This window comes from Sturnira hondurensis, unplaced genomic scaffold (assembly GCF_014824575.4).
Source record: "Sturnira hondurensis isolate 20B ecotype Veracruz unplaced genomic scaffold, ASM1482457v3 Scaffold0008897, whole genome shotgun sequence".
NCBI lineage: Eukaryota > Metazoa > Chordata > Mammalia > Chiroptera > Phyllostomidae > Sturnira > Sturnira hondurensis.
The window spans coordinates 2,085,458-2,157,546 of NW_028081528.1; the positions used below are offsets into that span (position 1 = coordinate 2,085,458).

Below are 72,089 nucleotides of genomic sequence, written 5' to 3' on the forward strand. Positions count from 1 at the left end.
AGGGCAAGGGGAGCTGACACTCTCAACAGCACCTGGAAGATTGACAGTGATGACACCCAATTACATCTTGTCTTATACAGGATGGAATTGAGAACTCCTATTGAGAACTCTGCTACACCTTTAATAAGTAGTAAGCAGGTATAATTTCTCCAAAAAGCAAAAAAAAAAATAAGAATTTTACGAGACACTCTATGCTTCCATTTCCTTCCCTTATTTGCATAATTTATCTTTCAGGATGAAATAACCTGAGCATTTTGGTACCAGGCTGTAGGAAAAGTATCAGCAGTCCAGAGATCCCACCTTTTACCAAAAGAAGAGAATGGCTGTCATTTGCCAAACATCTAAGAAGCACCTATACATACACTCCTGGAATGCAAGGTATCCGAGGATTTCCAGAGACATACCCCAAATATCATATTCTATAATTTCTTCAGGCATTGGAATAGTGACAAAAATGAGCCCTGGTGTATTTCAAAATGGAGGTTTTGATTAGTCACTATTAAGATTTTTATGGCTGCTGTTAACAATTAAAAAAATGGAAAACAAGTGTTACTTTATTTTCCATAAATAGGATCTTTCTGGAATATTCTTTTACTTTAAAAGTTTTTTTAGTATTCACCTATCTCAGGCTGCCTCATAAGATGAAAAACTGCAAGTTAATATAGAAGTTTTCATAGAAAGAAAAGTTAAATGTAAAAGGACCCTACTCCTCTATATCTAATTACTAAATAGAAAAAGGCCCTGCTGAAAAAGATCCATCGTGTTCTATAGGATTAACTGTGCAAATGGGCCATGTTGACATAGTGTCTGTGACATTAGAATATTGTAGGTGCATGATCCGTACATGGCTTCAAGGAACTCACCCTCAAGTACCCGGAGAAATGGAAGACTACAGAACAGGAGAGGAAGCGCTTGGACCTGTTTCAAGGTCTGTATGAATTTCATATGTAATCACAGGGCGGATTATATGAATCAGGGGTGATTAGGGCTTTTTATAATTCCATTTTCCAAATGACAATATTCAAAAAGTAAAATTAACGATATGCAAAGCAACTTGGGCCCTCTGGCTCCTGGAGTGTGTGAACGCATAGCGGGGAACTCTTTTTGTGGGTGTATAACATGCGACCCTCCTTTAACTAGAACCTATTTCATTTTCCTTAAAGTAGCCTGCAAAGGATACTAAAAGATGCCATCTCTCTTTAATTGCAAACAGTTCACATCAATCAAGGTTTAAACATACTACCACAGCTCCCCACTAGCTTCAAGAAGTTCAAACACCTCAGCAAGGAGAATGTGGGCCTTTGCAAGCCCCCTGCTTCTCATGCCTCCAGCCTTACCCCATACTCCCCCGCATTACCTGGGGCTAAAACCAAGATAAGACTAATAAAATAACATACCCCTCTTTTCACTTCTTTAGCTCCACACTACAGCTCCTCTAGTCCTCCTTGTCCCATTCCCTCTCCCTCCTTCATTTCCCCACTTTCCTAGTAAGGCGTGTGATGGCTTCAACGTAGCACTCTTAAATCCGTTCCCACCATTCAAAGTCTTCAATTAAATTCTCCTCAGTCCACCTTCAGCACATAGTGAATTAGCAGTGTATTTCATAAGATGTGCTCAGTTACCCTGTGTGAATGAGTGGATCAAGTGAATGAACAAAGGCCCACGAACCCAGCTATGCAAGTAAAACTCATAACCTACGTGCATGCTGGGGAGTAGGGACAGGACGTGCACATGCCCAAGAGGGAGAAAGACTATGCCAACGAGAGAGAATGAGGTGAGGAAAAGTAGAGACGGTGAATGAGACACAGGCAGAGCCGGGGAGCCTCCAACAACAGTTTCTCCTCATTAGTTCTCCCCTGTGGGGCCACAGGGAGAACTAATGTCCCTTCGTCCCATCCCGCGCGCCCCGTTAGCCCAGCTTGGATGTGGGCCGGCTTTCCCCACCACGTGGACGGCTTGGGCACCTAAGGGGCTCCGTGGGGCAGCCCCAGCCTCCTGGCCCATCTGTTAAAGCAGAGCGTCCGTCTCTGAAGTGCGAGAGGGAATGGAAGCCAAACCCGAGTGGCTGAGACGGTGGAGACGACCCCACAGTCGGCCGAGAGAAGGCGCCCGCGCGAGAGCAGCCACAGGGGAAGGTGTCGCGAGCCGGCCTGGGCGGGCAGGACGGAGGGAGGGAGGCGGAGGCCGGGTCTGAGCCGTGGGGCGCGCTTGGCCGCATTACCTCTCCAGGGCCTGCAGGGTGTAGCTGATGAGCGGCCTCCCCAGGATGGGGCAGAACTGCTTCGGAGTGGGGACGCCCATCCTCTCCCCGCTCCCCCCCGCCGGCAGCACGGCCGCCACAGCCAGCGAGCGGCGCTGGGACTCGGCCTCGGCCCCATTCAGCACCGAGGCCGAGGCCGCCTGATCGGCGCCGCACTCGCCGTGCAGGCTAGGCCCCGGCTCTGCGGGCCTGGGCTCCATGGCGGCGGGCGGCGCGGCGGGCCCTGCTCTCTTCGGACCAAAGCTCCAGCGGCTGCTCGGGCACCCGAACGGGATCGCAGGGTAGAAGGCGGGCCACCGGCAGGGGTGCAGAATGCACGGCTAGCGCCCACTCGATCGGAGCGCCCGGGCAGTTGAGGGTCCCTAGGGAACGATCCCGCTGCCGATCTTCCCTCTCCCGGACTCAGCGGCCTCTGCACTGAGCCCAGCGCCCCCGGCCGGCCTGAGTTTCCAGGCTCTTTGCTTCCCCTGCGGCAGGCCCTGCAGGAGCCAGCAGGTGCAAGTGTCAGCCTTCCTATACCTAAAGGGTCCCGCTAAACTTAGAAGCTATGAGAAGGCTTAGGTCTGGGCTTCCTCCCATCCCTCATCCCTTGGAGATTTGAAAGAATTTGGAATAAAGTCACAGGATGGAACAGAAAATGTGCGCCTCGATTATCTGACTTTCGTTAAACTCTGGTAAAGGCAGGTAGATGGACAAACGCTATTAGGACGCGTCAATAACCCAATCTGGCCATTGAAGCCCCCTAGGGCGTTCCAAAACCGCTGCCATTTATGCCCTACCCTCAGACTGGAGTTTAATTGGTCTGGTGTGTAGCCCAGGGTTTGAGATGCCTTTAAAGGCCCCCAGATTCCAATGAGCAGGAACGTTTTGGAACCACAGCCAAAGCAGTCATAGGAATAACTGGTGAACATTCGACGCACATTATCGCATTTAATCTCCAGGAGAACCCGACTATTACTGTATCCCTTTTACAGAGGCAGAAACAAGGGCTAATGTTTAAGTAACTTGTGTAAGGTTGCATACCTAAGGGCAAAGCTGCCGTCAAGCCCTTGCACAGAAGCATAGAGTTGAAAAATAGCCTGAGTTGTATCTTGCCCTTTTTTAGCACTGTCCTTGCTGTCTGTGTTTAGCATGAAAATGCAGTGAAGTACGTGGAGTGTCAGAGCATATTTCTTTTTATTTTCTGACTTGAGAGAAAGAGAGAGAGAGGACCATGGATTTGGTGGTATGTCCTCTGACCCAGGACAAAACTGTAACCTTGGTGTATCAGGACAGTGCTCTAACCAACCGAGCCATTTGGCCAGGGCCTGTGTCAGGACACATTAGTTTAGGTCCCAGGAATGTAAACTCCATGAGTTCAACGGCCTTACTTTTTTGACTCTGGTTGTGTACCCAGCTCCTGGAATATAACAGAGGCTTAATAAATGTGTGCTGAATGGACTGTGATTAAATTAATTAATATGAATTTTAATTAAATATTTACAAATTAATATTTATTAATTAGTAAATAAATAAATATTAATATAATTAATATCTATTGATATTCACCCACCAATAGTTGATATAACGTTTATAAAAAGGAAATCTTTTAAGCACTGAGAACATTATCAAGTTATAGTATTCCAATTCGGGCACCCTGGCTGGTGTAGCTCAGTGGATTGAGCATGGGCCCTCGAACCAAACAACCGTGGTTCCATTCCCAGTCAGGGCACATGCCTGGGTTGCAAGCCAGTTCCCAGCAGGGGATGCATGAAAAGCAACCATACATTGATATTTCTCTCCCTCTCTCCTTCCCTGCCCCTCTAAAATAAATAAATATAATCATTAAAAACTATTTCAATTCAGTAATTTTACCCATTTTTCTCAGTTAAGATGAAAGCATACAAAATTAAAATATAAATGTTCTGCTCTTATTATTATCCCAAGTACTCTCAGTTTCACTTGTGGTACTGTTATTGTTATTAGTAGCATTTAGCTTTGTTCTAGTAGAAGATTGTTAGATCACTGACTCAACTCAAAAGTGGGCATCATAATATACCTGGCCTTTCAGCACCGCTACCACACCTGTGTCTGGCCTGTTGTATGCATTCATTTACCTTCTGTTGACTAGCCAGATGGATAAATGAAAGAGTGAGTCTACTAGAGAGGCAGAAAGGCACATGAATTGTTTCTATTAATATTGATCTTTATATCTCTTTTTTTAACCTAACAGTAGAGTTACAGCTAGTGTTCATTTTCTGTCTTGAGGGGGGGAAGCATAGTTATAAAGGTCTTATTATTATTATTATTATTATATTAATTGATATATAATCATTATATATCACTAATCCTTGACTACTTTTAGTCAAAATTATTTATTTTATTGATTTCTCTTCTTAGAACAAATATATCAATTTTTCTGTATTCATTATGAATCATTAGACCTTATATAATGGGTATTAATGATGTTTAACAGACTTGTATAGAAAAGAAGAACAGACTGTTCATTTGTATATCACAGTATGAAAAGCAGTATTTTTCTGTCTTTTTATATAGATATAAATAATTAGTTTCTTATTATGAATACTTTGGGTGAAAGATGTAATTTCCATATTACTTTATACCAAGTTATAGCAGCCACGTTATGAGAATATCTTCTGTACAACAGGCATTTGAAAGCACACACTGTGAGAAGGACATCTCGCAGGTTGGGCCCTGCCCGCCCTGCAGCTGTGGCAACAGAGAGATCCTAGAACCACTAACATGAGCCAGCCAAAAAGGTAAGAATTCTTGCCAAGTCAGACTGCCAGATTTCCACTTACAGAGTTTGGTGGAAGCAGAGTGGTAAGAGTCCTTCCCCCCCCCCTTTTACTAAATACAGATAAGCAGAATAAAATTTTTGTGAAACTAATTCCTTAGGCTTAGTGACTCTTGGTTACTTGGTGTGAATACTCATGGATTTTGTTAATTCTGTTTTTTCTCTGCGTGTCTGGTGTGTCTCCTTTAATCATATACCGTGTGCTGAGAGTTTGGCCTTTGTGACCAGTGAGAACATTTTTCTCTCTGGCCTTCACCGTCCCCTTGCTGGGTGTGTCGTGCTCTCTGTCCAGCCATTTCCTTCTCAATAGACTAGAAGGGAGTTTTCTACATCTATCCGTTTCCTCCCAGAGGCAGTAAAATCAGGGCTGCTCATTCTTGTTTGCCACCAGTCGGAGCATGCGTATACTCACACACCCGGCAGAGAGGATGAACTGTGGAAGGACCTGTAGAAGTTTGCTTGTAAATGGATTACCTCCTAAGCCCAGTGAAAGATGACAGTAAAATTTGACACTTGCTCTTCCCAAATCCAGACCAATTGGTAATTGATCCTTTCGTTCCCAGGGATAGGTATTGCCCAGGTCCTGCCGGTCTGGCTTGGCCTTTTGCCTGCCTGGGACATGTAGGTTGTCAATTCTTTTGGCTATCAGAGAGAATGACTCTGGAAGTTCATAACCTTTGCACCCTTTGAGGCCATTTGAGTCCATGGCATAGTTGATGCTGCCAGAAATATTTACGGTTGTCCCAGCGGAAACCTGGCAAAATATTTCCAAAGATGTAAAAACTCTATGATGAAAAACTTGGACAGATTAGAAGCTGATGGGGGAGGGAGCTGTTTCCCCTAAGCTAACATAAAACTGTGGGCCCAGAGGGAAAGAAGAAATTAGAGATGATGTAGATGGACAGGTAGATCAACCTGTGATGTTACTTAAGTTACACTGGATTGTTTGGGAAATTGAGAGCAATCGTTTTATCTTACACATCTCTGCAAAGCCAGCAATGCAGTCTAGAAGCAGTTCAGAGCCCAGTTATTTTCATGACCCCGAGTTCCTAAGGCTGGAGGAAAGAGAATGAAATAAGAAATTTTTTGAAAGCACAGAAATCCACTGTTCTGGTTACAAGGGAACACCTTGTAACCAGAAAAATAAAAATCTTGATTGTCTTCACAAATATTAATAAGAAAAAATCTCACACCATTCCTGAGCAGATGAACTTATTACTTATCTCATGGCTAAAAATTTTAAGCAAAGGCTAGGAGGTCTCTGTTTGCATCTGTCTGTATGTTCATGTGCATTGTATGGTATTTCCCACCTTCAAATGATATTGCTAATTTGTAAAATCTCTATTTAATCGGCTCAAATGCTTATATTTAATAATTCTCAAAAATATAGTAGAAATAAACTAAATGTTTTCTAGTGCCTGTAATCTAAGGGAAATATTTGGTATTAAGCTAATTAAGTATGTTGATTTAATTTAAACAAGCATGTCTTCAGAGTTTTTATCATTAACTATAGTATTTTTATTCTACCTGGACTTATACATCAAATGAGTCTGTGTTATCTCCATTGCAAAATTTGTCAGCAAGACAAATAACTCAGTATGATGGAATTTCCACAAGTAATCTAAACATAATTGCTAAGAACAAGTAAATTAAATAGATGTAAACAGAATAAAAGTTTTTAGGTGAACTTTAACAATAATTATATCTTATGTGTACTTAAAAATGGCTTTCTAAGACTCTGTGGTAACTTAAAAGGTTTTGCTACATTAAATTAAATGATAGAAATTTATTGACTATTCATGTCATTTCCAAATAAGATAGAATAATGAAAACATTAATTACTGAACACAGGTTTTATCAACTTTTTGCTATTAAAGAAAAACTAAAGATACATGGTTTTGTTAGTAAACAAGACTTGTGCCTCACTGAAAGACTGTCCTATGAAAAAGCATATATTTCCAGAAATTATAGAATATATTCATAAACTTATCATTCTATAGAATACTGGTATAACATTTCACAGTTGCTTACTTCTTAGTTTTCACAAGAAATTAAGGTATCCAAGGGTTAAAAATTCTAATTACTGTAGGAGGAAATAATATATGTTTTGAGTAATAGGAGGTATAAAGTATGGAAATGCATTTCTGAGAAAATTAAAAGAAAGTGGTTTGTCCTAAAATAAGTTGGTTGTTTCAGAATGGGTAAGAGAACAGGAGATAAACTGAAAGGAATAGGAAAGTTATAGAAGATTCGTGAAAAGAAATCTTGAGAAAGAAATTTTATGTATGATCAAAATGGATAAGATTGAATGCATTTGTTAGAAGGGATTTTAAAAGTAACCTTTAACATCAATAGTGTATTAAACCTTAATATTCTTTCACCTTCTAAAAAGACAAAGTTTACTTATACGATTGCTCAGCTTCTGATAACTGAAAACTCTTCTGCTAAGAAGGCAAAGAATCTATTTTATCATAACAATTTTCTATGTTTTAGGTGATCTTAATCAGGTCTTTGATTACTTAAGAAACCAGGATTTTCTCCTTAGTAAAAGCTGAACTTCTGTATTGAAAATGCCCAGCTGACTTGGATGCAAAGGCAACAGCCACAAAAACCTGTGGGTACGTTCCCTGACATTACTAAGGGGCAGCTGATTGAGTTAAGCTCTTGAGATGGAGAAAGTATTCTGTATCGCCCAGGTGGGCCCAGTGTAACCACAGGAGTCCTTATTAGAGGGACATAGAATTAGAGAAGGAAATGTGAGGATGGAGACAGGAGGAGGAAAGATATGGGGCTATGAGCCAAGGAATTCAGGAAGCTTCTAGACGCTAGATACAGCAAGGAATCATGTTTTTTCTCTTTGAGATTCCAGAATAATATAGCCCTTCTAACCCATTTCAGACTTCCGATAGCTATAACACTGAGATAATAAAATTGTACTTTGCTAAGCCACTAAATTTATACTAATTTGTTACAAAAGGAAACTAATACCACTTCATGCTCAGCAAGAGCTTCAAATTTACTAGTACACATACACATACACACACGCGCGCGCGCGCGCAAAGCCTGTCCATTAAAAGTCCAGCCATTGTTGATATAACAAGACCAATTTGTGGTCTGCCACAAATTGTGAATGTGGCCTGCCAACCAAAGAGATTGGACTGGAGTGTGCATGCATGAACAATGACAACACACTGTTCTAGTCAGTGGGGAGGGTGGATGCCATTTATTGAACATGTGTACTATGTGGTCATCACCCTCAAAATGACCGAACAAGTAGAGCAATGAATCTGCATCAAATTTTGCACTAAGCTTGAACATTGTTCCATGAGAACCATTCTGATGATTCAGGAGGCCACAGCTGTGGTCAACTGGTGACTGGCAGCCTCATCACAACAACGCGCCTACCCACGCATCACATCTTATGCAGAGTTTTCAATGAAACATCAAATCACCCAAGTGACCCAGCTCCCCTACAGCCCAGATTTGGCACCCTGCAGTTTCTGGCTTTTCCCCAAACTAAAATCACCTTTGAAAGGGAAGAGATTTCAGACCATCAATGAGATTCAGGAAAATACGACAGGGCAGCTGATGGTGATTGGGAGAACTGTGTGAGGTCCCAAGGTGTCTACTTTGAAGGGGACTGAGTCATCATTGTCCCATGTACAATGTCTCTTGTATGTATCTTCTTCAGTACATGCCATTTTTCATAGTACATGACTGGATACCTTCTGAACAGACCATAAATGTAAATATATATAATCTCCAAAGGAAGTTGTATATTGTTACGAATACACTGATGTGATGAAAGAAAGAAAACATTGTTCATTCAGTCTTATTTGTGTCCATAACTAGATCTTCAGTGCGCTATGATTTTTTAAATAAATCCTTTGATTATCTTGTGAATAAAACAACGTATTCTTTTGTGCTGCCGCATTTAAAGCATAGTTTTGTTAAATGTAAACACAATTTTATAACCTCACGTCGGCATGTCTTTCCTTTTTAATGCACATAGAAGTGCCCATTAAATGGAAGGGGCTGCCATCTTTGTATCTGAAAAGCCTAAAACTACCCTTTTTTGTTTGTCTATTTCTACCAGTCAGTATGCCTTGCAATATTTCTCCTGAGGAATTTTTTATTATCAGAGAGTTTTAGATCCAGTTGGGTTCATTTTTCTAGTGTTAGTTCAGATGTAATTAGTACTGTCAGTCATCTCCTGTCTTCCCAACCACACTTACTGTTTTAATAGCATTTCTGGAGGTTAGTTCGGGGGCTGCTCACAGATGTTAATGAACAGCTTAATGATCTACCCTTTAACCCTCTTGGAATTTGAGCCAAATAAAATCAATTATCGTTCTACCCTGGGCCAGCCCAGAATTTCTTCCAGCCTATGAATTCTAATTTCTGCTCTGCATTATGTACTGTATGTAGATGGTACAGGCTTTTAACCTCTGACCTTTAAGTTATTTTTATACATAAGAAAGGTGACACTCCAAGTTGAGGTCTTTCTGTTGATAATTCAAACTAAATAGCACATGACAACAAGATTATTATCTCTCATTTTTTTAATATACATTTTGCAGTTAGTCGTCAACTGTCTCAGCTGTCTGCTTCCTTGTCCCTGGGAAACAATGGTGAATATTTAGCCTTAGGACTGATCAGTAGATGTTACATCATTAATGCTACAAAAATTTAACTCTTCGTAAGAACCACTTGGGTACAACTGTTTCTATATAGTATTTCTAATATGTTTTTATGATATAAACACTTATATATTATATACCATAAAATAATCCTAGAAAACATACCACTGGCACCTTCCAAGAGGAATTTTGACTTGGTATATCTGAGGTAGGCCCAGAGATCTTCATTTTTAATAGGGTTTCTTATGTTACTCTAATATAGGTGTGGACCAGACTTAAGTAAGCCTAGAATTTAAAAATAACTACAACCCAATCATCTTTATATTCAGTGCATTTAATTTCAAGACCTAAAGCAAAATGCATGTAATATGCATTTTGTGCCATAAATGTGCCATAAAAAAATTGCCTAAGAAATCTATTAAAACCAATTGATCCGTTAATCCAATGAAAATTGCAAAGAAATCCATTCCTTTGTTAATTTATAAGGAGGGGAACACAAAGAGAAAATGTTTAAGTGCCAGAACAACAACAACAAAAAGCGGGTAGAGAAACGGAGTGCTGAATTATCTCCTGGTATTCCTGCAGACCTGTCTTTTAAAAACACGTCGCCTCTGAGAGCTACCACAGCTTCAGAGAATTGAAAGTGTTGCCTCAACCTCCACTCTGAGCGTGGAGCTCAGGGGTGAAACCCCGCTGAGGAAAGCCACATAACTCCAGAAACTGAAAGAGGGGAATGGCCAGTGCATAAGGCATGTCGGAGAGGTGAATGAATCTATGATAGATTTGTTTAGATGACAAATGGCTAGTCTAGAATGATGGTGGCCAGTTTTCACAATCTGTGGAAGGGAAGAACATACTAATCATCAAAGAAAAAAAAACAAATAGAAAAGGTAGATTTGCCACTTCTGCAAGGGAAGATATTGGTAGCAGCTATGCCTACACCTTGAACTGCAACTCATTACTAAAACAAGATTTAAAGAAGAAGAGGAAAAACTAACTATGCTATAGAAGAGAATGTCTTCAGAGAATTCAAACACATATCTGTTTTCTGAAGAATGCGGACATTTCAATATGGCATTGTGAGACCACCACCACCCTGCCAAGCATAGAGTAAATACAGGAGGTGAGCTGTCCACTGTAGTCTGAATGTGGGTCATCATCGCCTTATAATGTCGTACTCAGAATGATACCAAGCCTTGATTATAAGCATAACAAAAGGGACCATTGTGGGGTATGGATACAGAGAGATGATGAAAGTAGTAGGGATGATGCGAGAGAGAAGATGGAGACCCTGATGATATGGTCTCTGCAGTGACGGCAAAAGGCTCTGAGGATATAAACGAGCTTTTCACTTCTTTGTAAATACTCCATGCTCATACTTACTGGGCTAGCCCAAAATTTAAAAAGAAGGAGGGGGATAAGGAAAAGCAGGAGGAGGGGGAGAAGGAGAAGAACCCCAGTTTGGGCAGATGCTGCATAATCAAGTGAGGAGAAAGACCAGCTAAACTGATCTGGACCAGAAGTGGTGAGAAAGAATGTTTTATGTAGAAGTAACTTGTGGCCAATTGGGAAGAGGAAGAAAGGAGGTCACTGTGTTGTGTATGTTATATGTGAACAGTTAAATAGGAGTCAAGTACTTCCATTTGTGACCATAGCTACCACTAATTGGGGTAAGATATGAGTGAAAGAATGAAAGAAAAAATGCATTAATGTTAAACATGCCAATGAGTATAAACCTAAATACATGAAAACCAATTTATACTTCGTCTTCAAAAAAATAGAATACTGAAAACTTTTCCCCATCAAACAAAGTTGCTTTTTTATTTTTATTGACTTTATTGGGGTGACATTGGTTAATACATTTTTATAGGTTTCGAGTGTGCAGTTCTATAATACATCATCTGTATATTATATTGTGTGTTCACCACCCTAAGTCTCCTTCCCTCACTGTTTATTCCCCCTTTACTCTATTCTCCCCGACCCCACTTTCCCTCTCATAATCACTATACTGCCATCTGTGTCTATGAGTTTGTTTTGCTTTGTTTTGTTTTGTTTCATTTGGTTTTTGCTTCACCCATTCCCCTTTTCCCCCCAGCCTTCCAACTCCTTCCCTTCTGACAGCTGTCGGTCTGTTCTCTGTGTCCATAAGTCTGATTCTACTTTATTAGCTAATTTTGTTCATTAGATTCCACATATAAGTGAGATCATATGGTATCTGTCTTTCTATGACTGGCTTATTTCACAGTACTATCCAGGTCCATCTATACTTTTACAAAAGGTAAGGTTTCCTTCCTTTAATGGCTGATTAGTATTCTGTTGTATAATTGTACCACAGCTTTTTTGATCTACTTATCTACTTATGGGCACTTGTACTGCTTCCAAATCTTGGCTATTTTTAACAATGCTGTGATGAACATAGGGGGTGTATATATTTTTTTGAATTAGTGTTTTGGGATTCTTCAGATATATTCCCAGAAGTAGAATCACTGGGTCATAAGGTAGTTCTATTTTTTATTTTTGGAGGGAACTCCAAAAAACCTCCGCAGTGGCTGCACAAATCTGCATTCCCTTCAACACTGTGCAAGGATTCCCTTTTCTCCACATCCTCACCAACACTCGTTTCATTTATTGATGACAGTCATTCTGACTGTTGTGAGGTGATATTGTGGTTTTAATTTGCATTTCTCTGATGATTACTGACATTGAGCATCATTTTATATGTTCATCAACCATCTGTATGTCCTCATCTCACCTTTAACAGGAACCTAATCAACAAAACAAACAAACAAGCAAAATATAACCAAAGACACTGAAATTGAGAACAGACTGACAGTGACCAGAGGGGAGAGGGGAGGGAATTTCAGGGGAAAGGGGTGAAGGGTTTGCAGGAACAAGTGTAAAGGACACATGACAATAACAAAGGGAGTGGTGGAAACTGGAGGGAGGTGGGAAGGGCTAGTGGGGTGGGCTGGGATGGAGGTAAAAGGCAGAAAACTATACTTGAACAACAATTAAAATGAAAAAAAAAGAAATGTTCATTCAGGTCCTTTGCCCATTTTTAATGGGATTATTTCTTTGTTTGTTTTTGGTATTAAGTTGTATAAATTCTTTATAAATTTTGGATATAAACCCCTTATCAAATGTATCATTGATGAATATGTTTTTCCATTCAGTGGATTGTCTTCTTCATTTTCTTGATGGAAAAAAGTTGTTTTGATGTTGAATTTTCAATGACCTTCCTCACCCCAACTTCATATTTCTTCTACCTCTCCTACTATTTAGTCCTTGAAAGAACTCAAAACCTTAACAAATATTTAAAAGGAAAAAGTACTTCCCTTTTTATAAAATCTTTTCTTGTCAATTATTCTCCTTTAACTATATAAAAACCTATCATTATTAACTGAGGTAGTACAGTAACAAAAATATGCACAAAATTAACCAATACTGAGCCTGGGTAAGTATTTAGATTTCATTATGTTTACTCCTGCTCTCCTGGCCTTTTGCCTTCCTGGCCCTTTTTCTTTCTTCTCACTATCTCTTGAATTGGGTGTCTTAGTATCAACTCTGCTTCCAAGAATTCATCTATGGCTTTCTCTTATAGTCTTAACTCTAACAGTCCTCATAACTAGGACAGGCTCCTCTCTTGTGTGAGAGGAATGCATCTTGAGTTTGTCTCGTTGCCTAGAACTGCCTTACCTCTCACGGGTGTACTCACCTCCTGGCACCCTTCTTCCTGAACTCAACTCCCATTCACCCCAGTCTTATGGTTGGCTCCTGCTGGGGTGGAATTCCACCTCTGTTTGGGATGGGTAGAACAGAACCCCTGTTTGACTGGCTAAGTCAGAGTTACCAGAGAGCTGATCTCTGATTAATTGGCTGGATAATTTCTCTAAAGAGATTAATCAAAGAAACACAAATATTATCACTTGGCTGGCTTTGTCAGTTCTGTGACTTCTGGTGCTTGACTCTTACTTCCCTGCTCACTGGCTGCTGGTGCTAAGGTCTGGGACATTTCAATTCATGACACTGAGACCATATTGCTCCTACTAACCTTGGCTCTCAAAGGGATGAAGATGCAGCCCTCTCATTTATCCTGGAGAGTAATGACTAATAACAGTTTTTTGAGATATTTCCATTTCAGTAAATACCAGAACATAATCCAAAGGCATAATATTCTAACCCTGGAAATTCCCAAGGCCTGGAAATAATACCAATAACTCAAGAAATATATCTTACGCATGAGGCCAATGAGAGTCTAACCTTATAAGCAATCCAGTCACTATTGTTTATTTTTTAATGTACAGTTTTTGATAAGTGTACTGTGTAATTGCCAAATAAGATTAAGGTGTGCAGAACTAGACTGTATCGTTTTACAACTTTTTTCAGTTGTCTATTACTGTAAAACAAACCATTCCAAAACTTAGTGTCTTCAAAAAACAGCACTTTATTGCTCACAATTCTGTGGATCAGAAATATAGGGAAGGCTGAATGAATCAGCTTTACCTCTCTTTCACCTGGGGTCAACTGCAGTAGTTCAACTGGAGTTGGAGAAGGATCAAAGATGGACTTCTTCATAGGTCTGTGTCCTTGATGCTATCTATTGGCTGGGGTATCTCAGGTCTCTTCCATGAGGTCTTTCTCCAGCAGGATAGCCTGGTCTTTATATAGTGGATGGGTTATAAAAGAGCAAAAGCATTTTCTATCAGACTTCATAAAGTCTATGCCCAGAACACAGCATTGCTTCTATTTCATTACATTGGTCAGAAGCAATCACAAGGCCTGCCCAAATTCAAGAGAAAGGGATATGGCTGTACACCTTGGTGCAAAGAATGGCATGCACTTACAGGGGATGAGTAGTTATTAATAGCAATTTTTGCAGACAGTCTTCTACCAATCATCTATTTTGGTGATTCATGTATCTTTAGATCAGGGGCACAACATCTACTCAAAAGATGTGGACTTCATAGATCGTTGGCCACAGCAGGGCAGAGGATTCAAAGGGTTGGTTATTTCCTGGCCTTCCTCCCATAACAGAAAGAGGTTGAAGAATTGCAGAGTAATTTATATGGCCCTATCTGTTTTCTAGATTCTTTTGTTTCACTATAAACTATTAATATGTGTCCCAAACTCTCTTCTTTACCATCATAAAAGTCAAAACTAGGGCTGAAATGTTAACAAAGTGACTGTTTGGGCTAGCACTTTATTAGAGAGTGAAATGACAGTGGAGAGAGTTAGTCATTTTACATATTTTTTTCATTTTTATTGCAGTCATGTTAGATTTAACTTTAATCAGAATTAAAACTATTTCACAAGATGGTCTTAATTTAAGATTCAATAAAACTAAAAATATTTTGCAATAACAGTAGATGACCAAAAGAATTCCTTTGAAAGGCTATGAACAATTCGGCAAATAGCTTCCATTACCCCAAAATTGAACATTGTAAGCTCTTACAATTGTGAGCATCACAATTTATTGTGGCCATTTATTCTAAAAAAGGGTCATACCTTCAGAATGATATGGGCTTTTTTCTCCACCTACAGTTACAGACTCACCTAACAAAGAATGTCTTAACATTAACCATACTCTATCTGGGAAAGGGAGCCATAGGGCCTGATATGAACTAGAGATGCACAAACTTCTTTCAAATGAATGATTACCTGATTATTAGTTTGTGATAAACAACTTTCTGGTGGTACCACTAGGGTAGAAATAATGTCTTTTACTTAATCTTTTTTATATGACCCCATGGTCCTGCTTCAAAAACCTCACTTGTCTGAATTAGACCTCTCTTTTGAAATCCTGTGTGTTACATTTGAACTATGAATTGCTTTTTCATATCTTAGGCGTGGAACCGGATCGAGTCCTGTCTTGTGGGAGCCTTCTCCCCTGTGCCACATCCTCTGAACAGCATAAGTAAATGTGTCAGAGCAGAAAACAGTGGAAGAAACTATCAACAGATGGGACAAATCAGATGGAATCAGGAGGGAGGGCAACTTTGACTTTTGCCATCGCCTTGTATATTCCAACTAATGATTCTACTGCAAGTAAAGCAGCAACTAAGAAAAAAGCTGTATAATTGAGCGGGAACAGAGAGTCCCAGGTCCTTCTCTGCACATAACCTAGTAGTTCTCAGTCAGGCTCCACAACAAAATCATTTGTGGGGTTTTTACAGTTGCAAATGCTAAATCAGAATCTGAGGCAAGAGCTTGGAAATGTTATTCTGGTGAGCATCTCTGTTGGTAATCTCTATACTAGATTATATGCAAGGGTGAAAAACCGGGACTACTTGTAGTTCATCAGGGTGAACGGAGAGCCTTATTGCTTAATGGGCTGAGTGAGCACTTGAGGCAAGGAATAGGTTCACTTCTACTCTGTAGTGATGTGTTTCCAGCTTGTTTCAGCTCTCACAGTGAGGTTCAGCTCTTCCATATTGGTAAACTTTGGCAAAATGTTCCAATCAACTATTGTTCAGTGAGCAATATTTCTCCTACAGCAAAATTTCTCATATAAAATGAGATGAACTAAGTGAAGAAAGTATTGAAAATGATAACATACCATAGAATTAAGATTTTTGTTCCTTTTTATTGTATTTTATTGATTATACTATTAGAAATTCATATTTATTTTTTCCTGAGTGTTGGCTCTTACATAATTATTCTCTAGTATAAATTAAATTCTTCTCTAAATATTGCTACTTCTTCATTTTATTACTTGAATTCAACATTTTTATTTCAAAATCTTTAGTACCTCACAATGTTTTTGGGAAATTAGCCACCGCAGTTGTTCTTGAATAGAACTATAATATAAATAAATAAATTGAAACTGAGCCCTCTATTCATGATTAAATATTCCCAGAAATTACACAGTGATTGAATTCTTAATGACCTTTGTTTTAGGACCTTGAAAAGGCTTTTTAAAAGTCTTATGTTCAATTGGTTTTTCAAAGATCCCTAGTATAACACAGAGACTGCTTACAAAAATCATATTTTCATTTCCTCATTAGCTTGTTCTAGCTTAACACTTAGAGACCACTATATTGCAAAATTTTTGAAGAATGATGCCCAATAAATGTACTGTAAACTTTGCCTCCTCACGTTGGGTAATGCATTGCTAAAGACAAAACTTTCATTTATTATTCCACTGTTTGTTGTCAACTAATTTTAGAAATGTGGGATTTCAGTGTGTATGTTAGGTTTGGGATTTAAAAAGATAATTACATATGACTAAATTAATGTTTTAGAGTCTTCGAAGAAAGGATGAACTAAATTCTGTTAAGTTTTTTTAGTAGACACTATTCTAAAGCTAACATATAAAAATTGAATTTCAATATTGCCATAAATTTTAAGTGGAAAATGTTTTTCCATGAAAGAAGAATTTGTGAAAATTGCTAAAAAGAAATTTAAATGGTGTTCAAATAAAGAGTTTATTGTGGGAAAGAACGTGATCTCTTCTTCACGAGCAGAAACTAAACGTTTCAAAAAGTGGTGGTTATTACAACAGCACAAATTATATTAATAACTAGTTGGGAACTGAATAAAGTGTTACTAAGTTTCAAAGGCTTCCTTTTTAATTCATTTTTGTGTGAGTGTCATTTGAATGAAGTAAAAGCTAAGTATTTCTCCTTTTTATGCTTGGGGGACAGATATTCGTGTGTTCAAACTTTTCCTCTTTATAAATGCTAATGCCATTAGCATTCATACTCTTTGATTGTCATGTTGTCAGAAGCTGAAAAGTGCCAACCAGAAACAAACTGGTAGAAAGGAGTAAAAGGACTTGTGTCTCTCTAGGGTCTGACAGAGACATTTATGACTGAAATCTCAGAAGCAGATTATTTTAGATTGTTGATTATTCACCCCTATAACTTAACAGATATCCAAAACATAATGATAATTCCCACTCCATTATACCTTCATCCGCACTGACTGTCCTCCCTTTTAATACTCATTTAAATTCATTGTCTATTATTACCATGATCACCAAAAATAGGTGTATATGCCCTTAAGAGCATTCATGATAATTATGTGGTTACAGAAACTAAATGTTAAAGCTTCTATTTGTATTTGCTTTTCTTTTCCACCTATTTTAAATTTTAGTTTTTGTGAGTTTTTAATATATTATTAACATTAGTGTAGTAGCATGTGTGTACTGTTTTAAAAATTTATAAATGGAAGATGGAAGTGTAGGTAGATATGCTTTGTTTCCTCACACAACCAAAGCAAGGACAACAGGTTAAAAAAAAAACTAGAACTGCCAAAAGATTGAATTATATGGAAGTCCAACAACCAAGGAATTAAAAAAGAAACCTTTATCCAGACTGGTAGGAGAGATGGAGACTGGCAGCCAGGAAAGAGAGGACTCATGGCAAGGTGGTAGCTGGCAGACTGGGTAGGCAAGGGTGCAGCTGGCAGACTGGGAAGTCCCACATTTGTGTGCAGACAAACAGGGAGGAACAACTAGGGAGTGAGACAGACTATGCAATCCAGGGTTCCAGCACAGGAACGAAAGCCTCAAAACCTCTGCCTGTATAAACCTGTGGGAGTTGCAGCAGTGGGAGAAACTCCCAGCCTCACAGGGGATTTTGTTGGAGAAACCCACAGAATCCTAGAATGTACACAAGCCCACCCACCAGAAACCAGCACCAGAAGGCCCCAATTTGCTTGTGGGTAGCAGGGGAAACGACTGAAAGCAGGATGAGGGCCAAACAAGTGGTGTTATTTCCTCTCTGACTCCTTCCCCACGTATAACACCACAACTCAGTGAAGTGGGTTGCCTTGCCCTGAATACCTAAGGCTCCACCCCTTACTACATAACAGGCATGCTGAGACAAAGGAATGGGGCCCAAATGAAAGAACACATTAAACTCCAGAAAAAGGACTAAGCCATGAGGAGATAGCCAACCTACCACATGCAGAATTCAAAACTGAGTTCAAAGGCAAGGACCTACATCCAAGATGACTCTATCCAGCAAAGCTATCATTTAAAATGGAAGGGCAGATAAAGTGCTTCTCAGATAAGGCAAAGTTAAAGGAGTTCATTATCAACTTATTATATGAGACGTTACAGGAACATATCTAAGAAAAAGATCAAAACTGTGAACAGTAAAATGACAGTAAACTCACAAGTATCAACAAATGAACCTAAAGATAAATAAATAGATAAATAAATAAACAAACAAACTAAGCAAACAACTAGAACAGGAACAGAATCAGAGAGTGGAGATCACATGGAAGGCTATTAGCAGGTAAATGGAGCAGGGAGAATAGGGGAAAAGGCACAGTGAATAAGAAGCATAAATAGTAGGTACAAAATAGACAGGGGGAGGTTAAGAATAGAATAGAAAATGTAGAAGCCAAAGAATTTATATGTACGACCCAGGGACATGAACTAAGGGGGGAGGAATGCTGTTGGGAGGCGGAGTGCAGGGCAGAGGACAAAAGCGAGAAAAAAAATGGGAAAACTGTAATAGCATAATCAATAAAAGATACTTAAAAAGAAAAATAAAAATGTACAAATGTGTATTGCTACTGCATGTTCAAAAATTTTTTAGTGATAAAGATCCATGTCTAACAAAGTTTAGAACCAATGTCCTGTATTTCTGTAGACATTTCAACACTTCAGTAGTGACTGAATCATCCTGGGCCCCTACTATCTTTATAATCTTAGGTGAGTTATTAAATTTCTCTATGTACAAAATAAAACTAATGATGATACACTGCAGAGAATGCAGTGATAAATGTATCAATTTTGTGAGAAGAATTTTGTAAGTGCTACTCAAATGTCTATGAAAACCTGGAGAGAAGACAGGAGTTGATTTTTGTATCCCTGGGACTTTTCACAGCAGTGGGCAAATAGAATAGGTTCAATAAATACATGAATGAATGAATGAATGAATGAATGAATGTCTACATATCATTAACATTCTTACGGGACAGAGCAAGCTCTGATGGAATATATAAATAATCATAAATGAGAACCAAGCTAAGTCCTGCTGCATCCCTATCTTTGTGGTTTTTGAAAAAGTCATTCATTTTTGCTGAGCATAGTTTCTTCATCTATAAATTAAACATAATGATCACATTTTTCTTCCCTGCCCCACAGGTTGTTTTCAGAATATAATTTATGTGAATTATACACATAAAAGTTTGTCATGAACTCTAAAGGAAGCTCAACGCTAACATTGGATCTGTCATCTTCTCCTGGTAAATTGTACTTTACTGGAAGGAAAGGTTTCTCCCTGTTTTTTGCTTTAGTTACATTTTCTTCCATTTGGCGGGTACATAAAATGCTTTACCCATAATGAATTCTTAAAAAAAGAAAGAAAAGCTTTTTAAGGAATGGTGACCTTCTGTTTTCAAAGCTGCTCGTGCTTTTGAGCAAAAAGGTGGTGGTATTTGAGGGGTTCCTACCGGTACCAACTTGCGTCCCCCCAAGCACTTTTTATCAGTAAAAAGGCAAAACATGTACAGGAGAGAATGCTTGATTTATACCTGTCTAGGCAATCCACCTGCCACCCACAGAAGTGTTGGAAGTTTGGCAGTTAATCAGCAAGGCAGTTTTTGAGCTCTGCTCTCTATTGGTGATCCTTTGAGTGTATTCCATAACGGTGTTCCGCAGTCGTTTTGCCTCATAATGAAAACTCTGTGGATAGGGTCTAATTCTCTATCTCCAGAGCAGTGCCTGGTTTATCCTGAGTGTTCAATTAACACTTTGTTGGATTAATGAATTCAATAACTCATGGACATGAAGAATATGTGTACTCAATTAAAATTCTGAATTGTTTACACAACTATTGATTTGACTTCATTCAGCAAAAATTTCCCCCAATCTTTGTGTCTATAGAAAAGACTGGGGGAAAAAACAACTAGTTTGTTGCTCAATTCTTTTCCAGTGTTTTTAACTGTCCCCATATATTCAAATTACATTGCAATTTCTGTGTGTGCATATTTATTTTAAAGGTACATAAATAATTGGCATCCTTTCAATTAGAACCCAGTTCTATCTAACCGCCTATTTTTCTGAGGACCATAATTTCATGTTTGAGAAAAAGAAAAAACAATCACTCTGTTTGAACATAAATACTTCAGTTCTCAAGGATGTGCCTTTCTTTGGACTGACTAGACTTTTTTTCTAAATTTATGACTTACTGAATTATTTTGCACAGAAATCCATAGAGGTTATAGAATGAATTTTAGAGTTTAACCAACCAAAATATTGTTATATTTCCTTTCACAAGTTGAATCATGAATCTGAAAATTAGGAAATAATCACATTTTTGTATTATTTAAATGTACTTTCTCCAAACTCAAAATTTATTTATTTTTTATTTTATTTTATTTTTTTTATTTTTATTTTTTAAATATATTTTATTGATTATACCATTACAGTTGTTCTACTCCCCCCCTTCTTTCCCCTCCACCCGCACACTCCCTCCCCCACCCTTCTCCCCCCTTAGTTTATAACCATGTGTCTCAAGTTCTTTAGGTTCTATATTTCCCCCACTATTCTCACCCTCCCCCCTATCTATTTTCTACCTACCATCTATGCTATTTTCTGTGCCTTCTCCCCGCTTCTCCTCCTCCAACCCCCCTGTTTCTAACCCTCCATGTGTTCTTCATTTCTATGGTTCCACTCCTGATCTAGCTGTCCTCTTGGTTTGCTTTTGTTTTAGGTGTGGTTGTTAATAACTGTGCGTTTGCTGTCCTTTCACTGTTCATATTTTTCATCATCTCTTTCTTATATAAGTCCCTTTAACATTTCATATAATAAGGGCTTGGTGATGATGAACTCCTTGAACTTGACCTTATCTGAGAAGCACTTTATCTGTCCTTCCATTCTAAATGAAAGTTTTGCTGGATAAAGCAATCTTGGCTGTAGGTCTTTGGATTTCATGACTTGGAATACTTCTTTCCAGCCCCTTCTTGCCTGTAAGGTCTCTTTTGAGAAATCCGCTGACAGTCTGATGGGTACTCCTTTGTAGGTGACTGTCCCCTTATCCCTTGCTGCTTCTAGGATTCTCTCCTTCATTTTAGTCTTGGCTAATGTAATTATGATGTGCCTTGGTGTGTTCCTCCTTGGGTCCAACTTCTTTGGCACTCTCTGAGCTTCCTGGATTTCCTGGAAGTCTATTTCCTTTGCCAGACTGGGGAAGTTCTCTTTTATTATTTGTTCAAATACATTTTCCACTCGTGGCTGTTTCCTTCCCCCTTCTGGTACCCCTATAATTCGGATGTTGGAACGTTTAAAGATGTCCTGGAGGTTCCTAAGCCTCTCCTCATTTTTTTGAATTCTCATTTCTTCATTCCTTTCTGGTTGGATGTTTCGTTCTTCCTTCTGGTCCATTCCATTGATTTGAGTCCCAGTTTCCTTTCCATCACTATTGGTTTCCTGGACATCTCCCTTCATTTCAATTAGTTTAGCCTTCATATGTTTCTCTAATTTGTGACTGTACTCTACCAATTCTGTGAGCATCCTAATAAATAGTGTTTTAAATTGGGCTTCTGAGAGCCTGGCAATCTGCCGGTCACTTAGAGTTATTGGCTCTGGGACTTTGAGTTCTTCTTGAGCCATCCTTTGGGCTGTTTGTGCCTGTTAAGTAGCAGGAACGGAGCCCTAGGTTTTCACCAGAGCAGGGCAACTCAGTCGCTGGGTTGTGACGTCGTATGTGGGGGCGGGGTCAAAGAGGGACAATGGCTTCTCTCCAGCGCCCACCGCTGCAGTCGCCACCGCCGCCCCCGCCGTGACCCCCACCAGCACCGCAGCCACCACCGTCACCAGGGCCACGCGCCCCGCTCCTGGGCACGTGGATGTGCCACCACTGTCAGTCCTCCACCACTGGGTTTGCCCCCTGGGGCCTGTGTGGTCCGTCTCACTGCGCGAGAGTGTGCGACCTTGGTCAGTCTGTTCCGCACCCCGACTAGTTCTGGGCTGCCTGCGCTCCTAGATCTGCCCTGGCTGACCCAGCTCTGCTGCTGGTTCTGCCTTTTACCGTCCTCGTTGAACGGTTTGTAGCTGTCGGACTTCCGTATAATTCGGTTTTCTGGCTTCTGGATGTGTGGTAGTTCACCAAAACTTTTGTTGTATCCAAACTTGGTTGTGGGAGAAGGCACAGTGTTTCCACCTATGCCTCCATCTTGGCGGAAGTCTGCAAACCCAAAATTTAGATGCAGCTTTTCTCACTCTCCCAAACAGAACTTTCTAAGGCAATTGAATATTATCTCTACAAGGCTTATAGAGTAACAATACAGAGGGGCCCAGAGTTGTGTCCAGTTGCTCAGTTGACCAATTAAGTTCCTTTCTCTTTTCTCACCCTGCCCACTTCTTGGTGAGTCAAATAATGAGGTGTGTATTGGCCAAAAGGCAAGGGAATGAGGTATAAGGAGAAGTAAAGTCCTGGATAAAAAGAACCAAGTAATTAAATCCTGGCTGGTCAAGAGTTAACTTAAAATTGCTCTTTTCAAAGGAGACTTCAAATTGCTGTCTCCTTACCAAGCTGGAGAACTCAATTTGACAAAATCACTTGATTCTCATGCAGATGATGTAACCTAACAGAGAGCTACAAGTCAGGATCCGGTGACTAAGGCAAGAAATTTGTTAGCACAGAGTATGTGGAGATGAGTCTTTTTCTAATCAGTCTGGGGTTACATTGCTTAGAGGTTATTTATCCTGCTGTGCACTAATAGCATGTTTTAAACACATTTTGTGCTTTTTTAAAAAAATTCTATAAATACAGAAAATGAATGTCTCTGCTGACAACTACAGGAAAAAATGATGATGAAGACTTAGTTATTGACTCTTGTTCATATGCTAGAATGTCAGGGACATTTCACAGGCAGATTGGCATAATTCCACTTTCTTTGGATGGACAACTAAAGTGGGCTCAACTAGAACTTAATTTAGAGTTCAACCTATAAATATTCATTTACTACAATACGCTGAGGTTCTTTTTATAAATGACAGATTCTACTCTCATTATTAAATACATGCAACAAATTTCCCAGATGCCTAAGAATATAGCCAAGGAAAAAATGCTTTCGAAGATTGAAAGATTTATGTACTATCTGGATCTCAGCTAGCAAAAACTAATTAATTAATAGGTCTAAATTATATCTGTCCATAATGTACCAGCTTCCCTGATGCGCTTAATGTCACCCATCCTATTATAAGTCTCAAAAGCTGACAGCACCTCCTTTGGGGCAAGGGAGACCCAAGAGAGAACATATGCTAGCAGAGTGAGGGAGTACAATTGTAAGTATGTTAGGCAGAAAAATTATAGTTCTTAAAGCAAGAATACTCAAGGAAGATTGCATAATTGTGTGTTACTGAAAAACCAAATGATCGAGTGACCAGTCTATAATATCTTCCACTAGAGACAGAGCATCTCCTTTCAACAAGTATCCATAGTACTGGAAGACAAATGGCAGTGTGAATTGCCAAAAGTTCTGCGTATGTTGACTGTAACTGTCAAACAAAGAATTTTTTTCAGTGTGCTTTCTCCATTGTAGATACTTGATTAATATTTGTTGCAGTCTCTTCACTTCCATCATTGCACTTACTGCCATTCATCTACTTTCTTATTCATTTATTTTTCTCCCCCTCTAAACTGTGAACTACCCATGCTCAATTTTTTTAGTAAAGGAGGTACTTTTTAAATCAAATTATAACTCATGCAGGAAAATACACATATCCTCATGTATAGCTCAACAAATTTTTTCAAATCAAATTCAACTGAATAACAAGTATCCAAATTAAAAAACAGAACATAGGCAGCACCCTTAGAACACAGAATACCCCTGTATTAAGTATATTAAGTATAAGTTGTTATACTCCAGTGGTGAACATTTCCTGACTTTGAAAACCCAAGATTTCTTTTGCCTGCTCTTGGACTTAATTTAAATAAGATTATACTATGGCTTCTTTTGTTCAAAAGATTGTTTATGAGATTCATTTCTTTCTTTTATTTTATTTATGTATCTTTAGAGGGGAAGGGAAGGAGAGAAGGAGAGAAATATCAGTGTATGGTTGCCTCTCATGTGTCCCCTGCTAGGAACTGGCCTGCAACGCAGGCATGTGCCCTGACTGGGAATCGAACCTCAATCCTCTGGTTCACAGGCCCATGCTCAATTCACTGAGCTATACCAGGCAGGGTAAGATTCATTTCTTATGTGTAGTTATAAATCATTCTATTTCTTTACAGTATTATTCGTGTGAAGATGCCACAGTTTATCCATTCTATTGCTGATTTCCATTTGGATAATTTCTAGTTGGAACTATAAATAATGCTGCTATAAATAATGCTGCTATAAATACACATTCACAAAAGGTCTATATATTTGGTTGCACATATACACATTACCTCTGTGGTGTATATACCTAACAGTGTAATTGTTGAGTCATAGGGTATGCGTTGGTTCGGTTTCCATAGCTATGCCAGAAGGATTTCCAGTTCCCACTTTTACCATCAGTGTGCGAGTGAGGAATCATATCTGGTTTGTTCGCCATTGTGTCTCCTATACATGTCACAGTGCTTTGCCCTTAGTAGGCACCAAAGAAGTCTTGGCTGAATAAATTCAAATGACATATATTAGAAGTATCTAAATTAGTATTATAATTTCATTGATTTTTTCAAGTTAATAAGAAGCCAAAACAATTACTAGCTCACTTTACAGTTTTGCCAAAAGACATTCCTAAATAATCAGTAGCTGAAAAAAAAATGGCCTCTTCATTGAATGCACAAAGAGCTAATCCAATAGAACAAACAGTATCAATTTGACAACATAATAGACTATGCGTATGTTAGCATAGGAAGGCATTTTAGTCTCAACTTTCCCAAATTCTCTTTATATAATTGAAGACATAAACCCTAAGCATATCAAATTAGGTGCTGCAAGATTAAGAAAATATTCTTGAGATTCATAAGTGTATATTCTTTTTTTATTCTTTAAAGCTGGGTTGAATGATTATTTCATTTGTTCAATGAGTTTTACCAAGAACAGTGTGGAGTTTTTATTTTATTGGAATAACATTCATATTTTCACTTTAACCACCCCCAAACATCTTTTTTCCCATTACCTAAATTGAACAAATTATCTTTGTCAGTATGCAAAATAGCTTAGATATTATATTTGGAAGAAATTTTGCTCTCTTTGTTACGTAGTATGCTCAAAATCAGGTCTAAGGATCAATTGCTTTTTGGGTGAACTTTTTTTTGTTTGTTTCTTTTTACCAAATACATCTAATGAATGAAACCATGTTGATGAATAATAATGCCCCTAAGTCTATCATCTAAAGAATAGGTACTTTACAGTGAATACAATGAAAATTGAGAGAAATTCAAATCAACATTTAATATGTTCTTACTCGACAACCACAAATATTCTGACAAGGGCGGAGTCATTGCAATGTTCCAAGGTCTAGGACATAGACTGCATTTGGATGAAGATACTTATAGTAGATTCTACTAATGACTTTATTTTTTTTCCTTTTTTAATTTTATTTTTTATATTTTTTAAAGATTTCTTTTTATTTAATGATTGTTCCAATACAGTTTTCTGTCTTTTACTCTCATCCCAGCCCCCCCAGTGCTCCCCACCTCCCTCCCATTCCCCCCCCCACCTTAGTTTATGTCCATGTGTCCTTTATACTTGTTCATGTGAGTCCTTCCCCTTTTCCCCTGTGATTCTCTCCCCTCTCCCCTCTGGTCCCTGTCAGCCTGTCCTGTATTTCAGTGTCTTTGATTATATTTTGCTTGCTTGTTCATTTTGTTGTTTAGGTTCCTGTTAAAAGTGAGATCATGTGGTATTTGTCTTTCACCACCTGGCTTATTTTGCCCAGCATAATGCTTTTTCAGTTCCATCCATGATGTTGCAAAGGGTAGGAGCTCCTTCTTTCCTTCTGCTTCATAGAATTCCACTGTGTAAATGTACCATAGTTTTTTGATCCAGTCATTTACCCATGGGCATCTAGGTTGCTTCCAACTCTTGGCTATTGTAAATTGTGCTGCTATGAACATTGGGGTGCATAGGTTCTTTTATCACTTTAAATCTTCACCCCTTCTTCAGTGTCAGCACCCTTTGACAGGTGGCTTTGCAGTGTCTTCCAATAGGAGATGGAGTACACTTCCCCACTCTTTGACTTGAAACTCAGTTATGTGACTTTCTTTGAAAAATGGGGCGTTATGAGGGGATGAGTGATCAAATCCTGAAAAGCATCTATACTATTAAGATTTCTCTCCCCAGTGTCTCCTATAACCATGAGACACCCTAGCCAAAAAGCCAGTTTCTGCAGAACATTGAGTAGAACAGAGGCTGACGGCCCCAGCTGAGCCTAACCCAGTGGACCTCCTGCTGTATGAATAAGCCAACACCAACCAGGCTAATCCAAACTCCACCTAGGTCAATTGACACTGCCCTCCACCCCCCACACACTGAAAATCCTTAAATGTATGTTCTAAATAAATGCTGGCTATTGTATGTTTTGGTTGTTGTAATGCAGTGGTATCTAAAACATAGTTAACTAATACCGTATCACTAGCCAAGTGCAGGTTGATGATGAGCAGGTTTGCCAGAGGATGGCAAAGGGGCAGGTGCCATAGCCAGGGCAGCTTGTCTATGGATAAGAGGCCACTCCGTTTTAGATATAGAGTGTCTTCAAAACAGGGCTCCAGAGAGCCGTATAAGGAGCTTAGAAGTCATACTCTCGTCCTAAAGAATAAAATGCTGAACAAACTGAAGAATCAACAACTCTTTTTAGATCTGTCAGAGAAATGAAATGGCAGGGTAAACACGGCTTGCAAATAACTTTTATAATTATTTCTTGTAGTTCAGAGGTGGGATTGGGAATCCACCTTTGGGATCCTTTCCATTCATTTCATCTTATTAACGTGTTTCATGTGCCATGTTTTGTCTTTCCAGAAATATGCTAGAAGTTGTGTAAGAATAAACTATTTAACTCACAAGTATGCCATCACTAAGGCCTATAAATCTCAGGTCTCATCTGTAGTGAAAAACACAACTTTTTCAATAAATAAAAAGTTTTAGTAAGTAAGAGCTAAAGTGAAGGGTGGTCTAACTCTCTCTAGTTTTATCAAATTAAAAGAATATATCAATATTGACAACTTGTTGGAAATGGCTCAAAAGCAATTTTTACTATGAATATCCTTCAAAGGAGCTTAGGACCAAGAAAGAATAAATAAAACAATCAAAATATAACTGTCTGACTCAACTAACCCTATTCTGATGTAGAAAACCATATCAAAGAGAGCATGCATCAGTTAGACTTACACAAAAACCTACTTTGTTTCAACCACATTGTTGAGGTTTTTCTGTTTGATTAGACAATGATTCTTTGTGTTAAAGTCAGTGTGTATACACTGTAACTAGTCATCTGCCTGAGCCTCAAAAACCTGCTTGGGATACAGATTTCACCTCCATAAGGAATTAAATTTCTAAATCAAAAAATATAGTGGAGAATTGGGTGTAATATTGCACTGAAATAACGAGCCCTTTAAAAAAGTAGGGGAAAAGTAAGAAACATTAGGGTAAACATCATTCACATGAAGTACACTTCCCATAAATCCCTGACATATATTGGAACTAGTCTTCATATTGAACTTCTCCCAGCAAACCTCACCAATATGTTTTATTTTTTTAATTAATTAACTTACAAATGCCTATTTAGCACTCATTTTGTAAGAGGGGGGTCCCAGAAAGCTGGGAGTCATGGATTGTTCAAGGCCCACCATCATCAGGAAGGTAGAGCTTCCACCAGGCCTCCTCACCATGCATCAGGAAACACTTCCCATAGTGGAAAGAATAAGAGGTGGCGCTTCTGACCAACCTCTTGTCTGAGGGTCTCAATACAATAGCTTCTGCCTGTCTCATAGCTGTAATCAGTCTCAACTTCCTCATTGAAATTCTCTGGTTTGAAAAAACAATGGAAATTTTTTCCTCACCAAGACGATTCCAACCTATTATGCAAGAGTTATAAGGAGAGTACAAGTCACGGCTTACCTCTCCCAGAAATTTCAGTGTTAATTGAATAAAAAAATGATGCACACAAAACCTAGAGCAATTAAATGGTCGATTATGTGCTTCAGGTTATTGAGGCAACAGATGAGATAGGCATCCAATAATAAGGTTATTTCTATTTCCATTCCAAAGAGTTTTGTTGTTACTCCAAAGTTTATGTGCTGCTGTCGTAATAGAAACAGCTTACTCTTCAGAGCTGGTTTAACTCGTGTGGCAGTAGGTGCACCTATGGAAAACAAACATGGATCAGGAGACAAAAGGGAGATTAACAGCAAACTACTACTTTAAATTCACCCGGTCATACCTTTCCATTATAGAATAGTAAAAGAAATGAAGTTTTTTTCATTTCTAGAAGTGAAAATTCTAATGTTTCTAGTGTGCCTACCATTTCTAATATAAAAATGACACAAGGGGAGAGTTACTGTGCAGACTAAATACAGACATTAATTAGGAATATAATGTTTCAGAAGGTATGAAACAAATTGGCCAAGCATATTAAAGATATACCAGTATGAGAAATTTATTATTTTTATGCCAGTTGACTAATTTGAAAGAATCTTCAGCAACAGAGACTCTCGTACACTTTTTCTAATGATCTTCTTGCCAGGCCAAGGATAAAATATACTTCAAATACGGTAGGCACATTTTCCTGGAATTTTGCCATTGCTTTCTAGAATGGTTTTAAATATATTACCATGGCACCTTGGTACTTGTTAATTTGTTCTGAGTCATGGTGAGAAAGCGACAATTGATGAAGTATTTTCTCGTGATGGGTGGCATCGTGACTCATACAAGTTCTAACAAGTGTGACCAGTGGTGAGCAAGTACCAAGTGCTGAAACGTTTTTTCTCAGCCACATGTGATGAATACCAGGTTTGACAAATTCTGAAGCCGGTGAGTACTGAGGTACCACTGCATTTCCATTTATGTTATTGCTTTCTGCATTTCCCGTCATGAAACTACCTTGGCATATATAAGAAAATATATGTGAGCCCTGGCTGGTGTAGCTCAGTGGATTGAGCACGGGCCTGCGAACCATACGATCGAGGTTCGATTCCCAGTCAGGGCACATGCCTGGGTTGCAGGTCAGTTCCCAGCAGGGGCCAGTTCCCAGCAGGGGATGCATGAGAAGCAACCATACATTAATGTTTCTCTTCCTTTCTCCTTCCCTTCCTCTCTAAAGATAAATAAATAAAAAAATTTTAAAAAAGAAAATCTATGTGATAAAGAACTTAGTAAATAAGGGAAAGATTAATCAGGTTATGATTTCCAAGGAGACTGAAATTTGTAATGTATAATTACAACACAGAACATTTTAGGGAGTAGGAATAGAGGATTCAGGGAGAAAAATGCTTAGAAGTATAGTTTAAATAAACAGTATAAGGTCTTATACAAGTTTTCCAAAGTTATATGGATTTTTTTTGTAATTTTCAGAGACTATAGTCAAATCCACTTGTTCTTATTCTCCTTCTTTTGTGTTATTTTTAAAGCTTTATTGATCTATTGGTATACAGCAAAGAAATTTGTATTCAACTTTATCATTTGATCAATTCCTATTTCCAAATGTTTTCATAATGTACATAATATATTAGTATGGTTATATATAATTCACAAGTAAATAAATAAACATGCTCTTGAGAAAGATGCTCAAAATTCTTTTTTTCTTGTGGAGAACATGTCTGAAAAAAATTAGAGAATAACTTTATAAAGTTAAAAGCCATCAGTTAACACAAATTATAAGAATAGAAAACAATAAAATAATAGCTTGAACATTTAGGATATGAATAACATATTGTATTAGAATTATGAAAAAGCAAGAATGAAAGTAAGTGAAAAACTACTGTTTCTTTTGCTGAAGAAATGAACGAAGGAAGATGAGCCCTGACATGACGTATGGATAAAACAAGCAAATAGCAATGGTAGTCAATGTTAAGTAAGGTATGAAAGGAGAATAAACATGTGATGATGTTTCCTACATCAATTTTTCTCACACAAATACATTAAATAAATGGGAAATGATAGCACAGCCAAGAAAAGCAAACTTAGGGTATGTCAAAAAAAAGTGGAAACTTAGCGGTGTGATTCAATGGTTGGAGCCTTTTTTCCTGTACACCAAAGATATTGCACCTAGGTTGCAATATCTCCCTTTCAGGACACACACCTAGGTTGTGGGGTCGTCCCTGGTCCCAGTGCAGATTCGTGCAAGCCCTGATCTGGTCCTGGCACGGATCACCCATTCTGGAGGAAAGAAAGAAAGAAATGGAAAAAGGCATTGACACAGTAAAGAGAGAGAGAGAGAGCCAACCATAATACCAAAGCTTTTTATTTTCATTTAAAATTAAATAATATCAAGCTAGAGTATCTTCCAAAGATGCTCTGTTCTCCACATTGCATTCTCTTACCTTGCTAACTCTTCCTTCTTTCCTCTACTTCTCTCTGTCTCACTCCTCATCTGATTTCTGGACCAAGGGCTTGGAGAAGATGAAGCTCCTGTTCAAGCCTACATTCTTCACCACTCGAGTGTCTTGTCTCAACATAACAAATACAACAATAGCAACAATAATAACAGCAACAACTAACACTATGAGCACTTACACTGGGGAACTCTTCTAAGGTAAATATAATTACCCCATTTTACAGATGAGGAAATTGAGGCACATATTGCTCAAGGTAGTCAACTCTTTAGGTCAAGTCCAGGATTCAGACCCAGGTATTCCAGCTCCAGTACCTGTAATTGACTAGTATGCAATACTAACAGTATGCCAAGTAAAATACAATGGATTCCCCATTTAATCTTTTCTTTGTATCCCCATTCCTAGCATCCCAATATTCTAGAACGTTTGTTTGGACCAATTAATATTGCATTACCATTACTGGATTAACCCTAACACATGGCCTTTCAAGTACAAAAGAATGAAATAAGAGGAAAAGGGAACTAGCTAATTACAGATGTTATTTCTATGTATTCGGAGGTAGGTGAAGAAGAAATTGCAAAACTGGCAGTGCTTCTTATCCTTTGTACATCTAAAGGCTGTGCTCAGCAGTGAGCAAAGCCTGGCACAGCTGTTCATTCTTTCTCATCGTCGTTTATCTATGTAGTGCTTTCCCCTTAAAGTGAGTCTTTGAAATTCTGAAAGCCAAGTGCTTCCACACCTAAGCCAAGTTTCAAAATTGACTTTGATGTGTATTTAAAGTGTCTTGGCATTCTGCTATCATCATTCCCTGGATCCGTCCCACTCCGTGAAACTGTGATATGGTCATCAGTGCCCCAAGTGAAGAGACCAGCTGCCTACAGAACCATGTTGATGCCCTCCTACAACTGTGTGTAGTTCATGGGTTATACGGAGGACTGCTGGAGGGTCCAACGTGAATGGGTAAGCATCACAGGTTTTGAAATCATGTGGGAGTTATGTAGCTATCCTCCTTTTAATCCATAGACCTTGAATCTTAGGATTTAGTTGTGAAGTTTCATTCTTATCATAAAATACAGTGGCAGCCAAGCTTAAACACTGCCAGATACAAATGCTTTCTTTTCTAAAGTTGAGGAGTAAGCTTAACATAGTGTATAGTATTTGTATTCCAGATAATGTTCTTTGCTGAGCATTATCATATCTGGGGAGTCATTCTCAGTTAATTTGTAATGGATTTATGGAATAGATGATTTCTTCTTCCAAGTCACTTGTTCAAAGGTTGAATGTCTTTCATGAAACAGACTCCCAATAGAAACTGATCTGTAGTTAATTCACATATGACGGTATGTTTTACTGACATGGTTGTTATTAAAACATGTAACAACAGTAATAGCAAAACCAAACACCCAATCTCTACCTTCCACTCCATCTGTAGAATGTAAATAAGAGGACATTTCTCAAAGTCTATAGGAATCTATGGTAAACATGCTCCTGCTTTTTTATGTGCTTCATGAGATATTGCTGAAAAACTGTTATGTCAGGTTTTGTATCATTTTTGCTTTAATAGGTTGATTTGTTCTTTTTTAATAATCATTCTTACTGTATTTTTTCATGACCATTTATCCCCCTTACACCCTCATCTATCTTCACCTACACCCTCCCCCACCACCAACCACCACACTATTGTTTGCGTCCTGAGTCCTTTTTCTTTTTGCTCAGTTCCTCTACCCACCAACCTCCTCCCTCCAGAGCTGTCAGCCTGCTCTCTATCTATAAATCTATCTCTGTTTTACTTATTAGTTTAGTTTGTTCATTAGATTCTACATGAGTGGAATCATATGGTACTCATCTTTCTCTGACTGACTTATTTCACTTAGCATAATGTTCTCGAGTCCACCCATGCTGTGGCAAAGGGTGAAATTTTCGTCTTTTTAATGACCAAGTAGTATTCCATGATGTAGCAGTAGACTAAAAACTCCTGAACTTGACAAAGTATACAAAACAAGCTATCCATCTACCAAGATAGTTTAAGTTGGCTTATGGCACATGTGGGGGGGCACTTAAAGAATCCCTCAGTGAGCAGTCAGGTGACATTGACTCTAACCTTAAGTCTACTACCTCTACACAGCCTTGGGAAATTCAGCTAAGTTTTAAACTCCCTGATATCTGAGTTGACATCTATGTGTTAGTTAGCATCCCAAAAGGAAACAGACAACACACTCAAAATAAGTTAAGGAGGATTTGCTTACTAGTGGACTGTCGTATTTTGCCATGTATAATGCGTACTTCTTTGCCCAAATTTTTGAGGCAAAAATAAGAATGTCTATTATACATGGGTAATACCTAAAATACCTGTATCTCTTCTTGTGTTTTATAATTATTTGATACATAAACTTTCTTGTACCATAATATGTTCAAAAATGCATGCTAAAATTCCTTATATTATAAAAAAACAAGTATCTAAATATGAAGAATTGAATTTAAATTTTTTTTGCAGAGCGGCATTTATTTTTATTTGGAAAACATTTCTGTTTAAACAACAGGTAAAACATATGCAAATTAAAATCTCATGAGAAGCAGTTTCCTTTGACTATAAATATTTTTTCAGGGGTTTCTTTCTTCCTTTTTTAAATTATTTTTTTTATTATTGAATAAGAATTAAATAAATACATGAATTTAAAAATTAAAATGAAAGATCTTTTTCCTGAAAGCCCGCACCCAAAATGTGGGCACATATTATACACGGTAAAACATGGTAATTATAAAACTCTGGGTGGGTAGAGGGAAAGCACCAGTTCTCACCATGCAGGAGCCCAGGGACGGCAACACCAGCGCTGTCGCAACCACAGACCCTGAGGACACAGGCAAGGATGAGGTTATCTGAGCCTGGATGGCAAGAGCACCCATTGAAAGAAGTGTCTATGGTCAGTCTGAGGAGTCAGTTAGAAGAACCAGCAAAGCCGGAAAACCAGAGGAATAATACCCTTGTCACTCCCCTCCCTCCTTCCTCCTTCTGACTAATGTCTTGCCAAGGATTCCCACTGGCTAACTCTACTGGAGTCCATGGGATTGGGAACTGGTGAATGTAATCCATATTGGTCAGCTAGGGCCAAAGGGCAGGGTAAAGAGCAGAGGCTGGATATGAAGAGCCAGACATAAGCTGCCAGGCATAATCTCCTTTGGCATACATTTCTTTGCAACATTTGGAACAGTGTGCTGCATTGAATAGGCACTGAATTATTTCACAACCTCTCTTTTAGTTTCTAAAGTGTAGATATTTAAGTTACTCTCCAAGGTCCCTTTCAACATGAATCTTCCAATTTCCTTACTTTATACTTGAGATGAGACTCTGAAGGAAATACTTGGGAGAAATTCTGAGAGCTTTGGATGTCCTACCTTAAGGTTAGATATTGTGTACCTGAAGAAACAAATCATTATGTGAATGTACCATAGCTGTGCAATTGAATTGTGCTGCTCTGTGTGAGCAGATTTGAAGCTGCCCTATTGTATGCGGGGCTTTTCCCTATAGTTTCCACCATTTTCCCTCACTTTACTCTCAACCTATTGGTCCTAGAGTAGGCCATAAGGTTGCAAACTTTATTTTGATATGTTTTCTCTTCCAGAGATGTTTATATATGAGAAGTTAAAAATGTTATATTGTGGTGGAGTATTAGGTATGGGTGGTTACAAAAAGAACTGGAGAGAGGTTTTTGAGTTTTGTTTTGGGATTTCTTCGTTTTTTTTGTTGTTGTTTGTTTCTTTTGCTTATTCATTTGCTGTCTTCACTAAGAAAGGAGGGCAGTAGCGCTTCTCACAGCCTGGAAATTGCACAATGTTTGCAGGTTCCTATTCTGGGCAGCAGTCTCCAGAGACTGTGGCTTTTCAGAACTCATTCCAGAGCTATGCAACGGTGCTGACAGTGTGTCCTTACAAGCCTTTTCTCCCTGTCATCAGCCTTTCCCAGCTCTTCATCTCAGCTCCACATACAGCTGTTCTGATATTGTGCTCGTCTTCCCATTGAACATGCTGATCATTACTACTGGTAATAAAAGGGATAATAGAACACAACAGAAAATCTTTAACCTGGAATGTCCAGGAACCACACTTGTCTCAGTTTAATAATATTACTGAATCATAAATGTCTTAATTCCAAAAGAACACAGTGGTCAAAAGGGGGTCTTTTTCCAGCTCTAACATCTGCTAGAGGCATTCTCTTAGACTTTTCCTATGTTGTGTGGGTTAAGAAGTAGGGCTATAACATACACTTACACAAATGCAATTTCAGTCTTTTAAAAAATTATTAGCCTCAAATATATGGTTATGACTGAGAACGAGTTTAAGTTATGCAAGAGTAGCATGGGTTGCATGATATCACCGCAATCATCTGGTGTAATCCATAAAATTCTCCGTATTTCTGGAGAATGCTTTGCTGGAACATGACCCTACACAGCCAGGAGATCACCCAGTCACATGCCCTTCTCCAGAGCAAGTTAATTGCAATGACATTTTTCCGAAGTGTATAATTATTTTAAAATGTCTATATAAATACTGGTTACAAGCAATATTTAGTATTCTAGATGAACAAATTTCTGCATATTTTGTTTGCTGAAGTTGTCTACAGCTATTTCCTTTACTCATGCTCTCATCAACAATAAAATGTTTTTACCTGGTATGTGGAAACTCAGGAAATGAATTTTTATGTCAAAAATCAACGTTTAGAGGAAGATGGACTGCAAAAGGCAACTACTAAGTACAAGAATATTTAAATAGTTAAACAGAAATATATATATAAAATTTCTAATAACTTTATGTGAGAAAGTACATTCTTTTGAGGAATGTAATGCTAAGGTTTTATCCTCTTAAAAATAAAGCTCATTTTGGCAGGCCTACCAATCATAAAGATAATTTTTCCAGTATATTTTTGTTTAAAAATACTTTAACTTAAGTAAGTTGACATACAATATTATATTACCTTTAGGTGTACAGAGATTCAATATTTGTATACCTTATCATGTGATGACTATGTTTTAAGTCTAGTAACTTTCTTTCATCATACGAAGTATTCCAATATTATTGACTGTAATTCCTATGCTGTACATTATGTCCCTGTGACTTACTTATTTTGTAACTGGAAATTTGTGCCCCTTATTTCCCTCTACCTATTTCACCCATTCCTCTAACCTCCACTCCCCCTGGCAACCATCGTTTTATTGTCTGTATCTATGAGTCTGTTTTGTTTTGTTTGTCAATTTGTTTTGTTACTTTACATTTCAAACATAAGTGAAATTACACACTATTTGCCTTTCTTTGTCTGGCTCATTTCACTTAATGTAATACCCCCGTGGTCCATCCATGCTGTTGCAATTAGCAAGATTCCATTCTTTTTCTTCCTAAGTACTATTTCATTGTGTATCAATTTCTCTATCCATTCACCTATCCACATCAATGGACCCCTAGATTGTTCCCATATCTTGGCTATTGTGAATAATTGTACAGTGAACAGAGAGGTCTATATATGTTCTCAAATTGATGTTTTGGATTTCTTCATATAAATACCTAGAAGTGGAATTGCTAGATTTAATTGATAGTTCCACTTTTAATTTTTTGAGAAACCTCCATACTGTTTTTCATAGTGGCTCCACCAATTTACAATCCCACCAAAAGTGCTGAAGGGTTTCCTTTTCTTCATATCCTTGCCAACACTTATTATTTGTTGACTTTTTGATAATAGCCATTCAGACATGGGTGAGGCGGCATCTCGTTGTGGTTTTGGTTTTTATTTCCCTGATGATTAGTGATGTTGAGCATCTTTTCTTATGTCCGTTAGCTATCTGTGTGTGTTCTTTGGAGAAACGTCTTTTCAGTTCCTCTCCCCATTTTTTAAAATGGATTATTTATTTATTTTTATTGCTTCCATTTCTTGTTTATTGTTATTCAGTTACAGTTGTCCCCATTTCTCCCCACGTTGCTCTCCCCTGCCCCATCTAACCCCCTACTTTTCGTTACTGAATTGTATGAGTTCTCTATATATTTTGCATATCAACCCTTATTGGGTATATCATTTGTGAATATCTCTCATGTAGTAGGTTGTCTTTTGGTTTTGTTGATGGTTTCCTTTGCTGTGCAAAAGTGTTTTCATTTGATGTAGACCCATTTATTTATTTTTACTTATATTACTGTTGCCTGGGGAGACATGTCCAAAAAATATTGCTAAGATTAATGTTAAAGAGTTTACTGCCTATGTTTTTCTCCCAGGAGCTTAATGATTTCAGGTCTTACACTTAAGTCTTCAATACATTTTGAATTCATTTTTATATATTTTATTAAAAGGTGGTCCAGTTTTTTTTTTTTCCATGTATCTGTTCAGTTTCCAGTATACTTTTGTTGTTTGTAACAGTCTACTTCAAATTTCTATGTCAACGTTAGCATGCCCTTCTAAAATATGTTTTTCTTGTTTTATGCTCATATAGTACAATTTAGGTCACATATTGTAGCAATGATGTTCTTGTTCAAAAGTGATATTACATGTGATCACTTTTACATTTAGCAGCAGGGAATTTAGTTTCTTAATCGGATCGCCATTTGCCCGCTATAGGCTCTTAAAACCTAACAGACACAAACTAGATTTTCAACATTACTAAAACAATGAATTTTTAATATCATAAAATGTTTTGACTAGAAATATCACTATCCCACTTATATAACAATATGTATAATTAGCATTTTCAAAATGAAAACTTTCAACAAAAACATTATTTCATTATAATAAAATCCAGTTCTTATTATAAATTACAGCTGGTTTTTCTTATTATTTTCTATAGAAATAGAGTAGCAATGATGTTTTTATGGAGAAAAATCCTAATACCTTTATCCTGGTCCTTCACATCTTCCTAGTGTTTGCTGAAGTTTGAACAAAATGTAGGAAATGCTCCCAAACAGGGTACTTTCTCAGCTCTCCTGGAGCTGGATTATTAATTTCATCTTACATTGTTCGCTTTAACCATGTATTTGTTATGATGGAATATTTCTATTCCATAATATGCCTGACCAAAATCTTATTCTGAAATTTCACGATTGAGTGAATGGGAAAGATGGTCAGAAGGAGACAGCAGCCTTAGTCAGACCTGCCTTTGGGGTGTCAGTGTGACCAGAAACACAGTGTGTTGTTTGGGATAAAAGAACATGAGTATTTTAGTCTGGAAGATACTTTAAATAACTAGTTCAACTCCCTTATTTTATGGGTAAAGTAATTGAGCCTTACGAAGCTTTAGACACAAGCATAAGTTCACCCAAATAATTAGTAGCAGCAGAGTCTTCTCTAATCCATATCTCAGTTCTTGTTTTCAAGTTCAGGTTTTGAAGTCACTTATATATAATTGCTACATAAAATATTGCAGATGAGCCCTGGCTTCATGGCTCATTTGGTTGAGGTGTCATCCCACACACCAAGGGTTGTGGGTTCAATTCCTTCTCAGGGCACATATTTTGGTTGTGGGTCTGCTCCCTGGTCAGGGCACATACTTGGATTGTGGGTTAGGTCACGGGTTCTGGTGTATCCTGGAGGCAACAAGTCAATGTTTCTCTGTCACATCAACGTTTCTCTTTCTCTCTCTTCATCTCTAAAATCAATAAGCATACCCTCGAGTGAGGATTTTTTAAAAATTGCAGTTGAGTCAAATTGAAAATTTTATTATTATTCTTTTAAAATGTCAAACTGAGTCACAGATTAAATGTAAAAGCTTATTAATTAGTAGTCAAAGTAGACAAAATGAATCAATGCTTAGGAAAGATAGTGTCAACAAACAGGCACATTATTAAATGCATTTGGCAATTATTGTCTTTGTTTTGTGATAAAGAAACTTGTGGCAAGAAAGAGTTTTTCTGTGTTCTTTGTGTTGTTATTTAACACAAGAGTTGTGATGTTCTTTGTGTTGTTATTTAAGTTCTCTAAGCTTGAGCAACTTAAAAAATACCACAAGCACACAAAGGAAATATTTTATCAACAACCTATAAAAAGTAAGAAAGCAAACAAATACACAGAAAGCTCCATAAAGTAAAAATTTCCAACTACTTAATACATGGTATTGATTAAAGATTGCAAAGGATTGTTGAAATGCCCCAGTTCCTGGGCTGCTTGGTTCAGTGTTTTAGACTGTCATTAATACGAAATCTAGGTTAACACCTCAATGAGTGAAGGACTCCGATGATGATTTTGTGAAAATTTGCCAATGTTATAATGTAAAATATTTTTACATTTATGTGAATGTAAGGATAAATTTCGAGAAAGGGCTTTATTGCTACTGAAAAAAATGATGCTTGTATTTTTATAGTAAATTATGTTTAAGCCTATCCAACTCTTGTTTGGCTTTAATAATGATGAACTTGGGCTGAGTGTGGCTTTGTCACTGATTATATCAATTTAGACATTCTGTCTCAGATTCAAGCACCTAATCCTACCTCTGCAAAGTAAAATCAATAGTGTAAGGTAACTTGGTTTGCAGTTGCTAAAATTCAAAGGAAAATATTTAAGTTCCTTTATAAATCTTACCAACTGATTCAGTCTTTATTTGTAGCAGAAAATAAATCATTCAGCAGGTCTGCCAATGCAGATGATAAACTATTACTCAGTCTAATTTGCACTGGAAATAATGATGCAGTCAACTTGGTATTAATTCATTTTAATCAATTCTTGAACCTGGAAGTCAAATCATCTCCCCACTGGGATTTCTACAATAATTGTTACCCTGTAGCTCATCCAGACAATTTACACAATATGCAAGCAAAAGGACCAATTGCCACGTTAGCTCAGGAGTCAGGAATGAAGGACAAATCAATAAAATTTAAAATGATAATTGGCTCGAACTCACCCAGGGACACACACACACAAAAAGTGGTACTGACAAGAAGAATATGATTTGGGGAATATCTATTCTTGTAGGTATCTCCTGTAGCTGTAACAAAAACTTCTAGTGGCCAAATGTCTACTTAGTTGACAAATCTAGACTCATTCAGTTCAACATAGAGCCGTATTTTAATAGGTTCTGAAGAAACCAAGATGGACGTCATCTCTGTCTGCCCTTGAGGGAAGGAAACACCCACACTGAGGATCTTCAATCGTTTCATACTGAAATCCTTCTGGGTTTCTCTAAGGATTCCATCAAACACTTGACATGCATTTCATTTGTCTTAGATTTATCTGACTATACTCATAAATGCTGAATTTAGGGTATGCAGTGAATTTCCACTTTAGTACCAAAAACATTTTCAAGAATTAAGTCTAATCCAAATGATGCTTTAAGTCCAAGTATAAAAATATTAGATTTTGATACCTAAATTTCATGATGATTGCAAAAAAAAAAAAAACCCACAAAAGAAAAACTATTGCAACATACTAAATTTAAACTTTCAAAGGCTTTCATTTTAGTCAGCAATTTGGAAGTTTCCTGGTTTTGCTTCAGCAAAGTATTATTCTTTCTGCTCATAATTGTCTAATGGAACCAGTCCATTGGGTGCCTATTAAAGTAAGTGTCATGCTAACTAGATAGAGCAGGCTGTGTAATAAAAAGAAATACTTCTAGTAGCATTGGGTGAATAAAACATCTAGATCTCCTGGTAAAACCTTATTAATTTGATGTAAACCCAGATGGATTAAGATTGTCTTAATTTAAAAAGACTGAATATTACTTAAAAAAACTGATTTTCATTGCCTTTCAAAAATATACAGTAAAGTAAACATGGCTAACAGAGTATTGCCAATTAGTGATTATTTGTAACTATAATAAATGAATAAATATAAATACTTTGTAAATAAAATATTTTTGCAAAGACATATTTCTATAAGCCTCATGTTCATGTTTAGCTTATTTACAGCACACTATATAAACTGTGTATTTGTATACATGCTATTAATGTATTATTATAATATATACATCTATCTATATATCTAATATAGCTATATATATCAATATCAGTCTATCTATCTCTCCCTACCGATCTAACTACCTTCTATCTATCAAGCCACTTGAAAAAGTCCTTTATCCACAGAAGCCAAAATAAATTGGATAAACAAATCCTTTATAGATAAACATTATGAATGTGAACTAGAGGTAACTGCTAAAATTATCACAATTCACCATTTTGAAATGATGGTTACTAAGGTGAGAATAAAATATGCCGAGTTTAAACAATTGGAACATGTGAGTTAAATTAAAAAGAATGGAAATATCACAATTCAGATGCGAGTGCTTTTTAGTATTTTAAATAGTAACCACAAAGCTACGCTTTCTGTTGATTTGTAAGTTTTACTTCGCTGAGAGCCTGATTTTATCCTCGCCTTTTCCTATTAATTGCTGACCTTTCCTTTTAATATCATGTTAATTACCATGCAATAAATACACCAGCAATGCAACATGGCCTGAACCAGACTAGTGCATTGAATGTGACCATGAGAAAAAGATCCAGTTCTTGACTTAACAGAGTCTTATAGGTATTCCTTTGTTCTTTTTTATTTTTTCTAGTACATTCATTTACTAAAACACTGTTAGCAATCAAATCAGTGATGATTTTAGCATTTTCTTATCACTAAAAACTTTGTTTCAGCGTTTTGTAAGTAAAAGACAACATAGTCTCCTTGATTGTGAAAAGCCTTTCAGTTCAAATCTTTTTTACACCCCAGATCTTAGGACATACTAATTTTTGAGATCATCTCTTAACACCTTCTATAGAAGGTGATCTCTTATTGAGAAGGAATAAATAGCTAAACTGTTTTTAGTTTTCTGTGTTACATTAAATACACCTATACTGTATTGAGCAATGAAAAATAAATTAGACATACGGAATAATGTATTTTTTGGTATATTCAACCTGTGCTATAATTATCATGAATATTCCATCTATTAATATAATGAGAAAATATAAAATAGTTTAAAATCTTAGTTATTGATATTGGGAGATAAATCAATAGTAGACAGTGACTCTTTATTTTATTTGACGATACAAATACTATTATTATAAAATCTAGAGATGTTTGCTTGTCTTTCAGTGTGTTCCTACCTCTCACAGGGAAGAAAAAAATATTAATGTCCCTATTTAGCTTAGTATGCTATAGGTGACATATGACTTTTAGACTAGTATTCACAAGAATGATAATCTACTGCAAAAATGTACTAAGGACTCCTTCATGGTCAGGACCCCAAATCAGAAAACCCAGGAGATCTTATCATCATATAACCAAGCCCCTTTGGTTTTCTTTATTTGGAGTGATGGGACCAATCATTTGATTGATTGAATTGATACATGTCATTTGCCTGTACAATCTGGCTCAAGACTATGATTGCGTTGCTTAATATAATAATATGTCAAACTTGAAAAAAATTTGTTTTGTTTTCTTTGTTGTTTTATTTTATATTTTCATTTGTGGGCTATGCAGTAGTATTCAAAGTTTCCCAACACGTGATCGTGATTTCTTCACAGTTTCTTTCTCAAACTTAGCTGCACAGTGGAATCACCTGGAAAACTTTAAACACTGCCAATATTTGAGTTCTGCCCCCAGAAATTATTATGCGTTTTGGTTAGCAGCCTGGGCACTGGGTCTCATAATGTCTTCCCCAGGTGATTACAATGGGCAGCAGACTTGGCATCTCTGGGTATTCTTATGACAACTCATGGCTGCATTGCCTCCCAACTTTTCCAATTACTCCACTTACTGAGAAGAGGGTCTGCCTTTCCCACTCTCCTCTCTCACTACGGAACTTTCTGTCAAAGCTTGAATGCGCCTTATCAAAACCATCAATTACTTTGACACATTTATTCTGTAATTTTTATAAACATGTATATTTTATATACATTAGAGACAAGGACAGTAACTTGTAGCAGTGTTTATTTTTGTTAAAAGAAACTGATGGACTTGAAGGTCAAATTGCCTTCTAATTGCACAGATTAAACAAGAAGGTATTTCATATTTTAGCTTAACAAAGCATCTTATTCATTTGAAAAGATCCATACTATTGATGAGTTCATGATGAAACCTATATATCATAAGAAGACTAAAATATTTATTTTACATATCTACAATGTGTATTCTCAAATTTCTAGATCAATCACAAATCGTACAGGAAAATATTTAGGTACAGAAAAAAGCTTCATAACATAAAAAAAATTACATTTTGAAAAAATCACATGAAAGCTCATTAAATAATAACAATGACAAATAAATAATTAACTTTACTTATTAGCTGCTGCCATGCATTTCTGGCATTCCATTCCAAGCAAGGGTCAGCATGCAGGGTACAATTTCATACTATGAGACTGTAAAAAGCTACAGGGCTTATTTTTTGAAGTGAAATGTCACAAGGTCTTTCATTCTTTCAAAGGATGATCATTCATGGCTGCTAAACTGTTCCATGAAGATTACAAAACACAAAAAGCACCCTTCTGAAGTGTTATTGTCAAGATTCAAGGCAACAATTTCTTTTTGACTTTTCAGTTTTAGAGAAGTTTTGAGTGAGGAGGGGGTATAGGTTAAGGACTAAAGGGTAACTGAGAAGCCCTTTTCTGTTTTAAAAAGTAATTATTCAATATATTGTATGTATATAGAATCCCCAGTCTTTTAGGAACCATGGGGAATTCAAACTACAGAATGTGTGGAATTTAAATACAAATTGCACTCATGATGTGTGTTCATTTGGAAAAACTTGTAAAGGAAAAGCTATTCCCAAAGACTGTCCTGATACTTAGGACAGATTGCTGAGTTTGATCAAAGCCGAAAGCATATATTTTCAAATAAGAAAATAGCAATGGCAGGCTTGAGTCTTCCAAGCAATCAAATCTGTAAAGCAGATGGTTACCAGTCAGTCCAGTTTTGAGAGTCTGAGTTCTAACTCATGCTGTGCTTGCTGGGTTTGCTGGCTCTTTTCCGCTCTCTGTGATGCTGGGCTGGCTCAGCAGGCGACATGCTCTCGAAGTTATGACTGGACTCATTGTGCTGCCTAGTGTACCTCTTGCACTTGCAGGCAGTGACCACGGTGATTTTGTAGGTGCGCGTGCTGCCATCTTGGCACTGCAGCTGGATTCTCTGGGTACGCGTTTTGTCATTGACACACCTCCATTCCTGGGAGCTCCTCCTGCTCCAGTACTTTGTTCCATAGCCTCCTCCGATCCAGTTGGGGAGCAGCGGCAAGGGCAAGCACTCACCCGCGCACACCAGCTCCTTTAGAGGGCTGATGCTGGTGCACTGGCCATCAGAGATGTATTTGGTGGAACGCAGTTCCCGGCAACCCACTTGAACCCGAGCTACAGGAAGCAGAAAATAAAGTGTATCAGAAGCATAAACAAATGGACTTTTTCTACAAGGAATCTGCTATGACAAAAATATTATGCAAATGATAGCAAATTGCCAAATAGAAAGGGAACATCTATTTTTTTATTTCCACAATGGAAAAATCTGGTTATAGAGATGCTTTGATGAAAATTATCAGTTTACATGTCTATAATTTTTTTGGAATACAGTAAACTGGCCCTGATTTTTTTCATATATAACATTAGCTAATTGTTTACTGTGGTATTTGAAAAATCCCATTTTCTTAGTCTCACTCCCCAATATGGTTTAAGCAACTCTTACATTTATGTGTAAAAAAGAGTTCTTTACACATAAATGTTCTTTTTCTCACAGGTCATATTTGTTTATGTCTACAATTGCTTTTAATAGTTATTTTAATCTATTGACAAAATATGAAAAGCATTTAAGTATTGTATACAATGCATATTATCTCTGTAATATTTTGTTTCAGTTATCAAATTAAGCTGCAAAGAATCACACAAGTATATGTGTGCAAAGTCTGACATTTTACATATCAAACTTAACTATACTTGAAACATAAATTCCCAAGCTATCTTTAAAAAACACAAATATTAAAATGTTTTTAATGCAAAATGTCACTACAACTGAAAATTTAAAGGATATAAAAGCCCCTAAATCAGGAACGTATGGTTGCCATAACAACTTGGCTACATTTCCATAAATTTTATGGCAGAAAAATGCCTAACATGTCTGATTTACAACTGCAAAAGGAACCACGGTGTTCATTTCCTGAATATTGGTCATAGCAAACTTTTTGTTTAGTTATTTGAATTTAATAAGTGTGTTTTCTAATTGACTGTTTCTTATTACTTGCTTTATGTGATTAAAGCAAAAATTAATCTTGAAATACTTATTTTCCTTTCCATTGCTTTGTTATCTAAATTGGAGGAAGATTTCCTGTAATAAGCTTGAAAAGAAAGCAAGGCTTGTGAACCAGGAAAAAATGTTTAAAAGTATAACTGCTAAAATTTAAAACGTTAAAAATTATCAAGGACATTGAAGTGGCCTTGCATAGACTAGTGAAAGCTGGTTTGAAGTAAATATTGAATTAGGAGTTTTACTTCATCTCCGTGCCCCCCATACTGAGGTGGGAGATGTCACCCAAAGGTCTGTGATAGTTGTGATAAATGTACCTCTCTATACACACATTCGTATCACCTTAGAGTGGTAGATTAAAACTAAAGGGTAAACTGGCTGGCTGGTCAGTGTGCTCTCCTGTCTGACTCATGCCAGGTCACCTCCTGCAGCTGCCTTAGGAATGCATCTGGAAACAGCCGGAGATGATTTTGACTTGTCCAGCTTTTTGTTCCTGTATACATAGAGATTCAGCATTTTTTCATTGACAGTTCATTGACAATGAATACCCACCACATTGCTCAGTAATCTAATAATAAACAGATATTTCCTGTGTACACAAAAGCAACCAGCTTTATGAAAGTTAAAACATCTTGGTTTTCTTAGACATTTACAGTCATATGTGCTTTGACTTTCCAAAGGTCAAAACTACTTTTCACAGTTGAATGGAGTTGAGGAGGAGGAGCAAAAGATTTGTAAGATTTCCTGTGCACTGTTTCTCTGGGTCTCTCTTAAAACCTGATGATTAGCATGCGAACTCTTCTAAAAGAAAGCAATGAAGCAAAAGTTAGGAAAAGAAATTTAAACCCCTCCAACTCAGCACACAGAAAAGGAAAACCTGCTGCCTGTATAATATATGATTGCATTGTTATTCTTTTAAATCTCTAAAGTTACAAGAGCTTCCCCAGTCTCTCACAGAAATATCCAGTTACCTAAATTTCGATCTGGTTAATAAGAACTTATCTCTGAAAAATATAGTTCTCCAACATTTTTAGTTTTATCCCTCTTTTACACTGATCATCATCAAAACTTTCAATTATTTCTCTAGGCATATTTTTGAAATTCATGGTGAGCAATTTTTTTTCCCAGAAAGTGTCTTTTATTTCCTTGTGATTTCTTATACATACTTTGGTTAGTTACCTTTATGCACTTTACCAGAATTGGACATGTTCTGAATTAAACAGAAAACAATCTGAATTTAAACTATCTAGAGAAACAGTTTTTTAAAAAAATGCTCACTGTGCATGACATGAAGAAGCAACAGTTTAATTCCTGGAAACATGTTCTCTTTGGGTGTTTGATAAAACTTAAGTCTGGGCCTATATTATCAAATTACTGTTTCAGTTATGTTAACTTTATAGGAAAGAATGCCAGTCTACACATGCAGCAGATTACTCCCAGATTATGTAGCAAAATATAGATGGTTCAGGTTAGTTAGCAAAGAAACAATTCTACGAGAACATGAGCTAAAGGCTACCAAAACAGAAAAGACAAAATCCACATAAGTAAAACACACTTACTGTTCCGATCCAGTCCAGTGTTACTGAAATGCCTGCCTCCATTTCTGGCTTGATTCATCGTGCTGTTGCTGCTGGGGTGTGCTGGGGCAGGTTTAACCACATGTGAATAAAGGATTTCTGTGGCATCATTTTTAAAAGCCAAACAGCTTTTCATGAGGATGCATGCAAGGGGAATGAGATAGAAATGAATGGCAGGAGGAAGCATGGTGAGTAGAGGGTTTGCTTGGCTGGAGAGCTGGTTAATTCCTTTCCTTCTGCTTCTGCTCTGTAACTGTGAAATTCTTCCTCAAGGTTCCCTTTATATATCCTGAGGTTTGGCGTTCATTCAGGTGTAAAGTTGTGTAGAGCTTCAGAGTGAAAACACAGAGAAGGGGTGGGATCCCTACATGACCTGCAAAAGAATTTTACCAATGGAAGAGAAGACTACTGAAAAGGAGGAGCTTGATATACAAATTGCCTGAAATTTCGGAGTTGCACTTCATCAGTTGTCTGTGAGCTGAAGCAGCCAGGCACATTCTATAGCAACTACAGACTTTCTCTCTCTGCCATTTCCCTTCCTGAATCTAGTTCACATTAGGGTTTCACTTCAATGAAAATACACTGCTGTTCATTTGAAAAGATTTACATTTCCAGAGTAGTTCTGTACTCCCTTAAGATTTTAGAGGATTTGAGTGGGGAGGGGCTGGGAGGCGGGGAGTGTTGTCCCAGAAAATAAGAGGAATTAAAGTGAGTTTAAATATTGTAGGACTTGCATGAAGCACCTATTTTAGTTAAGCATATTTTGTTTCTCAGGAAGCAAAGCAATATATATTCTTTCTTTAAAGTAGAAGGCATGGAGCTAGAATCTGCCCTCTGGACACATTTAAATAATGCAGCTTTGATCTGCATGGACTGCTGCATGGCTAGGTAAATTACTGCCAGGGGTCTGTGCAGAGAATAATGAGCGTAGCTCTGTCTGCATTAAAGTAATTAATATCAATTTTCATCTCAAAAATGTCACAAGCATTAACATTCGTAGGATCATTTTACATGAAAAAAGCCATTTCTGACAGATTATTGTTTAGCAAATTCAAAATAATTTTTCCTAGTGTTCTACCTGTATTCACTGTACATTTCTTAGACTCTGCTGCCCACGTAAGAAACATTATACTTTTATCACCCACACCTGAAACAGTACATCATTTATTAATACTAAAGCATTTTTCTCCATTTTTTAAAAAAATCGTGAAATTCCATTCGATTTAGGGGACACTTCAATTGGAATAATTACATATTATGAGCCATCTTTCCAGTGGTAAATCCATTTTGCCCTTTGCATGGCTACACTAAAGTGACCTTATAGCATGGATATATTGTGTCTCTCTTCTTTATGCACTTGTGCCCACTTTAACAACTATTCATGTCTGTCTGTCTGTCTGTCTATCCATCTACCTACCTATCCCCGGTACCTTTGTTTCTCCACAGTGTCACTGCTGAGATTTCGGAGTAGATAATTCTTCATTACGAGACACTGTGTGCACTGCAGCACACCTGGTTTCTACCCACTAGATGCCGGGAGCACCCGCCAGTTATAACCAAAAATGTCCTTAGACACTGACAATTGTCCCCCTGGCTGAAGATCACCCCAGTTTAAACCTACCAACTATCTCCCCATCGATCTATCCCACTATAAAAAAGTTAAATTAAGAACACGAGACTATTTAATAATACTAAGAAATTATTGTTCTTTATTTAGGAGTAAAATGATACTGTAGTTTTGTTTAAAAACAAAGGCCACTTCTCATTTAGAGTTATATACTAAAATGTTCCTAGATGAAATGATGGGATGCCTGGAATAAACTTCAAAAATAACATGGGAGTAGATGGGTACAGGTACGTGCGGGGCAAGATTGCCTGGGGGCTAGGTGGTGACTATTCTATTCTGTCCACTCTTGGTTATGTTCAAAATCATACACAGTCAAAAATTTAAAAACTAGAATAAAAATTTAATTTAATGTATTTATACAGCCTAATAACAATCAGATCCTTACCTGGAGATTACAGATAGCCATTTATTCGGATATAATCCCTGGGAAATAATAAATCAGTATATTTGGTACACATGGTTATATGTCAGGCATGCTTCTAAAGTACTAATTATTAAAAATTGTTTATCCTGTTTATCAGGGAACTTGACATTAATTACATGAAGTATGTTAATATTAACCATTCACCAGTAGATGCAATGCCTAAAGAAAATAACAGAGTCAAGATAATCTAATTTCTTTCCCATAACTATTTCATTTTTGTGCCAGGAGGGGGAGAGATTTTAATTTGAAGTTTAATTATTAGGTTGGAGTGATCACATTGATCAAAATAACTCATAACTGATAAATCTGCCCTACACTTAGTATTCTATAGGCCACACCTCAGGGTATTACCGCAGGCAAAAGCGAAATCAGGAATGAAGGCAATGTAGTTGGTGCCTGTGGACAGGAACAATGCTAAGTTCTTAGGCCAAATAAATCTGGCAGGACCAAATTGGAAAACCACTTTGATAAATTAGAAACACTCATAAATTTGATATTTAACAGTTATTCTGATCAGTTTACAACCACTTCATTAAGAACAATGACAGGGCCCTGGCTGGCGTAGCTCAGTGGATTGAGCGCGGGCCTGCGAACCAGACGATCGCGGTTCGATTCCCAGTCAGGGCACATGCCTGGGTTGCAAACCGGTTCCTTGCAGGCCAACTACCAGCAGGGGATGCACAAAAGGCAACCATACATTGATGTTTCTTTCCCTCTCTCCTTCCCCTCTAAAAATAAATAAATAAATAAATAAATCTTTTAAAAAAAAAAAGAACAATGGCAAACTGTAATACTCTGATGAAATTATGGGTATAAATGTTTAATATCACAACCAACTCAGAAAATATTCCCCTGAGCAAGCTATGTTCTTTTGCATCTCTAGACCTCTGTACATACATGTTTCTCCTTCTGCTTGGAACATTCTTCTCTCACTCTTTTCTCATTCTCTTCTTCATGGGCTGTCCCTATTTCTCCTTTAAGTCTCATTTTACAATGGCACAAGACTAAGAAAACTTCTCTTACCCTCTCTCTGCTCAGATCAGCAGCCATCCACATGTACCAGAGTAACCAGCTGCCTGATGGCTCTGAAAGCCTTATGATAGAACTGTTTTTAGTCAGAGAAAGACAAGGAGCATATGATTTCACTCATATGTAGAATCTAATGAACAAACTGAACTAACAAGCAAAATAAACACAGATTCACAGATAGAGAGCAGGCTGACAGGTTGGGGGAGTGGTGCGGGGGGTGGGATTGAGCAAAAAAGAAAAAATAGAACTATTTTTATTTTATGAATATTAATGAATCAGTGAATGAATTAATTTAATAAATATAGAAAGAATTGCAATGCAGAGGGTAAATACAAAATATATTTATGGAGTGCAACAATAACCTGGATCTCTATGAATTTAAACTTTTCAGAATAATCCAGTAAACAAATAAAAATCATAACAAGAAAAGTAGGAAATGGGAGGGAGGTGGGGAGCACTAGGGGGGTGGGCTTGGATGGGAGTAAAAGACAGAAAGCTGTACTTGAAAAATAATTAAATTTTTTTAAAAAGAAAAGTAATTAACTAGCACTATTTTAGAAGAAAAATACTATATACTATCTTCATGCATAACACTACAGAATCTTCATGCATCAAAGTCCTCAAAAAGAGGATAGACTAACATCTTTAATTCATTTTTTTCTCTCATCTATTTTATATCAACATATGTTGAGCCCAGTATTTGTCAAAGCTGTAGTCACAAAACTGAGAAGTTGAGTAAGGCATGGGGCCTGCCTTCTTCCCTTTTCCAAATGCTGCTGTTCACCAGGCCACTAGAGGAATTCCTTCAACCTGACTTCATTCACGATTTCCTTTCTCCTTCAACACATGTATCAGTTGTCCTTTTTCTTATTGTTGTTTACATGCTTTTTGGTTTTATATGCAAAATAAAAGCTCCTTCTAATGCCCTGTGTAACCTAATGTAAAACCCAAGTGGAAATTCCAAATCCATTTGATATCATTCTGGATGGAGCTTCTCCATCTCAGCACTATTGACATTTCGGGCTGGATAATTCTTTGTTGTGGGGCCCATCATGTCTGTTGCAGAACCTGTAGCACCATCCCTGGGCTCTCCCCACTAGATGTGGCCCCTGGTGTGCAAAATCATCCCAGGTTATAAATAACTAGTTTAGGCAAATTCTCCAGTGAACTTCCTAAAAATGTCAGCAAACTGCCCTTATGAGGAAAACCTGACCTGCAAGCTCTAGGGAGCAGGTTAGGACAGTAGGGACAAGGCTTTCCATTCGATTGTGCAAACTAGGCAGAGTAGTGGGTTGCCCTTTTCATTGGCATTTGCTACCTTGTGAGGCAGGAACTGATGTCCTCACCCTGTGTATTCAGCCCACACAAGTTCCTAAACTAAATTTGACCAAGGCTGGCAGCACATTAAATACCCTGTCTCAGTGGTGGGTGGGAGCTGGAACTAGTTTTGGTCCACAAATCTGATAGTTGTTCTAAACGAGGTTTTACTCGGGAGCTTGTTCTATCCGCACATTCTGGCCCTGCTGTCAGACCTGCCATCAGACCTGAGTCAGAATCTCCTCAGGTGGAACCCAGGATCCTGTGTTTTAACAAGCTTCCCACATCATCCCTATGCTTGCTGACGTTTGAGATGCCCTACTCGAGAACACACACGTGCCCTCCTGTGGCCTGTCCCACAGTGTCCATTCCAGTTGCCTAATCTACCTAACTGGGCCTCTGTTCCACATTCTTCCAGTTTGCACAATCAGAAGGAAGCTCTGCTCTAAAGCTCAGCCCAACTGGCCAAAATCCAAACCAATTTCCTTTCTTCTCTAAGTATTTCTCCCCAGGGACTGGATACTCTCAGTGTCCCCCTGTGACTGATTAATGCTTTGTTCCACAGAACTGGCCATAATAATACCTACAGTGGAATTGTCACTCACTGGAATTTTAGGCAGCCGTGTCTGATTTTCTCAGATATCAGTGTTGACCTGGATTTGGGCAAAATACTTTGATCACTGTGGTTTTGATTATTGTCCACCAGCCTCAGGAGCATCCCACAGCTGAGTCAGCAGGCTCCTAGCCCTGGGGACACTCAGGCTTGCCTCATGATTTCCTGAAGAGTCTCTTAGCGGGTACCAGCGGGTTTCATCACCAAGACTAAATTAGTTATGAACTTATTTCACCAACAGAGTCTTAACAGTTCGCAAGTCCCTGGTAGGTCAGAAAATTGGAGAGCAAAAGAATTTAGCAGAGGATTTTGCCCAACCATGCCACAGTGTTTTATGGGAAATAAAGTTGTAGCAGAAATTTCTAATTACATTTCTGATATTTTTAGTGAAGTAATTTGCTTCTAAGTTATATACAGATGGAAGCTGCAGAGAAGAGAATATGACAGGGAACATGGAAAATAAGTTTGGCTACACTGATTGAGTGGATACATTGGAGCAGGTCATTGATTACCATCCTGCTTTGTAGGCTTAGAAATTTGGATGTAATTTGGTAGATAATGAAAAGCCATTGAAGGATCTACATGTGTGCATGTGGCTGTTTATTTTTATTTTCCCAAAGTGAAAACACCATGTAACTTATACTTAGGTAAAGGGATAGAAAGTTTCCAGTACCCAAAAGTTTCCCTCCTGTCTTTTCATGGCAACTACTTCCTTCCTCCTCCCTAAAATAAACTAGTATTCTGATTTCTGACACCAGTTGTTTTGCCTGTTTTAGAATCTGATACAAAAATGACTTTTTTCATTGTTGTGTACTATTGCATTTCATGGCCACCCACAACTCATTTACCCAGTCTAGATAAGATTGATTTCAGTTTTAGGCTATTATGAAGAATGCTGCTATAAACATTCTTGTACCTGTATTTTGATGTGTATGGCATACATTGTTGTTGGATATATACATAGTTGTGAGATGAACAGGATATAGGATGTGTATATATTCAACTTTAGTAGATAATACCAAATAGTTTTCCAAAGTGATTTTATGAAATCAAACTTCCACTAGCCCTGAGAGATTTTAAACAGGGGAAGGGCGAGATGAACACTATACTTCAGGACACTGGATCCAGTTGCAATGTATGACGATTTAGGTGGAGTTATACTGGAACACAGAAAGGGGGACATTATTGCAAGAGCTCAGATCCTGAACTTCAAGGGGAGAGACTAGACTATGACACAGATTGGACATACAGTGGAGGTAGGTTGGCAGGTGATCAGAAATGAAGGCAAAGGTGAAAATAAAGTTTTAAAGTTGGGTGACTATGGAGACAGAGGTGTCAGGAGAACCATGGCTGGCAGAGTTTATAGTTCACTAATGAGTTGAGACTGTGTTAGGGTGAGGTTAGTGTGCTGGTAGGAGTCTAAAGAGATAATTGGATTCAGAGCTCAGGAAATTTGTCCAGTGACTGACAGTAATTTCATTAGCATTATAATGACATTATAATGATAAAACTTATTTTAGAAACCTTTTGTTGAATAACACTGTCAAGACTTTCATTTATATATCTCTGTCATCTAATTGTGCCCCTAGATTTTCAAAAAAATGAAACTCCCTACTTTAATTTCCAAGTAGTATGAACTATTGTATAGATATATTTGTACCATCTTGTAAAATGTATGCCCTGTGTTTTAAGTGGAACCATAAATAATAAATATCTCTCAACATCTTTTCTTCTTTTATCACCTACATAGCCACTCGCTTGGTTCAAGTTTTCATCATTGTTTGCCTGAAATGCTGTCATAACATTCTTAACTGATCTCTTGCCTTCCATTCTCATCACTCTAAAATGCACTCTCTGCAATTAAATACAGCAGGCTCTTTTTAAAGGCTTATCTGAACATCTCATTTTAAAATGTCAGCTGGGCCTTTCACTTGCAGAGTGAGCACCATCATGAGTAAGCCGCCCTCACTTCACGCCACTCTCCCCATTACACGTCCTGCTTCTGTGGCACTGTTTTATGCTCATCATTGGATTGGGTTGTTTTTATGCCTTTTATTCCTGTGAATGTTCTTTTCATAATTCGAAAGTCCGCTCTTTGAAGTCTTTCTTAACATAGAGACTTAATTACGTAAACAATAAGAAATAAGGAAAAGGGCCATGGGGACAAAAGGCAGCTTTTCTGAACACATGGGAGGTGGATCTCTGAGAAATATGTATGATCATTTGAAAGAATATAAATACATTTAATGTAATCTCAGTATTTATGACTTACATCTCCAGCCCTTATATAAAGCAAAACACATTTAGGATCAATAAAATAATTTAATATGTAATAAAATGAAGCATAAAATAATAGAAGAAAGAGTATGCACACATTTTCTTTTTTTTTTCCTGAGTCAGAAAGGATCAGTCTTTTTTTATTTAATTATTTTTCAAGTACAGTTTTCTGTCTATTACTCCCATCCCACCCCCCTCGTGCTCCCCCTCCCTCCCATTTCCACCCTTCTTAGTTGTTGTCCACATATCCTTTATATTTGTTCCTCTAAACCCCTCCCCTATTTCCCCTGAAATTCCCTCCCCTTTCCCCTTTGGTCACTGTCCCCCTGTTCTATATTTCAGTGTCTTCAGTCATATTTTGCTTGCTTGTTTGTTTTGTTGTTTAGCTCCCTGTTAAAGGTGAGATCATATGGTATTTGTCCTTCAACATTTGGCTTATTTCATTCAGCATAATGCTTTCCAGTTCCATCCGTGCTGTTGCAAAAGGTAGGAGCTCCTTCTTTCTCTCTGCTGCATAGAATTCCATTGTGTATATGTACCATAATTTTTTGATCCATTCATTTACTGACAGGCACCTAGGTTGCTTCCAACTCTTGGCTATTGTAAATTGTGCTGCTATGAACAGTGGGGTGCATATGTTCTTTGGGATTGGTATTTTAGGGTTCTTAGGATACAATCCCAGCATTGAAATTGCTGGGTCAAAAGGCAGGTCCAATTTTAGTTTTCTGAGAAAATTCCATACTGTTTTCCATAATGGTTGTACCAGTCTGCAATCCCACCAACAATGGACTAGAGTCCCCTTTTCCCCACAACCTCTCCAACACTTGTTGTTTATTGCTTTGTTTATGATAGCCATTCTGACTGGTGTAAAGTGGTATCTCATTGTGGTTTTAATTTGCATCTCTCTGATAGCAAGCAATATTGAGCATCTTTTCATGTGTCTCTGGATCCTCTGTATATCCACACATTTTCAAGATAGAATGTTTACTCAATTGATGAAACATAAAAAGAATACTGCTTTAAATTTTTAAATTTTTAAAACAAGTATCATCTTAATGCTGTCATGGTATTAACAAGAAAATTAAAATGATAAATTAGTAGTACTTAAATTTATTTAAATATGTATGAACAAGTACAAAAATAGTTGTATTGTGGAAAAGATTTACATCATCAGATATTTTTGAAAACTGAGGTTATCAGGAAACAAAAGAAAAACAAATGGACTACATCAAACTAAAAAGGTTTTGCACAGCAAGAGGAAACCATCAACGAAATAAAAAGACAACCCACAGAATGGGAGAACATATTTGCCAATGATACGTCTGATAAAGGGTTAATATCCAAAATGTATAAAGAACTTATAAAACTCAACACTGAAAAAAATAATCCAATAAAAAAAACAGGCAAAGAACCTGAAAAGACACTTCTCTGAAGAGGACATAGAGGTGGCCAGTAGACATATGAAAAGATGCTCAGTGTCACTAATCATGAGAGAAATGCAAATTGAAACCACAGTGAGATATCACCTCACACCTGTCAGAATAGCTATCACCAGTAAATCAACCATCAGGTGTTGGTGAGGGTGTGGAGAAAAGGGAACCTTCATGCACTGTTGGCGGGAATGCAGACTGGTGCAGCCCCTATGGTAAGCAGTACAGAGTTACCTCAAAAAATAAAAAATGGAACTGCCTTATGACTCAGTGATTCCCCTTCTTGGAATTTATCTGAAGAAACCTAAAATGCTAAATTGAAAGAATATATGCACCCCTGTGTTCATTACAGTGTTGTTGACAATTGCCAAGATTTGGAAGCAGCCAAAATGTCCATCAGTAGATGAGAGAGTAAAACAGGTATGGTACCCTTACACAATGGAATACTACTCAGCTACAAAAAAAAACAAGAAAATTTTACCCTTTGCAACAGCAAAGATGGACCTGGAGAACATTATACTAAGTGAAATACGCTAGTCAGAGAAAAATAAATACTACATGATTTCACTCATATGTGGAATCTAATGAACAAACTGAACTAAGAAGCAAAACAGAGTCAGACAGAGAGCAGGCCGACAGGTGTGAGCCAGCTAGTTGAGGGGTGACGGAGGAATTGAACAAAAAAGATAAAAGAACCCATGGACATGGACAACAGTGTGGTTATTGAGGCAGGGAGGGGGATCGGTGGAGGTTGAAGAGGGTATAAAGGAAGTAAATGGTAATGGAAAAAATACAATAGAAAAGAAGAAACAGCTTATTAAATTATAAAAATAAAATTTGCATATTATAAAATTGTCACTAGTTTATTAAATATAAGGATAAAAGCCACCTCTTCCAGTCCCTCCTCCAACCTCATTCTCCAGAGATAATCACAGTTAAGTGTTTCTTGGGATGTTTTTCAACATTGTCTGCATTTACAAGCACGTTTAGGTATATGTGACTGTGTGTTTATGCACACATACATTTTTTAAATTTTTATGCAAACTGGATCATGCTATACATGTGATTTTTTTCCATTACATTTTATACTTAACTACCTATCTTGGACACTTTTCATATCAGAATGGACAGATTTACCTCATTGATTTCAATTTTTTTGCCTTGGTTAGATGAGTTGTATGGATGTGACATAAACTATTCCATTTCTCTACTGATGGATACTTCGATTGTTTTTAGATTTTCTCCTTTATAAATGTCGCAGGATATCTGTTTTTGAACAATTATTTTTAGCCCCCTATTTTTCCCTTTTTTTCTTCATTCAGATAGTTGTGGAGGGGATAGAATTGGAAGTAGAGGAGTGAGTTTGGGTATATATGCTTCCTGGAAGTCCAGAAGCCAAGCCCTTGATAGCACCCCAGGCAGGTAATCAGGCTTCAGAAAGGCATGATAAAGACATCCGTTACAGATTCCAGTGAGACAGGTAATTCCAGAGTCTGTGGACCCGAAGGGACCGTGTAGATTAGAAATGGAGAGCTCAGTACGAGCCAGTGGGGAATGATGGCTGATGATCATCGATACGTGTAGAAACCTCCTCTGTGACCTATGAAAGAAAGTTCGCAAAGTCTTTGATGAGGGCCAAGGGAAGGAGAGAAAAGAAAATGAAGGCCAGGAGACTAAATTAAATTGATGACAAATATATTAAAAAATGCAATATATATTTTGTGCTCATCTAAGCTTCTAGACTAGCATTCATTCCATCTTCACAAACATGCACATTTTCTAAGGTATCAAGATATTTTATGTATCTTGATATGTTTCAAGTTTCACTTTAACTTTGGAGCCTTTTTAGATATCAGAGGATAATTCTTTTTCACTGATTAAAGAGAAAATTTTCACTTGAAATACTGTTATCTTGACATACTCACATGTGGAATTTTGTGGTATCCATTGGTTCTATTAAAATAGAATTCAAACAAAAATAAATCATGTGTTCACTACAGACTTAAGTTGTTAAGAATTTATTACATCACTTTGATTTTACACTGACATCAAGCATAGCTTGAAACATAACGTGAAGAGACAAGATGGAATATTTTATTTTGAAGAGAAAAAATAGAAAGCCATGCCTCCATTATGACCATGCATTTTTATTTACCATTGCCTTTACCTTTAATTGCTATTTTTGTCATCTTTATTGAACACTTCTGCCTGGTTTAAGGTTGGTATAAAGATTACGTCAACTAAAAATCCCATGGAAACAATTTAAACATTATTCTCTGATTAAGAAGCATTGATTAAAATTGCTTTCAACAAGGAAAGACAAAAATGTCTTATGGCTTGGAGCTTTATGTCAACTAACAGTTTAGACTGTCTTCAGGCCTAATTCTCTAGCATGTTTGTATAGCAGTTTGGGGCTGTTGGCCGGACAAGTGCTTGGGGAGGCAAGACTCCACTGACAAACAGCCAGAGAAGAACTTAAAACAGACAGGAAAGTTCACTTCTGCCAGGACATGGCAAGCTGTTCAGGGACCATCTAAATGTTCTGCTAGTTTTGTTGCCATACTTGGTAGTCCCAGGAATCTGGCTAGCCTCAGAAGTCAAGCAAAACAAAATACAACTGTGCACTGCCACGCCCTAGGGTGACTGTCTCCAAATACCATACAAGTCTGAGGCTGAAGCACTTGAAACGCTGGTATCCCAGAAGATCAAATCTTTATAAGATTGAGCCTTTAAAGACAACCCTTAAGCACATAAATGTTGTCCTTTACAGCACTGTTGCAGTGCTGTTTTACCTTTCCAATTATATAGGTGGCTAATGCACATGATAATTACAGTTCCTGAAAACGTATGCACTCTCAAGCAGATCAGCTCAGAAATGTTGGCACAGTTTCAGGGCTCCTTAACAACTGCTTGCCAAACCACTCTTTGATCCAGGGAAATCATCATGTGATTCATAACAAGGCCTACAGCCTTTCAAGAATTCACATCTTTAAATCCTCATCCTCATTGCCCAACCTCCCTGGGTTCGACCTAAAAACTGATTTTTCCTTATCAAGGTCAAAGGAATATTTGTGTGTTCATTTGTTTGTTTGCTTGTTTGTTTGTTGCTCTGTGGGATTTATAATATGCTTTCTTGGTCCCCCTTTTTTTAGTCACCATTTTTGACTAACATATATTGAGTGCTTACTATGTGCTAGAGATTGTGGTTTACGCTTCAGTGATAGGAGTAAATTACCTTCCCTAAGTTCACTGCATAAGGTGGAGACAGTCGACTAAAAAGATCATTGTAATATAGGGTTGTAGGTCAGTACAAGGTAGAACAGGTGAAAACGGGGGCCCAAAGGCACTGGTGGGTGCAGGCCAGAAAGATTCCCAGTGAAAGTGAAGCTGAGCAGAACATTAAGGATAAATAGAAGTAGACAGATGGTAAGAGCGAGAGGGTTGGGGTATTCTAGACAGTAGAAATAGTTTGTGCTGTAAGGTCTGGCCGTGACAGAAAGCATGGCAAATTTTAGGAACTAAAGATGTTTTGCTAGCCTTGAAATGACTCTCATGAAATAGCTAGAAAGAGGTGGGAGAAATAAGCACTGCGAGAGTGTGAATGACCATATTTTGCCCTCCTGGGGAATTTCAATTTTATTCTAAAGCCAAAGGGACTAGAAAAATTCTGAGCAAAGAAATGACATGACCAGCATGGGATTTGGGGCAGATACCTTTGCAGGATTGTAAAAGAAAGTTAAAGTCTGAAATATTCAGCACAACTCATAGAGTGAGCATATTTCAAATTGAATGAAGGATGGAGGGAGAACCTAGAACCAGAAACAGTGCTGCCTAAAGAAGCTAAGGGTTGAACCCTCCTCGCTTCTGTGGGTCAGGACTATTAGTAAGAAAGTAATACCAAAGAGAAAAAACTAGAAGAGACGGGGAAGAAAAAAATATAGGGGACTGGAAAGCCAGAGGGAGAAGAGAAAAAGAGAGAAAAAAGAGGGGTAGATGACTTGGAAGCAACCTTTGCTGCTTAAATAATAGCTCTCCCATCAGGCATAAAAGCAGGGCCAGGAAAACAGTGGGGATGGTTCCAGAGCATTCTGTTTCTTCAGAAAGAGAGGTGAACCATTTTCTTTCTTTAAAAAAAACCACTCTATTAAGCCCTGGCTGGTGTAGCTCAGTGGATTGAGCATGGGCCTGTGAAGCACACGATCGCGGTTCGATTCCCAGTCAGGGCACATGCCTGGGTTGCAGGCCAATTCCCGTCACACTAGAGGCAACCATACATTGATATTTCTCTCCTTCCCCTCTAAATATAAATAAATAAAATCTTTTAAAAAATACTCTATTAAAGTATGATGGACTTACAAACAGCAGTATATACGTAATGTATACAACTTGGTGAGTTTGAATATGCATGCACTCCCATGGACCGTCACCACAATCAAGGCCATCGACTTACCCATCACCTTCAAACATTTTTTTAAGTTTTTGACAAATTACCTTCTTATTCACCTTTATATCCTAATAGCATTGCCTCAGTTACTTGTGTTCTGAAGATAATACAAAGCAATTCGTGGAATTTTTTAAAAATCTTCCATTATTATGAATTAAATATCATGTCCAATTGATTTGGTCAAAAACTCCTTAATGGCACTTTTTCTACCACACATGTTCCCAGTATACTAACAAATATTATCATTTCTCCTCTCAAATTATATCCAGAAGCCAGACACCATCTCAACTACAACTACCTTGATCGAAGCTACCATCTTCTCTCTTACCAGGACAATTATAAAGCTTCCTATTTCTTATCTGCTAACACACAGCCTGTGATCATCACTCCTTTACTCATAGCCGTCTAGTGACTTTCTATCACCTTCTACTGATCTAGAGATGGAGAAATCTGGTCCCGTACTATCTGTTTAGCCCCACCTCCTCCTACTCTTCCTTCTTCTCACTCCGACCCAGCTACATGGAGCTCCTTTACGTCTCAAATGCACTGTCCCCAGGCCTTTGCATTAGCATTATCTCTCTGCCCAGAATATTCCTCCTTCAGATATCTTTTCTCAAACGTCACCCTAACTGGAAGGTTTATGCAATCATCTTAAATTCACATAGCCCACACCACCACTCACATTTTACTGTCCTTACTTTGTTCTGTCTCACCACCCCACTGCCAGACTGTCAGCTCCAGGAGAGGAGGGACTTCATTTTTTTCTGCTATTGGCTCTCACATGCCTAGACTGTATCTGGGATGAAACTGATGTTCAATATTTCTTGACTAAAGTGATAAATGGATTAGTGTATGAGTGTCCCCTAAATAGCACTTGTTTTTGCTTGATGTTCCACCAAGTAACCATTATTATTTACAATAGAGTTAGCACAGAGCTCAGTCCCCTCTCTTTGCAAATAGGTGTGCGAACTTCGCCAGGATCCTAGAGGGTAAACGTCTTTGGTGTGGATATGAAAATAGCGGTTATGCAATACTAGTTTAAAGCTAAGTGTTAGTAAATTGAAACAGAACTTGGAATCTTTTCAGGATTTCCAAGTAATCTAGGAACGGGCCAAAGTTCTTGTCCACTGAAAACAAAAATTTTCAAAGAAAATGACATCTTCATGATGGGGTAACTCAGAAATATTTAAGAAAAAAGGAAATTTAAAAGGCATCCTTACACACTGAGAGATAATCACTGTTATCCTGTAGGTGTGTCATTGATAACCTTATTGATATGATATTGAGCTGATAATTAGGAAAAGACTATTTAAATGAAACCTTTATAATATTTACTATCTATCCAATATTTTCCCAGGTATTTCATTTAAATTTTTTTTAGTCAAGTTTTGTGGTTTTCTTTACATTTCTCTATATTTCTTAACTATAATATAGGTATTTTACATTTTAGACTGCTGTTGAATTAGGGTTTTCTCACATCATATTTTCTAAGTGTTTATTTAAAAGCTAGAATTTGATCATTCACCTTGTAACTGACCACAGTACTAATACTGTTTCATCGTTTTTTAGTTGATTATCTCACTATTTCCTGATAATTGGATCATCCGCCAAACATGATAACTTGTTCCTGCTTTTTCAATGTTTAATATTTTGTTTCCATCATATATTATTATTTATTTTTCTGACTTAAACTGTGCATCAGTGTTAGTTTATAGCCACAATGATGAGAATCTTGTATTGTTCCTGTTCCTGACTTAAACTGGAATGAATCTTGTACTTCTTTTTAAGCTTTGATATTTTTACTTGTGTATCAGGTAGACTCTCTTTAGTTGTCTCTAATTCAGTGATAACTTAATACACCAGAACAAGCATCTTTGTATATAAATATTTGTGCTTCGTTATTTCCTTCAAAAGGATCCTTCATGTTTGATACATGATGCCTAATTGTTCCTAGAGCTTCATGTATGAACTCCCCTGCCGTGTGTAAGTCCCACTCCCGTCAGCATTTAGTATTGCCAGTTTATAAGATTTTCTCTTCTCACATTTCAGAGTTCCAGGAGAATTACAGATTATACAGGAGACTAATCCTCTTATTCTCCCCTCGTCACACTTGCTGTGATTGTATCCACAGGCAGGAGTAGCTCTCTGTTGGTTTTCCCACTGGACTCACAGGTGCTGATGGCGCTCCACATAGGCGCTGTCACAGCAGAGTAAACAGCCGATGCCAGCTTTACCAGCAGTCTGAAATATTAGGGGGTCTGTAGCCTCATTTTGGAACAACTTACATCAACAGTCTGTTTTCACTTATGGACAGTTTTATTAATACAAAATTGTCCGGTTTTTTTTTATAAACCTAATTATCAGCAAGGCCACAGCCACATGAGGGTGAGCTGTAAGAATAAACAGTTCCCTAGTATTGCCTTAATCTTCTGAATGTCTTTAAAAAATTGCCACCACACAATCATGCACTAAATATTTATGTATACAGAGCGTTATTTTTGGTGTTCAGATCTGTGTCATTGAGCTTTCAGTCTATTCCTATGGCCATCCTAACAGGTATTAATGAGGCATTTTATATATGTTTTAGTACCTGGCAGAGCACATTCCTTCCCATTATTCTGCTTTTTTAAACATTTATGGGCTTTTCTTGTTTGCTTAGCTTTCCAATTGAACTTTAACAATTACTTTGTTGAGTTCTTCCAGAAATGTGGCAGATACAGGAATACATCACCCAGATGCCCCTGCAAGGAATGACTTGCTGCTCAGCTGCGAGGACTGCATAGACACATTCCAGCTGTCAGATCCTCCAGGGTCTCACTCTCCCAGAGGCCGTTTCCATCTGGTAACTGGGAGAAATGGTGATGAGAACACCAGTCATCTCAGCTGGCCTGGGCTGACTCCGCAGGGCAGCCAGCTCCCAGATGGTTGGCTGAGGCTTTGCTGCGTCTCCATCCCAGGTCTTCTCTCAGCCCTGCTACTTCCAACTTCTTTTCTCTGACATGAGTCCCTAACGAATGTCTTATTCTCACCTCCTTCTCTGAGATACTCAAACTTTGACAAATTTCATTGGAATGCAGTGCCAAACCTGTCAATTAATTGGAAAAAACAATCTCTTTTAACACTCACTTTTCCATCTGGGAATATAAAGTGTCTCCAAATTTATTCAAGTCTTCTATATTTTTTACAAATCTCTTTTCATATAGGGTTTACAGTTTTCTTTTTAAGGCTTTTCCTTGTTCTCTATTTCTATACATTATGAATAGAACTCTTCTATTATTATCCTCCATGTGATCCATAAGGTTATTAATTAATTTGCAAATAATGTTATAAATGTTATAAAACATTTTTAATTGTAACTTTACTAAACTCACTTATGAAGTATGCTTATTTAAAACCTTGTCTGTATTTGCCCTACCAAGTTTTCTCTTTTCATGTATTATAATTTTTACCTGGCTTAGTGAAATTATAAGCATATATCAAAAGGATTTCATTTCAGTTTTCCACATTTTAAGAGTAATCTCAACAGTAATAGTATCTGCTGAGAGCCTCTCCTGTATCTGGTAATGCTACATGAATGATGTAGAGATATTACCTACAATCTCCACAGCTATCCACAAGTTTACCTTGTAACTGATGCTTTGCAGAGGCTGCATCTAACTTACTCATTAACTCCTGCTAGCAAGTTATTGAGCCAGGAGTCAAACCTAGGGTGATTTGACTCTCAAGTAAAAAAACATCTGAAGGCTTTTCCCCCTAGACTATAGAACCAAATCAAGACTTCCTGAGTTTGCTTTTACCTTTGTCAGATGTAAATAGTTAACTATTTAATAAATATGTAATATATATTCCAATTTAAATAATATACGTATATTTAAATTTTAACATATACACCACAACATATATACACAGGTTTTCCTAACTTACAGTGGTTTGACTTATTATTTTCAACTTTATGATGGTATAAAAGTCATACATATAAATAATAAATTGCATGAAATATTTAACACTTTATTCTAAAATAGGCTTTGTGTTGGATGACATTGCCTTACTCCAGGGTAATATATGTGTTCTGAGCATGACGTTCAGTAGTTTATATGTATTAAATGCATTTTTGACTTAGAGTATTTTAAACTTTTGATGAATTTATAAGGATGTAACCCATCATAAGTCCAGAAACATCTACATATATAAAACTTTGTGAGTAGTTTCCAAATGCATATTCTTTATATAGCATTTGAACAAGAAATATATGCACTAAAAAGTTAAATTTCACCTTTATCTTATTCCCTTCCAAATGTTGCCCTACCCCAGAGGCAACTGCTATTAACAATTTTGAATATATCCTTACAAAAATTTTCTCTAAATTTATGCACTTACATGCACACACATAACCCTCACATGAGTTTGCATATAAGCATACCAAGGTATATATAAGTGTATTTTTATGCTGATTAATATAATGAGTTTATATTGTATGCATTATTTTGGAATTTGCTTTTCTTAACAATGTCTTTAAGTTTATTTCCATGGCAGTGTAAAAAGTCAATTTTATTCTTTTCAAGCTCCTCAGGATTGCCTGTTTGGCCCTCAAGTTCCTGAAAGTTCCTAAGCCACAGCCGGACTAGACAGGGGCTTAATGCCTGAGAAAATTGGAGCTCCAAAACCAAGTATAGAATTAAGGCAAATTATTTCATAAGATAGATCTTTAAATGTTATAATTAATATACATATATGATATGTATACCCTGGGTATACATATATACAGTCAGGGTATATATAACATATGCATATATAGATATATACATAAGCATATATCTATGCTTATGTATATATGCATATGTATATACATATATGAGACAAATAGTTCCTCCTCATGTGAGTTTGCTTCACTGGAAAATTAATGGATTTTTATCATATTTCTGTCACCCAAAACTTTCTATCCTGGGCATTGTCTTCTTAGAATTAAGATTGGACTCTATAAACTATAAATCTAAAGTCACAGTGACTTGTATAAAATTGATTTTTATTCCCCTACCCTTAACAAAGCAATCTGAATAGTATACACCACTTCTACTCATATCTCATTGTTCTAAAAATCTAGTCACGTGGCCACATCTAGTTTCAAGAGTGTTCGGGAAATTTATTCTGGGCCACCGTGAGCCCATCTGAATTTTCTTCCGAGGATGAAGGGGAAAACTCACAGACTGTGAGTGGCTGCATTCAATAACCTCATGATCTAGTCTTAGAAAGCACTGAATTGCTTTTCCAGAGAAGCCACTTCTTTTTCCTTTTAATACTTGATCCAATTCCTATTTTAAAAAAACTTTTAAAAACTTAATTGTAAATGCTAGTAGTGCAAAACAAGAAATCTAGTTCTGTGAAGTTTCTTTACTTAAATCTATTAGCTATTATAGGTTGGGCCAACATCTTCATTAGAATAGTCATAATAAGTTGCTCATAAAGTCATTCATCCTAATAAATATTTATTGAGCAACAAATTTTTACATCAGTTCTGAAAAACACATCAGAATTAGAGTAACAAAGTCAATTCCCAGTAGTGTTTATCTATTAATTTTATATTAATTATAAGTATCACATAATTTCATCCAAATCATCTGAACTGATGAATATTAATGAAGAAATAGAAGCCAGTTTACCAATTTTGTTTCTGTTCTGAAGAATTGTGTATTTCTGACTTAACATTTTATTGTAGAATTTAAATATAAGGTTTTTATCTTTATAATAATAAAGTGAAACAAAAAGTAAGATTAATGTTGCAGCAGTCTTGTATTTAAGAAATTCTTCACTTAATTTATTTGTGTAATGTATCTGATGGAAATGTGTTAAACACCAAAACTAACCTGTCTTAAGAGTTAGAGGACAGATTTTACTTGAAAGAATAATATGAGGCTAAAATAGAATGAACGATGATTTTGGAAATGAACTTCAAGAATACAGGATACCCTGTTTATTGTGATGAATTTCCACATTCAACCCTGACTATTTAATGGGGGCACATTTCTGATACTAGTTCAGCCCACATGTGTTGGGGGTACATGCTGATGAGAGGTCACAGAGATAGTCCTGGGGAACTAAGTGACAAAGTGGAGCTCTCTGTCAAGTTGAATTTGCAGCATTATCACAAATAGATAGCTTAGGCTCCTGAAGATGTTTCCAACAGAGAATTTTTTCTTGTTCTGAGTTATCGTGACCCAAAATACCATATTATATGACTTCTGTCCTTAGGCTTTTTGCACCTGATAGGACAGTGATGAATTTATACACAAGTTTCTTCTGCTTAGTCTCATACAGCCTGTATGTTTCTTTGTGCAGATGCATTTTCTGATACTAGCATTTACTTTCTTGGAAAAGAATGTCCAAACAGTAGAGTATATGCCTTTCTTAGTTAAAAATAAAATCCCCCACCACGTACCCCAACCAGATTATGCTCATTGTAATAATTTGCACAGTATGCGTGTCTGCCCCATGTTCTCTCCTCCTTCTTGCACATAGCATTTACCGACCCGTAAATACAGCATTCCCATAGACCCACGATGTGTGGGAGTTCAGTAAGGCTCCAAGGGAGTACAAAGTAAACATGTCAATGCCTACTACAAAATAATAGCCCTGTGGGGCACTGACAGCCCCCAGAGGCCACACGTCCCCATTCAAACCAGAACTTGCTTTTAACATAAAAAAGACAATGTCATTCTAAGAAACACGATCATACCACAGCTTCCCTCACTCCTGTTACTCCTCTGTAGTAGCCCATCTCTTACACTGAAAATGATGACACAGAAGGTAGAAAGTGTTTTTAGCATGCCCATGTATCAAGGAGTGAGATTAAAACAGTTGAGTTAGTTTTGTGCAGTGTTTCTACTCTCTGGTAAGAACGAAATGCACAATGCATGCACAATCTACAACTGGCTTTAATAGTGGCTTTGATAATTCTGGATGTAAGTTAAGTGGGCTTATATTTATTTTTAGATGGACATTGTACAACATAAAGGTGAGTGAAAAATTCACACTAAAATGTTTGCATTTTAGTTGTTTTCTTAGAATAACATGAAATAGAAAATAAAAAACACCATGTCACATTGTGAAAGGGACTGCAAAATAAGGAAAGAACTCTCTATTTTAATTTATTAGTGGAAATTTCTCTAGTTTTCTAACAACTAGCCCCATAGTTTCATTTTGCTTCAGGCCTCACAGTTTTTATAGCTCCCGTGTGAGCTCCAGTTTCCACATGCCTCAGCAGTCTCCACAGCTGTCACGTGTAGCCACTTCACGTGTGATCCTCTGTCCCTCCTCCCTCCAGATCTATGAACCTCTTCACCTCCTTTAACCACTACCTTTTCTGTTCAGTCTAGCTTCGACAGATGGGTGGGTTCTATTCTTTGCAGCTAAGCACACCAACTAATACTCATACGACTAATAAATAATAGTAATAGTAAAATCGATAGATTCATTCATACTCTATGCCTAACACATATTCTTATAATAGTGAAAAACTACTATTATCTATATCATACAGATGAGAACATCTAAAGTTAAAAAGCCAAATAAATTGGCTGAGTTTTACCAGCCATCATGGCCAACGGCTGGGATACAGACCAAAATAGTCTGATTCCAACCTTGTATGGAGCCACATTTACATTACCATTTGTCCTTTTAAATATAGTTTATCCCTATGGCAAGAAGTTGACTAAGTTCTAAACGGGCATTGTGCCACCTAAACAAGTGGCCATTGTTAGACCCCAAGACAGAGAATGCTTGACTCAGGTCTTGTTGCTGAAAACATCACTCTGAGGGAAGATCCAATAGACAGTCTTTTCTGAGAACCACGTTGGTGGTGATCAAGGATATTCCATGGCTTTTATGTCAACAAAAAAGCTTTTATGTTGTCTCTGTGTTTCATTTCCTGATTTTAAAACATTTTTCAGCATATAATTATACTAATTAAGAAAGGCAGACAAAGTGAGAAATTTAGATGGCTTTAAATATAAATATTCACCTTTTTTCCTGTTTATCAAAGGTGTTAAAAAATGCGAACTTGCTTTCTTAGCAAGTTGTCCTTGCCCTGCCTGTGCTGCTGCTGTTCTCACTGAGGTTCACGTAGACAGCCTGGCAGAGTACAAAACCTGGCAATCCCAGCTGATCTTTGGAAGGTTCTGCACAAATCAACGAGGGACTGAAAAGGTTAGGATGGATGGAATTGGGGAGCTTGGACAATATCTATCCGTATGGAATCTGCCATTCTTCCAGGAGTCCCTCAGTCTATGAAAATGAAAGCATTCTAACTTAAGACCCATGTCACTTCAATTTTTATGTGTTTCCAGTTTTTGCTGGTAGGAGGTAACACAGACATGGGGCTTTAAAAAAAAGTTGCAACTTACTATTTAAAAAAAATAACGTAATGTGAGCTGCACTGTGCAAGTTAAAACACTACAAACCACAAAGGTGAGGATCATGGACAAATATTTCTTTACCAACTAGGGGTAGGATGGTGTCTTTATGATTTATTCTAAAACAACAAAACAATATAAAACAATGAGGTGCTTCTCTGTGCCTCATGAATATATATGAATTCAGTTCATGACAGGACAAGTCATTGGCTGTTTCTGCCAAACAGTCAAGAGGAGATGATTGATTGTTTTATGCAGAACCTCTCACAGTCCAAAGGTACTTGAAATCTGTGGTTGATGAAATGCAAAGCACTGCCAAAAATGGATGTAACTTTCAAATAGTGTCACAGTATTTGTGCTGATGGCCAGAAGTACTTGAGAACTAATAAGCTGCAGATATCCTTATACAAACTGTTTTCATTGCTTGCTTCTTTGAATGAGACTCTTACTACCTTTAAATCACATAGACTAGAAAGTAGATTTGATTGGCTTTAATTATTCCCTCCATACATATTGATGGGTTACTGTTTCATGGCAAAAAAAAATTTTTACTATAAGTAACTATAAGCCATTGGTTTCTTTTGTTCACAGCCAAACAAGCAAGCAAAATGTCCCTTCCTGAAATGTAAATTGTTTACTTTTTATTTACTTAGAATCTAAAATTATATCTTCATGTAATTAAGGACCCATGTATGACTTAAAACTAATTCTTAAAATTTCTGGCTATCTGTAGTTATTTAGGGGAAATTATTTTGTGGCATTTTTCCAAATCCCTTTCAAAAGGATTGTGTACACTTATCTCTATCCCTGAAAATGTCATCTTCATTTAGATTCCCCCAAATGTAGATACTAAGACACAAAACTAAATTTATTTGAAGGGCAATCACAGGAAGCAGGAGTGAAGGAGCAGGCAGATGGGGAAGGGGAAAAGCAGAGGCATCCGCTACTGAGATTGCTCCTATAGGGAACAGGCTCCACACTGCAGGGGCCTCCGAGAAACAGAATACCCACACTGTCCATTGGGACAGACGCGTGCTGGGTACTGATGCTCAGCTACGGTCCTCCCTAAATCTACTTGCATGAGCTTCAGGTGGGATACTGTTGGTGTGAGGTGTGAGTCTGAGCTCATGCAGGATACCCCCTGCCCCCACACTGCAATTAAAATCAGGGGTGGGCTGAGGGCCATGATGCAGGGCATCTAAAGTGCCTGCTACACGTCAGTATTCTTTGTTTTGGTGAGGAATGTATCTACCTAACTTCACCAGTCAGAATGAATAGTCTCCACTTAACCTCCCCACAAATAATATTCTAGTTGATTCTGTACAACACCAGCTTTTGCTTAACCAAAATTATACAATAGATTGTTTATCTTTTCAATCCTCTCAGGTCCTCTTAGCCTTACTCGTGCCACATTCTTATCACACTGTGATCACAGATGCTTCCTGTACTACCAGTAAATGTTAGTCCAGGCCTTCTGAGAGGGAGGCCCCAAGACAGGGCTGGCTATGCAAGACATTTATTAGGGGTAGCAACACCCATGAGCAGAACATGGGAAGGGACAGGTGGACCAGGATGCCAATTAGACCAGATGGTAGGTCAACCTGGTAAATAAGAAAGGCAAGAAAAAAGGACGGTAGAAGTGCCTTAGACTGAGGTGCAATTTTAAGAAATTTCAGCAGAGCCATTAGGGAATCATCTCTCAGAAGAGTCCTGTGACCTACAGGAGTGACCCTGCCACACTCAGTCACTGTAGTCACTGACCAGGAACATGTCGTGGGAAGTATGGTCCTGGTGCAGGCAGGTACGGCTGTTAGGGGAGAGCAGCTGGGGCCCTTGGTCAGCCCTCCATCTAGCTCTTTGGAGGGCTAGGTCTTGGAGATCAGGTTTCCCGGGCCATCGCTACTCTGTAGCTGTCACAGGGAGGGGTACAAACCATGCCTGCTAAACATGTGCTTATTCATTGATTGAGTACCCTGTTGACAGGTAACTTTGAGAAATATTTAAGGTGCACAGTCATGAAATTGAAGCAGCTATAATATCTTATTTGTAGAGATAGTTGGGATCAGAGAAATTTTGTGGCATTTTTTCAAATCACCACTCTTTGGACATCAGCTTCATCAGCTCCTTAAGAATTTTCTTTTAGTGAGCAGGCAAAATATAAGAATAGTAGCTACTTCTTAGGGTTATTGTGAGAATCATATGATGATAACTCAGATGGAGCTATTAACATAGTGCCACCACGTAGTAAAAGTTCAATGAATATTAGCTGTTGTCAAATGATCCGTAAAAGCCAATGTAGCATGCAAAGGATATGGCATGTGTCCATGTAAAATCGCCCTGCTTTCAGCATTATTCCCAACTCCATGTTCCTGATGAAGAACTCAGTACCTCCCTGCCCACCGCCACAGAAACTGAGAGGGGGTGATGGGTACATTAACTGACATTACCGTGATGGGTAATCATTTCACAGTGTACATACGTATATCAAATCATGTGTTTGGTAATATTAATGTTCTACACCTTAACGTTACACTTTGTTCTATGTTAACTATATCCCAACAAAGCTGGAAACTTTTTTAAAGAAACTGGGAGGAAAGGGTGGCTAGTGTCAACTATTCTCCTCGTTCTAAGGGGCCGGAGCCTGCAGGTGTGGATGCATGACTGTGAAGCTACCTGCTCTACTCGTCACATCATCCAGGCTGCCTAACAAACCAACTCTAGAACCTAATGGCTTAAAACAATCACAAGTGTTTATTCCCTCTCAAGCTTCTGTTGGTCAGTAACTCAGGGAGGGCTCTTGAGGGCAGTTCTCAGAGTCTGTCCTTTATTTGCAGTCAGATGCTGCCTGGTCCAAGGGCACCTGAAGACTTGACTGGGTCTGGAGAATCCGTTTCCAAGGCGGCTCACTTGTGATACTAGCAAATTGGGGCTGGCTGCTGGTCGCAGGCCTCAGGTCCCCCGCACGGGGCTGTTTGCGCGTCCTCCCAGAATGGCGCTGGCTCTCTCCAGTGAAAGTGAAACAAGACACAGACGTGAATGCTGCAATGATTTAGGTGATTGAGCATCGGGGGTCACACACAATCACTTCACACTGCTGTTCACACAGGGCTAACACACAGGGCATGAACACAGGAAACAAGAATTATTAGGGGCCTTGTTGGAGCTAATGCGTGCGTTAAAACCTCCTGCAGAATGTGTGTGTCCAAAAGAAATAATTTTACCACAGAGTTCTTATTGTACTAGAGAATACAGACAAGAAGCATCTTTTTAATCACAGCTCAACTAAGCTTTGGGTTTTCATTTGCAGACACTGGCAAATGCAACCTGGCTATCATGCCCTACCCTGTTAGGAAGGGCCCAAAGCAAGAAGGCAAGTGGGCCACTCAGTCATACTTGCCTTGGCCCAATCAGTGCATTTAATGAATATATCATTCAAAGTAGCATTGGTTCTCCACTTTGCCACCTCTCCCTACAGTCTTAAATCCTACAAGGTATACAGGGTTGGGCAAAAGTAGGTTTACAGTTGTTCGTATGGGAAAGAATACAGTAATTAATGAATAGTAATACAAAAATAAACAAGAATAAACAGCATGTTGCATACTCACAACTACAAGCCTACTTTTACCCCAACCTATATAT

At 37.7% G+C, this 72,089-nt stretch overlaps 2 protein-coding genes across 2 annotated transcripts in view; both read right to left on the reverse strand.

Annotated features, from left to right (window-relative positions):
• The window catches only part of CRPPA (CDP-L-ribitol pyrophosphorylase A), a 198,352-nt gene extending 195,667 nt beyond the window's left edge, over positions 1-2,685 (reverse strand). The window contains exon 1 of the mRNA XM_037056259.1: positions 2,222-2,685. Coding sequence (XP_036912154.1) covers positions 2,222-2,460 — 239 coding nt within the window. The 5' untranslated portion in view covers positions 2,461-2,685. The remainder of the gene's footprint in view (positions 1-2,221) is intronic.
• Positions 2,686-42,995: 40,310 nt separating this feature from the next.
• SOSTDC1 (sclerostin domain containing 1) lies at positions 42,996-47,226 on the reverse strand. Its single transcript, XM_037056260.1, has 2 exons — positions 46,867-47,226; positions 42,996-44,424 (listed from the first exon to the last, which is right to left on the reverse strand). Exons 1-2 carry the CDS (start codon positions 47,069-47,071, stop codon positions 44,009-44,011), a joined length of 621 nt encoding a protein of 206 aa, XP_036912155.1. The 5' UTR covers positions 47,072-47,226; the 3' UTR covers positions 42,996-44,008.
• Between the last annotated feature and the right edge of the window lie 24,863 nt (positions 47,227-72,089).

Excerpts from the sequence above, each read along its gene's own strand:
- SOSTDC1 (XM_037056260.1), bottom strand. The coding sequence starts at position 47,071 with ATGCTTCCTCCTGCCATTCATTTCTATCTCATTCCCCTTGCATGCATC. Across the intron at positions 44,425-46,866 it reads CACTGGACTGGATCGGAACA|CTCGGGTTCAAGTGGGTTGC; the intron begins GTAAGTGTGTTT and ends TGCTTCCTGTAG.